At 42.3% G+C, this 72,089-nt stretch overlaps 1 protein-coding gene across 1 annotated transcript; it reads left to right on the forward strand.

Moving 5' to 3' along the window:
• Positions 1–3,622: 3,622 nt before the first annotated feature.
• Positions 3,623–57,212, forward strand: CRYL1 (crystallin lambda 1). Its single transcript, XM_082076065.1, has 8 exons — positions 3,623–3,808; positions 6,044–6,151; positions 15,321–15,447; positions 27,317–27,478; positions 31,568–31,762; positions 40,504–40,609; positions 53,204–53,310; positions 55,029–57,212. Exons 1-8 carry the CDS (start codon positions 3,777–3,779, stop codon positions 55,140–55,142), a joined length of 951 nt encoding a protein of 316 aa, XP_081932191.1. The 5' UTR covers positions 3,623–3,776; the 3' UTR covers positions 55,143–57,212.
• Positions 57,213–72,089: the final 14,877 nt, after the last annotated feature.

The raw sequence follows: 72,089 nt of genomic DNA on the forward strand, positions 1-72,089 counted from the left end.
CTGCAGTAAACCCACCTCCTCTCCGCAGCCAGTAGCAGATTCAGCTGCTCACGTGGTGCAGCAGAGGAGCATGCGCAGTAGAAATAGAGACTGAAAACATGGAGGTACCAACTTTGCAGCCTCCCAACATGACAAGTCAAGACTTGCTCCTACTTGGACTTAGAAGAAAGAATATATACACTGGTGAGTGCATATTTGCTCCACTTGGGCCTCTCCTGCTGCCAGTACAAGCCTTACTTTTCATTCCATAATGGGGCCCAGCACCTTTCACCATATTGTTGGTCATAAGTTTTTGATGTTTCTGGGCTTAGAGTATCTGCTGACCTTCCCATGTGAATTGCAGAAGAGGGAGGAAAATCACTGTCCTTTATTTATGGAGGCTGCAAGTACTGGGCCTAAAAATTCTTATGCTGTTACACAAAAATTAAGGTTTTCTGGTTTTTGTTTTGTTTTTTTTTTTTAAGATAATATTTTCTTCCCTTGACTTGCACTTCTGAGAATTTATTTTTTTATATTTTCCTTTCTTCTTGCAAACTTCTTTCTCTACTTTTGATCTGTTCAGCCTGGACTCATCGATGTCACCACAAACAATGGGGAATATGGCTGCTGTCATACCCTAATCAAATAACTAATGCAGAGCTGTGTGGCTTTGTCATTAATATATGGATGATAATATAGTTCAGATCTTACTGTTGCAGACCTCTTGTCTTGTTCACCAACAGAACTTAAAGGCTGTGTAATTGCTATTACCATAACTGTGGTTAGCTTTCATACCCTTGTAATAACACTTCCTGAACAGTTTAATTAAGCTTTTCATTCCACTGAATCCGTTTGTCTATCCATAATGGCTTTTGTGTCTAGTAGTCTATTACTTAAGACAGCTCAAGGTATATACATCTCAGGTCAAAGAATAATAAAATAACTGATTAAGTACTTTCAGATGGGAGCAATGATGAACTTGTTCTGCAAACCATGTTTCAAAAGCCCAGCAGACATGAGTTTTATGTTCTAGGAACTATTTTTTTTATTTCGAAGTAAAAATTTGAGTACATAAAATAAGTACATACTGAGTGCTTCAGTTATGCTTTAGCTAGACAAAAGTCCTTGTGTTTGTAACACGTGCAAAGTCATGCCATTTTGAATTTGTGTTCAAAGGAGCAAAATTAGTACTCGATTAAAATCATAAAACAAGACTTTCTACACCAGCCTGTGCAGGCTGTGAGCCGCAGAACTGGCATGGCCAGGGGTCCTCCATACTCCTGTCCCACTTCTTTAAATCTTCCTGTGGCCCAGGTATGGCCACTTAGCTCCACCTGCATTTCCTAGCTACTGGTAGGTCTCAGGTTACGTGGGTGGTGTTAAGGTTGGGAAGTGAAGGACTTGCTAGTTTGATTTTTCCACCTGCTGTCCATTGAGTGGTCTTCATGAAACCTTCAGGAATTTATACTTTTGAGATCTCTGTGTCCTTGTTGAATGTGGTTGGAATTAGCAAAGTGCTAGGGAGGGGGAGGAAAATACAAAGTGATTATGTAGGTCTTTTAGTTTTCTCTTGGAAACTAGAGGAAGTATTTCTCAACTATATTAAGAGTACAGTAATATGATCTTTGATAACAAGTAAGCATTTAAAATGTTAACTTTTGTTTATTTTCAGGAATATCCAGCATGATTACAGAGCAATATGCAGATAAGTAGGAACTACACAGAATTAGTAAAAATGAGTAATGCAGCATACTAACCAGAACAGTAGATATTGTAGAGCAGATTAAAGAATTATGTTGACATTGTAGTGTCATATCTTTGCACAATTTTAAAGTTTTTATATGGAAACCAAGGGCAGCAAAAATATTTTTTTAATTCAGCATTCAAGAAAGTATTTTTAATAATAATGCCATGCTTAATGTGAAAAAGTTATGGAGTTAGTTTCAAATTTGAACTTTGCTTTGGAATTCACATGTGCGCTTGTCAAAAAATAGAGAGCAATGGGGTTTGATGTATTCTGGTATTCAAAGAATCATTTCAGTTGGAAGAGACCTTCAGGATCATCGAGGCCAACCATAACCTAACCTAAATCTAGCACTAAACCATGTCCCTAAGAACCTTGTCTAAACGCCTTTTAAACACCTCCAGGGATGGTGACTCCACCGTTTCCCTGAGCAGCCTGTTCCAATGCCTGACAACTCTTTCCGTGAAGAATTTTTTCCTACTATCCAATTTAAACCTCACCTGATGCAACTTGAGGCCATTTGCTCTTGTCCTGTCACTTGCTACTTTGGAGAAAAGGCCAACGTTGTCTCTGGCCAAAGCATGATAGGGTCTTTCTGGCTTCACGGGTGTCTGTGAGTCCCAAGGCCCATACTCTCACTGGTGTTTCGGTTTCATTGGGAGTTCACCTGGGGACACCTGAACACCTCTGATGATGTTGGGGAGCGACCTGTTAGAGAGCAGTGTAGGGGAAAGGGACCTGGGGGTCCTGGTGGACAGCAGGATGACCATGAGCCAGCACTGTGCCCTTGTGGCCAGGAAGGCCAATGGCATCCTGGGGTGTATTAGAAGGGAGGTGCTTAGTAGGTCGAGAGAGGTTCTCCTGCCCCTCTACTCTGCCCTGGTGAGACCACACCTGGAATATTGTGTCCGGTTCTGGGCCCCTCAGTTCCAGAAGGACAGGGAACTGCTGGAGAGAGTCCAGCGCAGGGCAACAAAGATAATTAAGGAAGTGGAGCATCTCCCTTATGAGGAAAGGCTGAGGGAGCTGGGTCTCTTTAGCTTGGAGGAGGCTGAGGGGTGACCTCATTAATGTTTATAAATATGTAAAGGGTGAGTGTCACGAGGATGGAGCCAGGCTTTTCTCTGTGACAACCAACGATAAGACAACTGGCAATAGGTACAGACTGGAACACAGGAGGTTCCACTTAAATATGAGAAGAAACTTCTTCTCAGTGAGGGTGACAGACACTGGAACAGGCTGCCCAGGGGGGTTGTGGAGTCTCCTTCTCTGAAGACATTCAAAACCCGCCTGGACACCTTCCTGTGTAACCTCACCTAGGTGTTCCTGCTCTGGCAGGGGGATTGGACTGGATGATCTTTTGAGGTCCCTTCCAATCCCTGACATTCTGTGCTTCTGTGGCTGTAGGGGTCTGCCCTTTCTAACATCAGGGTAAAACTGTGTCCTGTACCCAAACCTTGGCCTCGTCCCACCCCAACGTGGGTGTGACAGGCTGACCTCCCACCTTCGTCCTGCAGGTGACCACCCTTCCGCTACCTCCTGATGCAGCCGGAGGGTGAACGTGTCTCTCCACGGGGCCAGTGCAGTGCTGCCCGCACATCCCGTTCGTGTGGAAGACTTCGCTGATCCTATCAGAGATGCCATGGCCGTGCCCCTCGCCGCCTCTGAAGGATGGGGAGGGGAAGGAAAGGAGCTGGGACTCGGCCCAGATGAGAGCGGCCGGTGAGTGGGCGGGGCGGGAGGCCCCTCGGTGCCCGGTCGGGTGTGGGGGCGGCGAGTGGGCGACGGCAGCGGCTCCCGCGCCGCCTCTGGGCGGGCTCTTGCGCGTCGGGGAAGCCAAGGCCGCAGGGCGGCTTGAGGGGCGCGGCGCGGAGCCAATCGGAGTGCTCGTAGCATGAGCCAATGGGGGCGGCCGTTACATGGCGGGACCGTGGGTGTGGGGCGGGCGTGCATTAGGGCAGAGGTGGCACTGGCGGCCCTGTCCTGGTCCCTGCGCCCGCACTGCCCGGTACCGGCCCCTCCGCCCACACCGCCCGGCAGCGGCCCCGCAGGCATGGAGCCCTCGCAGGTTGCCATCATCGGCAGGTAAAGCCTCTCCCGCGGGTGGGCGCAGCGTCCCGGGGAGGAGGTGCTAGCTCGCCTCGGCCCCCGGGGGCTCTGGGAGCGGATGGCCGGGGAAGCGTGAAGGGGCTCGGGCGCCGTCCCGGCGAGGTCCCGCCTGAGGGGCGGCGGGTGAGGCGCTGCTGGGTCTGTCCCGGCCGCTGCCGGCGTCGGGTGCCTTAGCGAGGTGCGAACTCGGGGTGGGCGGTGGGTTTGGGCGTGTGGAGCCTGCGCTGGGAGGCCCGGCCGGCCGGGGGGTCGCACTGGAGCTTGGGACCCGGGGTCAGTGCACCTGTTTGGCTCGTTAGAAACAGGGTCTTTGCTTCAGTCCCTGACACCTTTGTGCTACTTAAAAAAACAAAAACCAACCCAAAACAAGGAATGAACAAACATTCACAGCATCTCTACTCAAAGCAAGTCATCCTTTAGGTGTGAAAGACTGCTGCCCTTTCTCAGGGCTGTGTTTTGTGTAAGTGTAAGTGCAAGAGGAGTGGGGAAACCTGAGCACGCCTCTAAGATCCAGTTTGTCAGCTGTGTCAAGAGACTCCTGAGTTTCTCACAGGTGCTTCTGGAATAATAGTTTCTTGCCACAAGATACAGCAGGATTTCTGACTTGTGTGGGAATGCGTTGTTTCGTCCACTGCTTCAGCTAAAACTGAAGTTCGCTATTTGAACAATAATCTGGTGGGGAGAGAAAAAACCTTCCAGACACTAACAGCCCCCTACTCAGTGCTGTAACTTGGTGCTAAAAGCGCGGACTGCAGCAGACTGTATTAGTGAGACTGCTTGAGGTCTCGGGACACGTGTCTCGGTGCCGTCATGTGACGGTGACAAAGCTGCTCTCATCGGTGGCGCTCCGGGTACTCTTGGTTGCTGTAGGTGTGCGAAGAGTAGGGAGAGCCCGACTTATTTTGTATGCTGCTTAGTTCAAAAGGAAGACAAACCCTACAATCCTAAAAGCCTGTACTGAAATAAAATAAAAATATATTTTTTTGGTCAAACACTGATTTAAGATAATTTATTTTAAAACTGCAATTTGAGAGAGATTATGCTGATTTATAAAGATACTAGTAGCTCAGATATGCTTAAGTGATTAAAATGCTTTTATTTAGAAATACTTGTTACGCAGGAGGCTACAGTAGCTAACAAGCCCTGAGCCCTACCTCACCTTTTCCATAAGCATGCTTGTGCTGTAGTTTGCCTGGGAGCTTCTGAGGTCTGGGTGTACTACAGTGAAGTTGTGTGGTTTTTTTGTTTTGAGTGAGAACTTAGTGTCTGCTGAACCATACTGAATACAAAATTTCCTTTTTCTTTTCCTTTTTTTTCTTTTTGTCCCAGTTATTTCCACTGGTTCCTGTTGTTTCCTGAAACTTCCTGGTTTGTTCTTTTTTTTCTTTTTCTTTTTTTTTAATGTATATATTTAAACCAAAGGCTGAACATGTTCCTGTTTTCTCTTCCTTATTTTTTATCTGACTTGTCGCTTTATCTCTGATTCTACTCCCCTTTTAATTCTTTATTGATGCCCTAGTGGCCTTGTGTTCTCTAATTGCTAGAGGTTGCTTAATACTATGAATACAGTGACCTCAGAAATGGCAGGAAATCCAGGTAATTAACTACATTGAATTACACTAAAAAGATTTTTTTTTTTTAATTTTAAAACTCATCTGTTCAGTTTATAGCCTAAAGACAGACACCAGCCCATCAATCCAAGAGTTCAGGATCCTGTTTCAGAGATGATCAGAAAACCCAAGACCCCACTACCTAGGTTATGGGCCCTCTACAATTCAGGAAGTACCATCAGCATGTGAAAAGCAAAACCAAGCAGGTGGATTAGACTGGTTATCTCCAGATGTACCTTCCAACTCCAGTGCTTCTGTGATTGCATGAACCAACTCCAGGTTAAGATTGCAGCTGACAAAATTGTTGATACTTGAGTCCAGTATCCCACAGTACTGGTTCCTACTGTTTTGAATTCTGCTGTCTCTTCCTGTTTTATCTTTTTCTTCCTCATTATCTTTCTCCCAGCTCTCAGAGAAGCTCCTACACAGCTGGCAAAGGATATTTCTCTGTTAGAGAGTTGTTTCTTATCCGTATTAGCTAGTCTCTTCATCAAATATTGAAGAGTCCAAGCTCCATTTTCTTTCTTGTGATGCTTGTCAGGCCCCCTTCACCAAAATAAATGCTGCTTTATTAATTGGCTGATATTTATTTTCTTTTCAGTGGACTGATTGGTCGCAGCTGGGCCATGGTGTTTGCTGCTGGAGGCTTCAAAGTGAAACTTTATGATATTGCACAACAACAGCTAACAAGTGCACTGGAATACATTCGGTAGGTACCTGACTTGAAGTAACTGGGGTTGTAATGGAACTGTGGGATCTCTGTAATTATAAATGAAAAGCCACATGTTGTTATTTAAGGGAAGATAGATTTTAAGCTTGGAAGAAGGCTTAAACTTAGGAATACAGACACTGTTAAGATCAGAAGAACTCAAAGCTCTCAATGACACTTCTGAAGAGCACTTTAATTCTTAAGTAATTATTTAAGAGCTTAAGCTTAGATCCAAATTCTTGAAACAATGTTTACCATGATTAATCTATAGGCTGAGCCTAAAATACATGAACATAAGAGTTTTTGCATATAAAGACAACAAGAGAGGAAATAGTTTAATATGGATTGCTGAGGAGTGCTGCTACAATTATTAGTATTTCATAACTAGTATTTTTTTAATTCTTAAACTAGTATTTTTCAGGTCCTAGAAGAACAGATTACTAGTTCCGCTAAAGATGCAGCTACTGATCAGTTATAGTAGAGGCTGGGAAGCATCTTTAGAAGGAGCAAATTTGAGGGTGTGAACACATGAGCAATCACACTGATTTAGAACAACAATCCTCCAGCCCTTTACCCTGTTTCCTGTGCCACGACAGCTAAAGCTGTGTGGTTTTGTTACCCGACAGCTACAAGTTCAAGTCCTGCCTGTCTGCTCCCTTCCCCCAACCTTCAGTGCCTAGAAGCTGCTTGTGTATTCAGTAACTCTTAACTAGATTTCTTCCAAGTATTTATCTAACTTTCCCTTGAACCTGTGTACATCCTTTTGTGGCCTCCTTGCCAAAGGACTTTGTGTTCTGCAGGTTTACTGCTCATTGTGTCAAGAGCTGTTCCCCTTTGTTTGTTTTCAACCTGGCTTCTCACTTGCTTTGTTTGGCTCCTTGTTCTTATGTTAGAATGGACAGTGGCTGGTTCATCCTCTTCTTGCTGGTCCTGAAATGCAGCTTTGATATTCCTTTCAGAGAGAGTGCATTTGCAGAGAGGTTCTATACACAATTTTATGTTGCTGTGTCAGCATTTAATTCTCAGGTTCAGGTTCCTTCATGATCAGCATCAGCCTGAATGCATTAGCCCCCTTTCATGATGCCTTGGAGTGAAATATGTCAGCTGGTATGGGGAGTAAGTTGCACCTAAAAAAAGGTTGTAAAGTGTTTTTCATCCTGATTGCTTTCTGTAATGAGGCTTACAGCAAGGAAGAGAAGGAAGAGTGACTTCAGTTGAGGAAGTTTGAAAGTTAAATGGTATGGGATGCCTAGTGTGATTTGGTAAAAAAGGCTTAATAATGAAAGAGGAGGAATCTTTTTTTTTTCTTTCCCCAAACCTTTCTTTCCAGGTAGGTGTTAGTCAGACTTAACATCTCTGTTAGGTTCTCTTTGGTTTGGTTTTGTTTTTTTTTTTTTGGGGGGGCGGTGCAGCAGAGGGGGTGTGTTGTGTTTGGTTTGGTTTTTTTTGTTGTTTGTTTTTATCTCCAGAATGGCTGTTACAGCAGTAGCCATGATGAGATTCTGAATTATTGCAGGAGGGAGTTTTGCAGTCTACGCTAGTGAAGACAGCACTCATGCCTAGCTTGCTTTGTTGGGAAAATGAGGATGTTAGCCTTCCAAGGTTTTCAGCTTGGAAAAATGGGGCATAAAACGTCATATGTAATAGGGTAGAGTGTTAATTCTGTGTGGCTGCCCTGTCCTGTGCCTGGATGTGCTGCTTCATAGGAGTTCAAGGCAGGTTTTGCCTTTTACGTAAGGTATTCTTAACTCACCTTATAATTAACTCGTGTATCTTGGCTGTTGTAACGTCCTAGTTAAAAAGCCTGGTTTCAGGACAGTGTAGTTTTTGTGACAAGACCACAAGCTATGCAGTTTCTTCAACTAGTATTTTAATTATCTATCAAAATATGGTCAATCTTGAACTTCTACACTAATTTCATAGCACACAACCTGCAGTAAATCCCTTTGGGCTACTCATGGGTTGCTCATGTAAGAGCTGGAGCTTGAGTATCGGTAACAAGGGCTCGCAGGAAAGTGCAGCAGGGGAACAGCTGTTGGAGCTGCCTCACAAAGCCAGCTGGTGACTACTTGCTTTCCTTTGTCTCTCCAAATTGCCAGTACTTTTTGGGAAGTTCTTAGGCTTAGGATTTTTGTGGTGTGGTGCTTTTTATTTGGTAGCGTGTGTTTTTTCAGAATCGAAAAGTATTTGTTCCATTCTAATCTGCAGTCCATGAACTTTTAGTGTATGAAGCTCCTCTATATATTAAGGAGAAACTGGAGTGTGCAGAGGACTGTAGTTTTCCTTTTCTAAACAGAGGAAAACTGGGATTTGAGCAGTAAACAAGTCACTTTGCCTAAAAAAGCAGAAATTATACTGAAGTGTTAACTATTATCTGATTGACTTTTAGTATATTAACTAGTAACTTCTTGTTCTGTTTTTATATAAGCTGTGTTTCAAAAGGGTATCTCAGAGTCATTAACCTAATGAATTCAGCTCTCACAGAGCAGTAGGTGGGTAGTGAGTGCACATGGTCCTGCAAGAGGACTGGAGTGAATCTGGGATAGATCTGCAATGATCATGAGTCTGCATCTATCTCTGTGGAGAATGTGAAATGTACTCTCTGAAATTATTCAAAGCACTCGGTTATGGGTACAAAAATAAGATTGAAGTGTGGAATTTGGATCTGTTGAAACAAGTAGAAATATGTGTCAGGTTGCCACAATATCAGTAGGTCAGATACCAAAAAAGTATGTTTACTAAGGCCTGATGTGGTGCGATGGATTTACTACCCACATACCTGTTGACAGATGTGGCAGTCAGTGCCTTGACACACAAAACAACCGCACATTGGATTGAACTGAGTGTACCAGTGGCATTATTAACCAGTGTCTGCTCTAATGGAACAACCTTTTGTTCTGTTGAAGGAACAAACTAATGAACAGCCACACTTGACCTACCCAATACACACTGTAGTAACCTGCCTTGGAAAATGTAACTTTTCATATCCAATATGCTTTCTTCTGAGTCAAGGTGATTCTCATTTAAATGCAAGAGTACTAAACTTTAAAATAATGGCAATTAGAAAAACAAGTAGTGTCCTATTCCTGAAAGTAATCCTAAAAAGCATAATGCAGAAATGCTGTAGTGCATGCCCCCCAGAAAACCTTTATGATTTTTGTAACATGTAAACTTTTTTCACATAGTCACTGTGGTACTGTTCTAAACATAATTATGATGCTGATAAAGATTAATTATTACAGTGGAAATGCTGTATTTTTTCCCCCCTATGTAATCAGTTCATGTTTTATTTAGAGCAGTGTTTGCATGTACGGTGAAAGACTATTGCAAGGGGAAAAGTTTAGCTGACTCTGAAGAGAACATTGAAGCTTAGATATCTGTATATGCATTCTGTAATTTCTTTCTAGAAGCAGATGCTGGTTAAATGTTTTATTTACTCTGGTATAAAACTGTTAGCTCCTCCAGGATGCAGGAGCAGGTAACTGTTTTTAATATATAAAAAACCAAACATGTATGTGTAAAGGCTATACCTAGCTTTAGAAAAATTTATAGATCTCAGGAAGTAGTCTGTGCTAAAATATAAAACCAAGATTATTTTAGAAACTACATTATTATATTCAACTGCACTAGATAGTAAATTTATACTAGAGGCTCTTTTCTGTCTTCTCATTATTCCTTTCTTTTCTCAGCCCCAGCAGAAAAACTTTCTGGGACAAGTTGGAACTGACTTTGTGAAGTGGTAGTTGTGTCTAGGGATATGGGCATGTAAAATTACTGTTGCTACTTTTATTACATGGATACAAATGAAATGCAATAGTAGTATCCGAACGTGGAAATACTTAGTTGGAAGGGAAGCAACTTTGACCGTGTCTTTATTCAATAATAGGAGCTCTCTCCCTTAAATTTAAGTTAATTCTGTTCTCCCAGAATGGACTTCTACAGAACTCTGCCTTCTGAGAACTGATAAATGGTGTGAAGGTTGTGTGCTACTGAATCTAAACTTAAAAGTGAGGGTGTTTAGTGAGAATTTCGTGTATGTCAGCTTTATCTGACTATAGGTTGCTCTTCTGTGTGGTTCAAAGATGTCAGCCATTAGAAAGAGTTGGAGCCAAGCAGTCTTGAGATCAGAATATCATACTTCCTCTCTTGATTAAGTATTAATTTAACTATAAATTTTATTTGACTTGATATATAGTAAGGTGCAGTATTGCACTAAGCAACTTTAACTCCCCCCTGAAAAGTGCAATGATCTATCAGAGCTAGGGAAAAATAGTTTCATCTGCAGAACTAATCAGAGAACATGTTAATGGGCTTTGGAAGGGGATAGGTTCTTGTTTTTCCAAAGGTTCTGCCTGGCCATTTTGTAGCTGAAAACATCTCCAGAGGGAGATGTTGTCTTTTCACCTTATTTGCTCTTGTGCACCACCAGGCTTTTATGCTGCATCCCAGCCCCTCTGCGGTCCTTTGCTTTGCACCTCTTCAAAACTGTCAAAGACCGGTGTGTGACTGTCCCTCTTTAATATGCTGCCATTGCTATGGATGAAGTGCATTTGTTCCAGTGCATTTGACGGCTCTGGATCTGTCTTGTATGGACAGAAACATACATGCGTTTGTGGTCCATCTTGTAATGCTGTAATAGCCTTTCCGTGATGGTGTGTTGTGTGGTTGCTAATACTTTCAGTTGGCCAATTGCAACTCAATAGTGGCAGCTTACTATTTGGCTGTTTTATGGAACGTCCTGGGTTAGGAGGGATGCACAAGGATCATTGAGTCCAACTCCTGTCCCTGCATGTGAGCGTGGACAGTGAGCTGGTCCCAGTGTAGCCAGCTATCAGTAGCCAGGTTTTTGGTTTGTTTGATTTTTTTACTTCCCCCCCATCCCAAACCCCCATGCCAACTACACTATCATTTATCAGACAGCACTAGAGAGCAGCCTGATGCCATGACTGATTAATGGCTTTAGTCTTTGATAATGGTGGCTGGCTGAACTTGTGAAGAATAATATTTGTGGTGTCTTCTTCCCTCCTTTCTCCTTGTTGGTTTGGGTGGTAAGTTTGTTATTCAGTGGTCTTTAGTCTTGCAAGTATTTGCTTGTTGCAGCCATGTGTACTGAGTACTCTGACTACCCAATAGTAGCTGTGTCTAAAAGTGAGGCAATGGGGTGTGAATAAGATGGGTTAGGTATTAGCATCACTTTCAAGGTCCTTCTGTAAAGACTTTAAGAATAGGGTTTGTAACCATGAGTATCCCGGGAAGTTTATCTGGTCAGGAGTGTTATTTTAAGTTAGGTGCCTTATCTTGATACTGGCTGAGTTCCCAGAGTAGTGTTGACATGGGCAGTCAGGTACAACAGTAAAACTCCGCAGGTAGACAAAGAGCAAGCTCTAAAAGGAAATAGTATTTTCTTGTGGATGTGAATCCTTCATTTTTCAAGGACCTTACAGGTATTAGTTAACCTGCTCAAACTGTGCACATGATACAATTGCAGAGCAAAGCCCCATTGTGCATGCTATGGACATGTCTGCAGTGACCTAAGTCTGTGGTCATCCTCAGGGATGATCACCCTGAAGTCTCAGCTACCTCGAATAAGAAGTCACCCAGCAGAGGTCAGTGGTGCACTGCTGTATGTACAGACCAGTCTGGTTTGTGCCTTAAAGTATGACAAGTATCAGAGAAAGCTCCCTTCCTTTGCCACAAAAGTGGGGGTGATATAATACCCCAGGAGAGTATAAAGAGGGCTTAGCATTTGGAAGACTTAAAATTAGTTTATGGAACAAAACATCCAAAGTATTAATCAATATATTGAAGGAGGGAAAAAAAATTCCTGGGAGGGAAGGTCAAAATTCAAGTAATGCACAAATTGTATTTCCTATTCCATGCTTTAAGTAGCTACACTAATTTAAATAAAAGGCTAGCATGAAGATTGGTGATGTTAATGGAAAGATTGTTGTTTAGTAGGAAAAATCAGTCCAGCCTTAAGTTCCAAAGTATGAAGGTGGTGATTTTGCAGGTTAGTTAAGAAATGGTGTTCTTGGTGCACAGTGTAATGGCTTATGATGGAGAAGCAGAAATGATAGGATGGTTATCAGTAGCAGAGAAGGAAAGGTATGGAACAGGAGACAGGTGATACAAACTTCTGTGAAAACTTGTGGAAAAAAAAAATTAAAAGCCAGATCTCTCCCTCAGTTACCAATCATGGAGAGGAGTTTGAGATACAGGGAGGATGAAAACTAGTGTCATATTGCACATAAACAAGAACTTCACCCTCTTCAAAGAAAGAAAGAATTCTGTTGTGGTCTCTTAAAACTTAAATTTTGGTTTTGTTTTTTAAAACCCATATAGAGCCTGTGAGCAAGAGTAGGATGCTGGATTTAGGCAACTGTACCTGGGAAGTGAATTTCTGATGAATGGATAGTTAGGACCTTTTGAATTGGAGGAAACAGCCTCAAGTTCTGCCAGGAGAAGTTTAGATTGGATATTAGGAAAAATTTCTTTAGCAAAAGGGCTATTGAGCATTGGAACAGGCTGCCCAGCGGAATGGTTGAGTCACCATCCCTGGAGGTGTTTAAAAAAAAACATGTACATGTGGCACTTAGGGATGTGGTTTAGTGGTGGACTTGGCAGTGTTAGGCTAACGGTTGAACTTGATGATCTTAAAGGTCTTTTCCAACCTAAATGATTCTATGATTGGTCCCTGATCATCTCACCTCACAAGGTGTGGAGGAGTCAGAGGTTTGGATACTCTGGTTTTGGGGCACCTGTTTCTTCACAGATGAAGCACTGGCCCCTTTAGCGTGCTGGAAGCCTTAAGTCTAGGATGGATCTCCTGCCTAGCAAGCTGTGCTGTTCCGTGGCAGCTTGGAAAATGGAGCTGAAGCTTCCTGTTTTCTATTCCTTGCCACGCAGGTTGTTCAAAGGCAGAAGTCTGTGCGTTCCAGCCATCCATTTGCTGTGTTGTTAAGAAACCAAATGGGGAACTCATCCAGAAACTTGATGGATTTCCTGCTTATTTCTGTGGTGCTGCCTGGAGGGGAGTGTGTTTTAGCACTTTTTTCTTTATTTTATTTTTTTTTTTTTTTATTTCTTGAAGTGCTTTTAAACAAAACTTAGCAGAAAATAATTTCTGACTAGTTTAGCTTTGGATGGGAAAGGTCTGGGTTTTTGAGCCTAAATCCATATTTGAGAAAAGAGGCAAAAAGCTATTAATGGAACTCTTTTCATCAGTTTTGGACTGCGTAAACTGTCTAAAAAAATGTATGACTCTTGGCTTTGTTTTCCAGCTAAGAATGAATTGAACCTTTTCAAAACTCTTGTCCAATACAAACAGAATGCAATGCCTGGCTGTTTACCCAGGCATGCTCTGATTAAGAGTCAAAAATATTGTCCATGATCAGCTCTGTCAAAAATAAAGAGGAAGAATTAGAACTTGCATTACAGAACTGATTATCTGGAGTTAATTGCTGAATCAGTTCATTGAAGAGGAGAAAGTTAATGCTTGTAGGAGTTGGTACTCTGTGTACACATGCATGTGGATTTTTGTTGTTATTGGTTTTGTTCTTCCCAGTTTGAAATATGGGAGCATATTCTGGTTTAGAAGATGCACTATCACCTTTACCAGCCTCAAACAGAGCTTCCGTTAACATATTATCTGCTCCCAAGTTATTGGAAATACTTTGATTAATAGTACAAAGTCCACGGTGATCTGAGGGTATTTGTTTCTTCTGACGGTTGTGCTGAACCAGGTGCAAAACAGCTCTATGTGTTTTATGGCTGCTGCTAAGTGGCTACTGAGTGCTACTGACATTGATTTTTAGTGGGGGTGCTGCTGGGATGAAGTATGGCTGCTCTGAGTTTGTGTCAGAAAGATATATTAGGGGATGGTTTTGTTTGCTGGGAAACAAATGTTCTTTTCCACTACTTTGAGTGGAAGAAAGGACCTCAAAGCACCTTGCAGAGCAGCAGATGTTTATGACCTCTTAGTAAATCCATGGCAGAGGTGGTAGAGCCTATATTTGCTGGACTTTCTTTGACACAACTACATGGATGCTAAAGTAAAATTCTGATTCTTTGGAAGTTAATGGTAGATTTATTGAGCCAGTTCAAGCAGAATATCTGGGGGCCCAGTGAATCTCTGAGGTTTGACTGGTATAGTTAAGTAGGAACTGGATTGTCTTTAAATAAATCCCTGCAAACTTTCATGTTTGACTTTAGCATACTGTGCTATTTTCTCTTGGGGGAAAATAGATACTTCTATTATAAGATGGATTGCATCTTGCAAAACAAGATGGGTGCCTAAAAAAAGATCAGACAAATGCACCTGAAACATTTAGTTCTCCATTCTCTAACAGAGAACTGAAGATGATGTGCATGTTGACAGGGTAGGTGAGATGAACCCCACTCATTTTGTTTAGGAAATCTGGAGGAGGAAGCTTAATATTTATATTTGATCTGTGGACTCAATACTTGTTGACAAGAAAGAGCTCTAGATAGAAGGATGGTTTGACACACTGCTCAGCAGGTGACTTGTAACAGTTTTGAAAATGGCTTGCTTGCTCTGGGCTCTTGAGGGTTTCAAACTGTAGAGACTTTTTCTGAGAAGGTGGCGTGTCTGGCACCAGCAGTGGTGTGCACTCAAACGTTCGTTTCAAGCTCTGGCCTCTCAATTCAGTATCTACTTGCATTTTCTGACATGTGCTCTGTAGTCATTACCTGTGTAGGGTATGGATTTTTTAGGAAGGGCTCCTGGCTGTATGGAATGTATTTATTTATTTCTATACATTTAAACAGTGTTCCTGCAGTGAGGCTTCGTAACAGAAGAGCTGGTTTTTGTAAACTAGATGAAGTGTATTAAAGGGACCCCTCTTCCTAGTAAACATAAGTAGAAAAACTCTTGCTGATACTGCACCAGAGAAAACAGGTTTGAGGTGGTGACAGGCTTGTGTCTAGGAGTAGTTCTTAGAGCTGTCTGTGCTTGAAGAGAAGAAAAATGTTCTGAGACGGAGGTAGCAAAGAGAGACTACTGAAACTAACCTTTCTGTGTTTGGGGAATAAATATATGCAGTGGCATGGCAAATAGCATAATACTACTGAGTTGTTAACAAGCTTCTTAAAAATATAACGGTGGCTTAACAATGGTGAAGTACTTAATTGCACATGTTGTTTCTGTCAGCAAGCAAATGAAAGAGCTGGAGGAGTCGAAATCCTTGAAAGGCGCTTTGAGTGCGGAGCAGCAGTTGGCTCTCATTAGCACCTGTACAGACCTGAAGGCAGCAGTAGAGGGTGCTACTTTCGTTCAGGTAAGCAAAGATTTCACAACTCCTAGCAAACAGTTTAGAAAGGTGGTTAAGAGCTGTGCTGAGCAGTCAATGGGCAATAGAGAGTTTAACAACCTGACCAGATAAGGATAATTGTGCTTGTTAAAAGTAAAGTTCGTTCTTTCCTAGTATCTTGACATGGGAGATGATACCTCTCTGCAGGATTTCCCTACTTAAGAGTCCTTGCAAGTTTCTTTTGGTTTATGTTGGAAGAGGCTGGTGGCTGACTAAGCCAAGAGAGAATTGCTGACCTCCATCAGTAACAAAGACTGTACCTGTTAGAAGGATGAATGGGGGGATGAAAGGTAGGAGATTCCTGGGAGAAAGGTTATCTCCTAGGGAACACCACATATTCTAGTGCTGGGACTAAATCATGTTTCTTCCTCTCCAGGTATCTTGGGAAGGCAGGAAGTCTGGATATGCCCAGGGGTGACTTCTCTTCTGACTTGGAGGGGAGCACTGTAGCCAAAAGCAGCAATCTGACAGTGTTAGAGTATTAAAAACAGGGTTGGTATATAGGGCTGCAATCTGTGCTGCTAAGTAAAATTGGGTTGGGGAACAAGCTATATTACTGAACAAGATAGTCTGTGGCTACTTAAATATTAGTACACTCACTGGCATGAGCACAGTTTGGGGAACAGGTGAATCGGGAAACAGTTCTAGGATAGAATAGGAATGAGTTTGCATTGGGTTTGGCATCTTCTGTGTTAAACAGTTCCCTGGTATTATTCCAGTGTTGTACCATTAACTGTCCCTGTGTGTATGTGTGCTGCACCCAAGAGTTTGCAATTTATACTGCTTTGGGCTGTAAATCCCACAGTCTGCTTAGCTGCAACACATCCCTAACAACAAATTGAATTAAAAGGGTACAGATTTCCAGACCTTTTCTTCATCCCAAGTTGGTGAGGTGGAGACAATGGGAGGCAGGGCAAAGCCTCGCACAGTCAAGGTGTGAACGCACTATAGATTTTTGCAGTGGTATACTAGTTTTTGCTCACTTTTTCTCTGGATCATGAAACTGTATATTGGTACCCCAATATCTTACTCCTTCATCAGTGATGAACTCAGAGCTTGTCAGTTCATATTACTGTGTTTGCATATGTATCACCTACCTCTACTGAGTTTAATCTGCAAATTTATTGTCTAGTCACTCAATCCTGTGAAGCCCTTCCACAAATATTTGCGCTTGTAACGATGATGACCAGCTTAATTTTATGAGCTAACTTTCAGATCATTTATGAATGGGTATAACAAAGGCACAGGTATCTGTGAAACAGCATTGGTCAGTGTCTTCTACTGAGTAATAACTGACTGTTGTTCCTACCTTCCGCTTACTATCTCTTTACCAATTACTGTCCATGAAAGAACCTTTTATCTCACATGTGGCCAGGTAACTTCATTGAAAGCTTTATTATTTTTGTTGCAAGACTTCTGGGCATTCACACCAACTGCATCAGCTCCATGACTCTGTGCCTGTGCTTGCTGCTTCCTTTAGAGAATTCTACCAGGTCTGTGAATCAGGACTTCCCTCTGAAAAAGTTGCTTTGATTCTTTCCCATTTCTGGAATCCTGATTCAGTGCAACCCTTTTCTCTTAACTTGCTTGATAGAGATACAAGGCTTACAGGCTCATTGTTGGGATTTTCCTGTAGCTCCCATAAAAGTTGCATACTGCTTGCCACTCTTCTGCTCTTTGGCACCGGAACAGTGTATTAATACATTCAGTTTTGATTAAGCAAGCAGTTGTATATCACTGTGTTGGATATTCAAACCATATCAAAACATGTCCCAGTACCTTGGTTCTGGTTCCTTTCTCCTTTGTTCTATGACTTGAGACAGACGCTGGGAGTCTCCAAGACTAAGGCTTCAGTTTTCTGCAAGAATTAGAAGGCAAAACAGAACAGTTGCAAAGAAGTCACTGTTCCATTTGTGTTTTCCAGATGATTGTCCTTCTGTACTCTGATAATCTCTTGATTCTATGCATTCTTTTTCATGCATTTTGAAGAGAAAAGGCTTTGGTTTTTAATTATTCCTCTGGTAAATTGTTGGGAGGGGTCCTGCTTTGTTTTGACTTATTTTGACAAATTAACAGTCCTACATGGCCATGTTTGTTTGGATACTGCCTCACCTTTGTGAAGGCTGCCTTTTGTTTGTAGTAGACTCTCCTAGTTCTGCCTGTTTTCTTTTGCACTTTCAAGTGTTTTTTACTACCTGTTATGTCCATATGGTGTCTTTACTTTCTATGTATGCTACCTGTAAGGATCTGACACTTCTTACTGCCAACTTTGTATCTCTTTAGTATCCTCAATTTTATTTTAGTATTTTCTTTTGAAGCTAAGTGCAGCTGTGATGGAGTTCTTGGCTCTTGTTGCTGCTAGAGAGATGTTGAATCTTGGTGCGCTATTGTTCCTGTTAGAGAGGCTCTTCAGCAGTAGGATTTTTGAACAAGGGTCCTATATGCTACTTCAGGTTAAGTCAGGGGCTGCATCATCCATCCTTCCCACCATCAGCTATTCAATGAAACAGGCATTGGGCAAATGTTGCAGAATCAAAGTAATTTTGAGTTGGAAGGGGCCTATGGAAGTCATCTGGTCCAACCTGCTACAAGAACAACTTATATCAGCTTGCTCAGGGTTTGTGCAGTTGAGTTTTGAATGTCTGTAAGGATAGTCTGGTCTCTTTGGGTAACTTGTTACAACATTTGATTACCCTCATTGGTAAACTTCTTTCCTAATACCTAATTGGAATTTCCTGTCTTGCACCTTCTGTCTCTTGTCCCTTGTCTTACCACCGTGGACCTCTGAGAAGAATTTGGCTTCTCTGTGTGTTCCCTTCAGGTGGCTGAAGGCAGTGGTGTTGTGTTGATAGTCTCTGAATAGCAACAATCTACCTGGGGTAACTCAAGCTTTCTGGTACTACTTTATGTTCCCTTAACCCTTTTGATGTCTCTTAACAAGTAGTCATTAAGCATGTAAATAAAAAATAAGAAGTAGTTGCAGGGTAGTTGTAGTTGCAGTTGCAGGGTAACAAATACTATGTGTGAAATACTCTAGGTACTCTATCAATTCATAAGTTTCAAACCATACCATCAAATTTCGGTTTGATATAAAGTATTAACAAATACACAATATAAGGGGGCAAATTATTTGAACCAATCTTTAATTTGTTCTTGGAAAGGGGTAGAATAGGTATAAGAGAATCATAATTCTAGGCTCACAGCCTTATTTCTGCAATGAATAGACTAGTTTTTGACTGAAACATATCAGAAACATTGTCTAGTGCAGCTTTAAACCTGGAAGGACAAAATGAACTAATTGTAACTTACAAGTGCAATTGTTCTGACTTTTGGTTACTTAAAAAAATAAAACGTAAGTTGGAATAATATTAGTTGAATATAAAGGACTCTATTTTCTTGCTTAATGATATAGCCTACTGATTAACTTGTTAGAAGACTTCCATGAAAACTGCATTTCTTTACCCTAGATTTCAGTTGGTTAAATCTTAACTTCTTTTCAGATTTGGCCTTTGTAGAGCAAGTCCCGTTCAAGCTTTAAAAAAATCCCTTAATGTTTGCACTCCTTGAACAAATTCTCAAGACAGTTGCCTTCTATGTTGTTTTCATGGGACATTACTACTTTATCCAATTTATTTTAAGTTAAAAGTGGAACTTCTTAAATGACATGAGTGAAGACACAAAAGTAAAAAAGATACAAGATGTAATTAGAAGGACTGAGTAAGAAGAAAATTCGTAACAGTAGTGTCGTGAACCTTTAAAGACAAGGTATGCCTTGATGCATATTTTATATATGCCCTGTTATGAGCATTTCTGTGAAGTAACTTGTCTTGATTGGTGTGCTTTGCATCAATTTCAGAAGGAAATTGGTCTGTGTTTTGCTCTAAAACTGAATATTCACCCAATTTCACTTCTCGAGCTATTCTGTGCTACTTAGATTAAGTTAATAACCCATATCATTTAGGTGAGTATGTACTGCAAGCTTCTTGCATCGCGAGAAGCTTTAATTGTGAAATAACTTTTCTGTTAGCTGAAAATTCAATGCAGACAAATCAGTGAATACACATGTACTATAATGTGACTGTCATGGGTAACTTTTTGTAATATTTTTCTTAATATTGTGCTTTTAACTTTCCTGCATAAATATTTGATGACTTTTGTCTTTTGTCCTTACATGACTATTGGGTACTGAATTTATTAGTACTCCTTTCACTGTTAAAAGCATATTTGAGTGGATGTGTGTCTAGTTCCTAAATAATATAAGCTGGATAGACATCAGCATAGCACTTTTACGATCTCTTACCACAATACTAGTAAAATGAGAACAAGTCTTTTTCAGTGCTTTGCTTTGGAACAATTTACTAACAGAGCAGTAAAGTTTGCTAGCTCTCAGAGGAGGATAAGATGGATAACTATTGGTAAGATCTTATTCTTGACACTTGAGCTGCTGTGTATGCTGGTGAGTTATGAGGCTTGGCTGGGCTGGTTGAAGCTGGACATGGAGGGTGGCTGAGAGGTGATCCCCAAACCTGTCAGTTGTGCTGTGGCATGGGACAAAGCAGACTGGCAAGGGGATAAAATTAAGCTTGTAACTTATACCTTGTGGTCTGAAATATTTATCCCTTTTCCTTTTAAAGGAACTCTGCCTAAAAGCCTTAGAACAGTATCTATTTTTTTTTTCCTCTTTAGAAAGAGAGGGCGTATTCCATCCACCCACCCCTTACACCTGCAAACTCTTTGAACTGGTGATAACATCCCTAAGAGATCTTCAGCCTGATTGTTTTTAGATCTCGCTGTCTCTTTTATCTCTCCCAGTTAGACATATTTAGAAAAACAGTGTTAACAGCTTTTAAAAAGTCTAATGGTATCTCAGAATGGGAAACCAGCATTGACTTGGAAGCCTTGACAGCAGGTGTTTCATGTTTCCTGTCATTAAAAAATTGGTTTTAATTGTCTGGTACCAGTTCCTACCACTGGCTTTTGTTTTAGTTTCCTGATGTCTTTGAAGAACCATTTTACTTCTGGGGATGAAGGAATATCTGCAGACAGCAATGGCTGAAGATGTCTTCAGCTGCCCTGAGCTCATAGGGTAGAAGACCATGCTGGTCTGGAAGTTGATGATGTACATCTGTAAATACAAGGCTGCTGGAAGGCAGAGTGCGCAAGCATCGCAGTAACATGGCTTCTTCTGGACTGCTCACTGATCGGCTCTGAGTGCTGGATGGACAAACATGGGTCTGTTTGTTTTCAGCTGGGTAAATATAACCTTAGGCCTCATTTTACCCTACTTATCTTAAACACTGACCTGAGGCAGTAGAAGTTAGTTTTGGCTTCTGAGGGAGCTGGTTTTAAGCGTGTGAGCCGACTCACCATCTTTGTAGAGGTTTTGAGAAAATTCTTTTTGTGATTTTTAGGGTTTGAAACAGTCTGATCTCACAGGCTTGCTGTACAATACTTTATCGAGTCAGTGTTCGAATTTAACTGAAATATGGTGTTTGCAGTGCCACTGCTGTGGTGCTGCTGCTGGATGGACTTCTGTACTTCCAAACTTTCTAACATTCACTCCCCATCTGTCCTGTGCATATAACAGCTGATGTCGTCTACTGTTACAGACTTGAGTATGGTTTTGGTCCCCATTACAGGAGGTCATAATTGCTGTAACTGTCAGTCTGCCCAGCAGTCAGTCTTGCTCCTCAGGTTCTCTTTTAGTACTCCCTGGTCTCCTTTTTAGGGCTGTATTGTATTTCTGTTGCCTTTCCTAGATCACCTCCTCTGTTTTTCAGGGTGGATGGGATCACAGCAGAAGAAAACAGATAAGATCTGATCCTACATCACTTAGACATGCACAAATCTATGGGGCCCGATGGGATCAACCTCAGGGTACTGAGGGAGCTGGCAGAGGTGCTCGCCAAGCTACTTCCCATCATTTACCAACAGTCCTGGCTCACTGGGGAGGTCTCAGTCACCTGGAGGCTGGCTAATGTGATGCCCATCTACAAGGGATGGAAGGAGGATGCGGGGAACCACAGACCTGTCAGTCTGACCTCAGTGCCATGGCAAGTTATGGAACAGATCATTTCAAGCGCCATCACGCAGCACATACAGGACAACTAGGCAATTGGGCCTAGTCAGTGTGGTTTTATGAAAGGCAGGTCCTGCCTGACTAACTTGATCTCCTTCTATGACAAGGTTACCTGTTTAGTGGATGAGAGAAAAGCTGTGGGTGTTGTTTACCTGGACTTTAGTAAAGCCTTTGACACTGTCCCACAGCATTCTCCTGGAGAAACTGGCAGCTCATGGCTTGGACAGGTGTATTCTTCACTGGCTAAAGAACTGGCTGGATGGCCAGGTCCAAAGGGTTGTGGTGAATGGAGTCAAATCCAGTTGGTGGCTGGTCATGAGTGGTGTTCCCCTGGGATCAGTATTTGGGCTGGTTCTGTTCAATTTGTTTATCAGTGACCTGGACAAGGGAATTGAGTACACCCTCAGTAAGTCTGCAGATGACACCAAGTTGGGTGGGAGTGTTGATCTGCTGGAAGGTAGGAAGGTCATACAGAGGGATCTGGACCAGCTGGATCATTGGGCTGAGGTCAATTGTATGAGGTTCAGCAACGCCAAGTGCCAGGTCCTGCACTTGGGTCACAACAACCCCAGGCAGCGCTACAGGCTCGGGGAAGAGTGGCTGGAAAGTGCCTGGTGGAAAAGGACTTGGGGGTGTTGATTGACAGCTGGATGAACATGAACCAGCAGTGTGCCCAGATGGCCAAGAAGGCCAACAGCATCCTGGCTTGTATCAGGAATAGTGTGGCCAGCAGGACCAGAGAAGTGATTGTACTCTGTACACTGTACTCAGCATGGGTGAGTCCCTTGCTTCCTTGAATCCTGTGTTCGGTTTTGGGCCCCTCACTACAGGAAAGACATTGAGGTGCTGGAGAGAGTTCAGAGAAGGGCAACAAAGCTGGTGAGGGGTCTGGAGCACAAGTGTGATGAGGAGCGGCTGAGGGAACTGGGGCTGTTCAGCCTGGAGAAAAGGAGGCTGAGGGGAGACCTTACTGCTGTCTACAGCTACCTGACAGGAGGGTGTAGCGTGGAGGGTGTTGGTCTCTTCTCCCAAGCAACAAATGATAGGATGAGAGGAAATGGCCTCAAGTTGTGCCAGGGGAGGTTTACCTTTCTTCACAGAAAGGGTTGTCAGGCATTGGAACAGGCTGCCCAGGGAAGTGGTTAGTCATCATCCCTGGAGGTGTTTAAAAGATGTATAGATGAGGTTCTTGGAGACATGGATTAGAGGTGGACTTGGCAGTGTTAGGTTAATGGTTGGGCTTGATGATCTTAAAGGTTGTTTCCAACCAAAACGATTTTGTGATTCTATGGTGTCAATCAACCTGTTTGTGATCTTCTTGCCTTTCTCTAAGGGAACAAAGAGGGTTTTCATCTCTTCTGTACCAGCCTGATCAGCTGTTTGTCCTTTTGAAAGTTTTGTAGGCCACATGAATATCATGGAAAAATATGGGTCTCTTCATGGCATGATACTGACACTAGATGAAGCAAAACTTGCCTTGATTTGTTCTGTGTTCTAAACCAAACTAAACAAAAAAAGCCCACTCAATTCCCCAATGCACTCCCAAATCTGCAAGTTTGATTTTTAGAAAATGTAGTTCTGAAAACCAGTACTTCCTCAAATCCTGTTTTTTATTTTATACCAGAGGTTGAACAGGTACTTGTAATTCAGTCATTTATTCTGAACAGTATAAAATGGCAGTAACTTGATATTTTTATTGCTCCAGTTCCTTAACAGGGTATGTTTCTGAACTGTAGGAAAGTACAAAATGTTTCCATCTAAACGCTGGATTTCACCTCACCAAAGTGGTATTTATTTGTACAGTATCATGTGGTAGACAGTCTTTCATGTCACTCAAGAGGTAGTAATTTAAGAAGCATCAGATTTCACACTGGTATGAACTCATAATCTCAAGACAACTGAGAAGTTATCATTTCTTTAGATTTGAAGTGAGTTATAACTCTATTTTTTTAAATTTATTTTAGATTAGATTAGCCTTAGAGTACTGGTGTTTTAACTGACACTTTTACAACTTCTCTGTAATAAGCTTACTCATCTACTGTCCTTTAGTTGACAGTGTTGAATTCAATTAAAACTTTTCTGAATATGAACTTAACACTGTTCCAAAAGCCAGGCACTTGTAGACTTGCTGTAAGATACTTTTATAACTATATTTTGAATATAAATTTAAACAAATTCTGACCCTATGAATTGGAGTTAAGCTCTTATAGGGGGTTGTTCCCCGCCCCAGTCCTCTGCTCCTCAGCAGAACAGCAAATGAGAAGACTCCACCTTTATCGGGAGATTCACCATTCTGGTTGCTGCCCTACCAACTACAGAGTTATTCAAAACTGGACTGGAAGGGCTGTCAGAGGTTACTTAGTCCAAGTTCTGCCTCAAGGCAGGATCAGTCATACCTAGACAACTGTCTGTCAAAAGTGAGGTCACATGAGGATTTCAAGAACAGGTTATGTGATTCCTTCTCCTTCCCTGCATTAAGCATTTTACTTCAGTGCACGCTTACCCTGAAGCCCTAGGATGTGAGCATATGTCACCATATCTTTCTGTTTTATTTGTATCTTTTAATAATTGTGTCGAAAGGTGATAATGTAGCCCCATCATTATTTACAAATTTCCAGTCTGCTTTTCAGTTATATGAGCTGCTGTCCTTATCCTGCTTCCTTACCCTTGGCTTATGAAAAACCAACTGTTGTTGAGGTTCGAAATAAAGTCTTGGTTACCAAGGTTGCTGGGCTTGTTTTGGGCTAACTAGAGTTGGTTTATGTCTAAGAAGTCTTTTGTTGCCAAACATTTTTGTTAATTATCTGGTATTTGGAGATGTGCTTTTTTCTTGATCACGTTTTGAATATGTAGCAGCTTAGAATCTAGTCAGGAGGTGGGAACTCATCATTGTGCAGCTGTGGCTTTCAAACCTTCAGCAATTCCCTATGCTTGGTGATTACCATGAGACTCCATAACTGCTATTGAGAGGGCTCAATGCTGCTCCAGCTGACAGCATCTCCAGATGCCCTTAGAGAAAGTGGGTTGTGTGTTGCTGAATGGGTGCTAATCTTTGACCCCCTCCATGCCAGTTTAAATCTTTGGCTTTCATTGTATACTGCCATGCTTGTATAGGACAATACCACTTACTTTAGGACCATAGTGTTGCAGTGCTTTACTTCAGGACAGATGTTTTTTCCTTCACCTGCCAGTGCTAATAAATCCACAGCCTTGGCAGGGATTCCCATTGCTAATGTAAGGAGAAGGTGTTTTGCAAGATGGTGTTTTGGGGAGTGTTTTCTGAGAAGGTGGTACAGGTGAGTTGCTACCTTGGCATATCTAAGAATGGATAGGAAGAACCTGGGTAGATGCCAGCATTTAAATATAGGTAAATGAAGTTGTGTGCTTAGATGAGCATGGATGTGTGTGGGAGCACAGACAGCAGATAGTGTGGTGGGAAAGGCCTGGACAAAACACAGGGCCACTGGATTTAAGCAGATAAACGTCCCTAGTTTTCCATGTACTGGCATTCAAGGTGTTTTGTCATGAGTGCAACTTTTTAATGAAGGGCAACTAGACCTAGGTCGCCTTGTATCAGTGTTGTCTGCTGGGGCGAGAGTCTAGTGCATGCTTATGTTTGTGTAGTTCTTTAGGAGTTCGTAGGCTGGTCAAGTACCTGTTAAGTATTCTCTGAACATGTGTTTGAATAGTGTAATGCCTATTACTTTTAAGCTTTTAATTCAACACAACTCTTCCAGGAGGTGGGTTTTAAACATTAACGGCTGTCATGTTCTCATCGGTCTGTTAAGAAAGATGTCTAATAAAGTCTGAATTGGAAGTCAGATTAGTAGCAACCTTGTTCAGGTCGCTCAGGCCTTTGAATAAAGGTGTACTGTTCACTGCAAACGAGAAGTGTGATCTTCTCTACAAAAGGGGCACAGAAATATACAGTGTCACTTAAAATGCGTAGAGGTGTATGCTAACCTTTTTGTACTGATTCTTTGAGAGTGTGGTAGCTTTAAAACCATATCTTATCTGCTTACTGTTTGATCTTTCTTTCTCAGGGTAAACAGAATAGCTTCAGACCTCTCCAGGCTCTGTAAGTGACAGCAAGTGAGGTTCCTGTTTAATGGATTGTTCAGAGCTTAATTTCCCCCCTGTTCTTCAGGGAATTGGTGTCTGTGAGAAAATAATTGTATGCTTGATGAGGACAGAAACTTTATTGCAGTGGTCCAACAACCTGAATACAATTGTGACACTATATGAGAAACTTCAAGCAAATGGCCCATTCAGAAACCTTACGTAACGGTGGCAGGTTTTAGTTTCCAGCAGATTTGAGTTTGCCTTTTTGATTATCATCTGATGTGAGAGGAGGCTTAGAGTTTCAAGTTCACAATAAACCTATTCAGAGCAACTCTTTTATTAGCTTGAACAGTATCTGCAGAATTCTCTTCATCTTTGGCTTTGCTAAAAGAAACTATTTAAACTTAACCAACAAGCAGGGGTCCTGGAATTATAAGCAGAGTATAATTTTGTTTTGATAAGGCTGTCTATTACTTTGGACTCTATCTGGAGTTCTTAAATGACCCTGTTTATCTCCTCTGCATCATGAAACTTTTAGTACTGTTCCCTGCCACTTGCTTATTTTTTAAGACTTCAAATTACTTTTAACCCATTTACTGGGTTAAGAACTCTGACCCTGGGCATTCCTGCCACAGTCTGTCTGAAGCTGCAGGTAGTACGTGTACATTTTAGATTATATTAAATGTATAGCCCTTTTCCCTACCCTAATGTACAGTTCAGCATGACAGCAATGACAGAATCGAGTGCTGACAGGTGGGAGAAGGTTAGCATTGGAAAAGAACAGGAATTTTTGTGTGTTTTAAGGGGAAAGCTGAGGTTTTACAAGTTTGGGATCCTGTTTGGATTTTTTTTAAACTCTTTCAAAACGCCCAGAAAACAGGCTGCCTTAGTTCCTCTGTTTTCTTCTCATGGACTTAAGTCTTTCCTGTTGATTGTGGGGTCCACTGTAGTTATTCTTCTATGTCCTCATAGCTCCCGGACTGGTGAACTTCTGCATGCTCTCCTTCAGGCAGCTCCTAGGGAAAATTTTGAAATTCTGGTGACTGTAGGTTTTGGCTCTTGGCTCGTACATGTGAGATTTCACATAATATTGCAGAGCTGAACATGCTCAATAGCTTTGGATGAGGTTCTGATAGTGTGCATTCTACTTCCGAAATCTTTCTCTGAGTTTGAGTAGAGATATTTAGGCTAAGTGTGAGTGTCACTAAGAGCTGTTTTGGTGGAGGCTGCAGAACTATACCTCAGAATATCTTATCATAATTCTGCATATTCTAAGTTTGTCTTCTTTTGATACACCTATACATTTCCATCTTGTCTGAGAGAGAATACTGAGTTCTATCACATGAGATTCTCTTTAAAAAATTGAAGCCAGGTCTTATTCCTCCTTACTGTAATATCTCTGTGTGTAAGTAAAAGTTTGTATTTTAGGCAAAGCAGAATCATTTGGTTTGTTTTAAATCTCATGTGGTGTGTGGTGGTCCATCTTCTGCTATAGAGAAACTCTGTTGAGCTTTCAATTTCTTTATATATGGGAAAGTATTTTTGTGTTACAACTCACTGGATTACCTGGGCGATTAAGATAGATGGTTTGTGTTGAGTTCCTAGGTGTCAAGGTGGATCAATTAAGTCTAAAATATATAGATAAATACTATTGAACTAGAAGATTTCTAACACTAATTTTTGTTTTTGTTCCAGGAATGTACTCCAGAGACCTTGGAACTGAAAAGGAAGATTTTTGGTCAGTTAGATCTTATTGCTGATGACAATGTTATCTTGAGCAGCTCGACCTCTTGTCTCTTACCCAGTAAAGTGTTCACTGGCCTTAAGCACGTTAAGCAGTGTATTGTGTCACATCCTGTAAGTATGATGGCATGTTTTGTTTTTGTAGTAGTAGTAGTAGTTCAGGTGTTTAAACTGCATCCCAAACGCTTCCCTGCAGACTGAGAGCTATAGAAGGATATTTGGAATGCTTGTGTGCCATTATTAGGGTGGAGGGGCCTGACTTCTTCTGAAAAGCTCTAGTTTGGTCATTGAGCAGCAACATCTACTAAATTGAGCAGTTGTATGCATGGTTTATACTGTTGACTCAAGATACACTCTGTGTAAACTGTAGTGCTCATGTCGTTGTGTGTTACTCAAACTACTGGCTCTCAAAATGTAGGAATTCTGTGTTCTGAAAACAAACGTATACAATTCCCTGCTTTCTTCTTGTGGCATTGTTAGTCTTTTCTGGCATCTCTTTTCAGCTGCTGTTGGGTAAGAGTAAAGATCCAAACAGTGAGCTGTGTGTGCTTGACAGTTATGTTGATGGAAAGTGGAAGGTTTTGACTATGGTTTCTTCAGACTTCTGGTGCAGAAGCAGTATACCTGAAGAGGGAAATCAGGTGGATGAAATAGAACAAATGGTACTTGGAGCTAAGTTTGCATACTTTGTGACCAGCTGGGACAGGACAGTGATGTGGAAATGGCATGACTAGCGCTGGCAGCAAAATCTCCAAATGCTGAAGGGCACCTGTGAACCTCTCTAGATGTCTATGTGAGTCTGCCAGACAGCAGTTTATCACATCTCTCCTCAGCGTGGAAAAGCATTTTGTCTTGATCACCGGGATTCCTAATGCTTCTGTTTTCTGCTACACAGCAGCTAATGAATTTGTTAGCCTAATGTTACTCCGGTGTTCAACAGATCAGTTAAGAGGAATGTTCTTAATGAAGGTTTGCAGTATCTGGAGAAAGGTAGTGGTCTGCTGTCTGCAATTTGGTAACTACATGGTGTGTCTCCAGGGCACCCCTCAGGGTGTAAAGTAAATGTCAGTTCCCTGGGCATGCTCAAGAGTGGCAGTGTGAACACACAAATTCAGCACTACTTTGCTGTAATGTCTCTACAGCTACTTGGAGCCTCATGGTGCAGTGTCAAAGAGTTTGGTCAGCCCCGTTCTGGCCCCCTGTCCACCACCGCGATTTGCCTTGGGTTGACTGGGGAGCAAAAGGAACAAAAGGATTGGTTTATTTCTGTGTAATTAATTTTCATCCCTTTTTAATTGGAAAAAAAAAAAAAGTCAAACTTCAAAGTATGTATCTGTGCCTAGGTATAGCCTTTCCCCAGTCTAAAATTCAGTAGTTCCTTATCTCATATTTCCAGGGCTGTAACTTTCTGTAGTGCAAGAGAAGAGAGAATGTTTCTCCTAAGCTTCTGCATTAAGAAACTATGATTTGGGCTTTGGTTTTTTTACCACTTCCTGGGCTTCTGCCAATTCCCTGTTTTTCAGAGAATTTGATTTTGCATTAGCCTTTCTTACTGTTTTCCAAAGTTGTTGTATACCAGTTGATTTGTTTAGTCTGAGCTGCAGTCTTTATAGGAGCCACTTCTGAAACCAGGTTTTATCAGATCTGGAAAGGTAGGTAGTCCCTGCATAAACATTTTCTAGGTTGCTGTTGTAAGGATGTATGTATTTTCCAAAGTAAATACAGTGGAATGCCTTAAAATGTCTAATTGTTCTGAAAAGACTTTGCAATCTAACTGAGATTATTTTCTTAGTAATCTCAGCTTCACTCAAAGGGGAGTGTACCAGAGAAGCTGTGGGCCAGCGTACTCTTCCAGGGGCCTTTCCGCATCTGTTTTATCAGGAAACATGTTTGCTTTGTAGCTGTTGGCTTTTGGTGTTTTTTGTTTTAACCATGGCCATGCTAATGTCTTGAACATAACAATAGGACACAGGGAACGGTGGCTGTGGGAAGCAACCAGCTCTGGAAGACACTCTGAAAACAAGAAGTGTGGAATTTGGTATGCCAGGGAAATTAAAAGCTGAAGTTGTAAAGCCTCTAGCGCAGCTGACTGTGTTGAAGAGAAATGAAACTAAATGCCCGAAGGGCAGAAGGAGCTCATCCCTTTGTTTAATACAGCAGTAGGTTCAGTAATTAGAAAAAATAAATGAAATCCCATAGCATGGCTGTATGATAGACATGCATGCAATACTTGCAGCAGGTACAGCTGCTCTCTGCAGCACTTTCAGGCAGTGGATCAGTGGAGATCTTCTGCAGAGCAGTCCACTTCTCATGTACTGTATAAACATGTGAGGTCTCACAGCTGGAATTATGGTGCTGGAGGAGACTCTGTACCACTGAGTGAAGTCACGGGCTGTACAGGAAACCATGGAGTCAAATCACCTTTAAAAGGTGTCTGTTAGGTGGGGTTTTTTAACTATTACTCCTGTTGGAAATTGTTTCTGTCTTCTATTTTTTGTTCCAATTTTATTAATGGTCCATTAAAATTAATTTGATGTTTGTTGGCAGCTTTTGTGTAGCTTCATTCTTTCTCTGTGTTGATTTTGTCATATCCTTTCCTTGCTTTCATTGTGTTTGGCTGAGTAAGGTAAGCTCTTCTGCTCCCCGAAGAAAGGCTTTGCATTCCGCTTCTTAGCTTTAGAAACCTTCCCCCACCCCCAGTTCACCCACATTTTACCACCTTTAGTTTTTACCAACATCTGTTGTCTCGCTCCTAATTAATTGTCTTCCTAAGTCTCCTCAGTGTGCTTATGAACACACCCATACACTTCCCGTGCCAAGTTCATGAAACAGAATATATCAGTAAGATGACTGTCAACGCTAATCTTGGAAGAAATTTATAATAGCCCCAGTCTCTCCTAACAATCAACTTGCCTCTTCCTGATTGGAACCTGTGATATGCTTGAGGGTTAGAAAAAACCTTCAGAGAACATCTTGGTGCTTGCAGTGGTTTGGGTCTTGCTGAATTGCCTGGCAGCACATCTGCGATGGTGTCCATCACACTGATCTCAGCGTTGGTGGTGGCACCACCAAAGAGACTGATGTGGGAAAGGTTATGTTGGAACACAAGGCCCTTTAAAGGGGATGAAGTAAGCATGTTACACCAGTAGTTAGAGCAGACTTATCTACCACAGGTTATGCGTTGGTTAGACCCTGTAGTAAAAGGAACCATACTGAAAAGAAAAAGATATGGAAAGGAAAGACTGCTTGCACATCACTGTGACTAAATCCTGTACTGGTGTTTACCTGAGCACAGTGAAGAGCAGTTGACTATAAGGGAGGATGGCAAAAGTATCGGTACATAATTACCATCCTTTAAATGTCGGTGTTATTTCTGGTGCTAATTTATGATATGTTAACTTCTTGTATTGCTAGGAAACTAGAGATACAAGTTTAACACCTTAAGAGTATGGCTGAAGAACTACTGCTTTTGGAAAGAGCATGCAGGCAGTGTTACTGCCTGTAAAACTATGACCTGAAGAATTTTTAGCTGTTTATAGGATGTTCTTTAAAAGTTTATTACTTCAAAAATAAATTATACAGATGTCTTGATGAGAATTTACACTTGGGAAGGGTCAGGGAGAGGTAGTTTTTGTAAGTAGGTACAGTGTTTGAAGGTAACCTGTTCTGCAACTTTTTCAAAGTATGTTTCATGTGATATCTGTTACTGTGTTTAGGATATATTTACAGGCTTGGGCCAGTAGCAGCTATCTATTAAGTGTTGCATCTTACAGGTGGTGTTTAGCAATAATTTTGTTATAAAGTTTCTGAATGTCTAAAAGGAAATGCTTTGCTTTATTTGGAAAGGCAGGTGGTGGCCATATGTCTTACGAAAACAAACAGCCTGAGTATTGAGAAAACATTGGTTACTTAAGTCAGTATGAAGTCTTCTAATACTGTTTGAGTGCTGTGATCTTTAGTGTTGCTCCATGAACTTTTTTGAGGTTAAACAAGGTTGTGTTTAATGCAAAATTAATTATTTTGTAATTTGAATTAATATACCAGCTTTTATTGGATTGGTAAAGTCTTTCAAGGTCTGAAGATCAGGTTTACTGCGGTCACTGGAAAATATCCATGCTGATAACAAGCTATAAAGATGCTTATATTAACTTGTTCTATTAATCTGTTGATAGTTGACATGTTTCTTTTGTGTTTCTTCTTGAGGTAAATCCACCTTACTTTGTACCACTGGTTGAAATTGTTCCTCATCCGGAAACAGATCCTTCTACTACAGAGAGAACATATGCCCTGATGAAGCAGATTGGTCAATCTCCTGTCAAACTAAACAGAGAAATTGAGGGGTTTGTTCTGAATCGGCTCCAGTATGCATTGATAAGTGAAGCCTGGAGACTTGTGGGTGTATGTATCTGTTTTGTTGTGTCGTGTTTTGTTTTCAGTTTCTACACACACACACTGCTAGTTTTGTAGATGTGAAAAGTGAAATTCCTATAAATTTGTGTCATCTTTGTTAAACTGGTCCTTATGAACATGAAGTATATATATTAACATAAAAATTAAAAACATAAGTGATGTCAGTTTTAAATAGCAAAGACTGATTTTAAAAAAAGGTGGTATGATCATTACATTATGATCACTATGCCTTATCCTGCTTTTTTGAGAATCCTGTCACTTTCAGGGCAATCAAAAGAACAATCCTAAAAGCACAGAGTTCAAAACACTGCTTTGTCTTTTTTCTAGGTTCTCATAGCTTCTTGTTATTTTCTGAATGTTACTGGTCTACTGTACAGTGGTTATGAAATATTTTAAATAGTTTTCTCTTTGGCCTTTCAGGAGTTGTACTCATAAGTTCAACAGTTATTTGATACTTGTAGGTAAAGACAGATTTCTCCTCCTCCTGCCCATTCAGACTTCTAGCTGAGAATCATTTATTTGTGCACCTTCAGCTATTCCCACAGTTACCTGTTCTATGTTCCAAAGTCTGATCTTTCATCAGGAAGAGCTGAATTATGAATCTGCTATTCTGTTGAGAAGAGATTCTCTTGGGCTTGAGTGGGGCTTACCTCCTTGTCACAGAGAGTGTTTTGGTTTTTCAAGCTGTTTAAAACAACCACACACACAAATCCAGGTGAAGATCTTAAAACTAAGGTAATATTAACATATGGTAAACAAAGCAACTCCTTTTTCCGATGCAGTATCTAAACATAGTTGCTGAAGTGTTTTGCTTACTTGTAGTTAGCTTCTGCTAGTGACACAATACAACAATATAAGGGAGATGGTGAATAATAATAAGTAAAACAAGGTTGTTAGGAAAGAACTGATCTTCTGCTGGACATATTTCTCTAACTTAAAAAGGTTTCTGTTATTAAAGTCTGAATATAAGAAAAACACCTTCAGAAAGCTGTAGTTACGTTGAAAGACACCAAATAGAAAGGATGGTAACCTCTCAATTATTTTTGAAACTGTAATAATGGTGGGGAAAAAAAAAAAAAAGAGAATAAAAATGTAAAAATGGCTAGTAGAAAATGTGGACAAGGTAGGTAAGTTTATGGGGGAAAAAAGCTAGCTGAACTGCTATGTTCACTGTTAAGGAGATCCTCACTGTAACCTTTCCTTGAAAGGAAGGGTTCTGGCATAGAAGTAGAACAAGCCATGCTAAGAACAAGATTTTTGGAGGAGAAAAGAGTAAATGAGTGTCAAAGTTTGATTGTGGGGTGACAATAAAACCGTGGCAGATGTATTGTTAACCTCCTCTCCCCCCACTTCCTCCTTTAGCCCCTCCCTCTCCCCCCTTCCCACTAAGGACAGGCCATCAGGAGGGAAAGAAGGACAGTGAAGAGAGCTGGAAAAATTAAAAATGTTTTACTAATGCTACTGATAAAGTAATACAAAATATACAAAACCAATCTTGAAAGTCCCAGCAACTGCAGAGCCAGCACCCAAAGTCCTGGACTGGACTCTACAGCCAACCGGAGCTGGATTCAGTCTGTCACTAGGCCTCAGTTCACAGGGACAACTAGCAAGGTCCTCTCCTAATGTCAGCCATAAGGAAAAGGGACGAGATCCTCGTGATCTCCCACTTTTATATGGAGTATCATGTGAATGGAATGTTATACTCTGTCAGTTTTTGGTTGCCCGTTTCTCATTGCTCCTCTCACGAGATGTGCATCCATTCTTATCAATGCCTTGCATTCTATTGCTATGTCTATCAAAACATGTATCTGGCTTTTCAGGAGAGTGCAGCTAATAAGAAGGCTTTAGCTGACAGGCAAATTCACTAAAAGAGAAACTTGTTTTTAACAAAACCAGGACACTGAGTCATGGCAGATTATGAAGGAGAAATTGAACTTACCTAAGAATCCAAAACTCAGATATGAAGTAGAAGGAACACTGATTTAAGCTCTTTTTTACATACTAACTAGTGTAATACTGCAGAAATGGAAGTTAGCACTTACCCCTTAGTTTTTTTCAAAAGAGTTCAAAGCATCGTTGGGAAACTGTGGAGCTGTAAGTCTGATAATGTGCAGGCACCTTGATACAATACCCTTGGTCAGGACAAGTATCCAGGGAAGTAAAGCCTCAAATGTAGTAAGATTCTTTCATGTCTCTGAGAAGCATAAACTGAACTGTGGAAGCCACTGCCATAGAAACCTAGGATGCCAAAAATATGAGCAGGTTCAGGGAACGTTTACAGACTCATGTTAGAGGAAGACTGTGCAGGAGAGACCTCCAGCTGTCGAAGTCTCAAAGACTGGACTGCTGGGAGCTGCGGCAGCGCATGTCGTCGAGAGTGTCACTCTGTATGTGGTCTTTGGTTATGGAAAGAGTATAAGAACACTTCTTGGGCTGCTAGTGGAAAAGAGGTATTGATTTGTGGTGAACATTTAGTATCAGCCTGTGGGAGGTGGTGTGTGAATAGTAATTAAATGGTGCTTGAAGCACTGACAGGTAATCAAAATTGCTTTTGTTGCCTCATCAAAGTTGTTGGGTTTGTATAATTTTGTTGCATTTCAGGTAAATACACACTTAAACTGTAACAACTTTGGCTATATTGCCATTCCAAAAGCCTGGACAAATACCGGCTGTCCCAGGTGTGTAGTTTCAGCTGTGTGACTTGAGGCTACACGCTGCCTTTGATGGGAGGAGAATCACTGCACATAGGTGGGAGCTGCAGGCCTGGGGCAGCTTCTGTTTCTACTGTTGTGCTGCCAACTTAATCAGTTTTATTGCAAGTCCTGTTCTTTTGGTGTTTCCACTTTGAAAGTGGGGAAAAATACTTCTTGCTTCTTATTTAGTCACTTCTCAGTCCTTATTGTTGAGAATGTCAGCCTCCCCAACTCATAGTCTTTACTCACATTGATTCTTTCTGGTAACAGAAGTTTTCCTGACCCTAAGAAGCACTGGGGGTGAAAGATAAAATACAAATATTAGCAGGAGAGACGTATTAATAAAGCATTCCTGTCCGAAATGACCACACAATTAGTCCTTTTCTGGTTAGATATGTAAATTGTAATGAGACAATCCAAGTCAGCTTGAATGCAGAACACAGACATTCTTACAAAATCACTTATGGACGCTGTGGTATTTTGATGCTAATAATTGTATATTCCTTTTGACTACTGTAAAAGAACAATGAGAGGGAACCATAAAACATAATTTCAAGCTTAACTGTTTTATTGGTTTTAAAGGTCTGAAGAAGTATCTTTGTATGCCTACAGTTACATGTCATAAACTGATCAGTGCTCCTATTTCTGTTACAAGTTTTCTTGAATTTTAACATGGTGATTGCTTGAGAGAAATCTGTGATGTTGCTGGGAGACGACTGTATTTGCATTGCAGTGTGTCAGTTCTCTGTCACTTAACAAGGACATAAGTATTCCAGATACAAATGCTGTGTGTGAACTGGGAAAGAAGCATGACAGCAGTCTCCAAGTGTTTTGAAGCCACTTGAAACAACCTTAAGTCAGCCCCTTTATGTGAGCAACTGTCTGATTTTTTTGAGGACTTTGCTGAGATTCGAACTTGGAGGTTGTCATCTGCATCCTCACCTTAAAAATATTTATAGTAGTGGCAGGGGAGTGATCTTTATACATGCACACGTGTGCACATATACTTAGATAAAAGTCCAAGTTCGGATGCCTTTGCATAGAGAGTCTTTTTCTTTCTGTCGGTTGAGCTTATTTCATTCAAGAAACTAGTGGAAGCTTCTCTGGTAGAAGTATTAATGTACTGTAAAAAAAACAAGAGACTGGTGGTTTGCAGGGTACATTTTAGTTCCCAAATGTAGCTCGGCAACTGATGACCTGCCAGTACCTCTTTTTTCTGTAGCAGTGCTATGTTGAGATGAGTGAGGCGTGGGACAGGGATCATGCAGTGGGAGAAGGTTTGTGATACAGAGCATAAACATGGGGCTGTGTAGAAAGCAATGCAGTAAATATGGCTGCTTATTGGATGATGCATGGAGCTCCCCAACTTCTGCCATGTGGACCCAAGAGCAGGAGAGGGGGTAACACAGTCAGAGGGCTAAGGAAAGGCCCAGCTGGTTGGGTTCAGGCTCAGATTCCATTTGGTGCTCAAATTGCATGTGGCATGGATGCTGGAGCAGAGAGAAGCATAGTTCAGGGCAAAGTGATTAAAGTAGCAACGAGAAACTCAGGCATTGGGATACAGTTTGTCCTCGCCAAAGGTTCTGGGGTCTCCAGGGACATACACAGGGAGGCTGCAGTTTTGAAACTGGGCACAACATGGGTGCTGTGATGCAGGACTGGGCCGAATGTGAGGAGGTCATGAAACGCAGCAGCATAGGTAGTGAGGAGAACAGGGCAGTTTTTCAGCCCTGATCTGATTTAGGACTTCCAGCTGCTTTTAAGAACCAACTAAAACTACTTTGCATGATGGATTATATGATAAGTGTCTTAAGAGTCTGTATTTTCCTCTGTAGAAGCTTTTGGTACTGTCTTAATATATTTTTTTTTCTTTAAAAGTGGGTTTTCTTTTAGGTTATAGTCATTGCAAAAGACAAGAAGAATGGGGATCCCTGCCATTTTTGTTAATCTTTTGGAAAATAAGCAGTCATGGTTTGGCTGTGTGTCCATTTTAGTTTTCACAGCAATCAGGTGCATTGGCTTCAGTTCCTAATTTGTGTACCTCTCCCTTCTCAGGTGACTAGCTTGGCAGTCTTTTAATGCTGGCAAAACTTTTCTAATTCCAGATTCCTTATTATTAATAATTGTATTATAGTGTTATCCAGAGGACCTTTCCAAAAAGATCAAAGATAATGGTAGAGGGTTAACCGTCTAGTTACAGTGCCCCATAACGGGGGAGTGTCATAAAAGGAAGTTGAAAGGGTCAGGGAGAAGAAGTGTTCATACCAAGTGTTTCTTGCAGGATGAGGTGAGTGAGGGTTCCATGGAAGAAGGAAGATAAAGGCCAGCAAAGTAGGGGGGTGTGAAGTGTGTAGGACAGCAAGTTTCCCAAACATGATGAAATGAAAAGAGATGGAGCTGGTAGAGGATCTAGTAGAAAAGTCATATGCTCAAAATGACAGGACTGGAAAAAGATCTCATCAGGGTGTGGATGGAAGGGGCTTGATTGATGTGATAGTGAAGAGAAGGGTGTAACAAGTGCTGCTGTGAGAGAATGCATATATTAGTGACAATCAGAAAAAAAAAGAAAACAAAAACAAAACTGGATTTGGGAGGTACAGAGGATGAAGTGGCAAATTTGGAGACAGAAAGTATGTGGTCCAGGAGGGAGTGGGGTCCAAAATAGCTATGTAGACAGACTGGAGTGAGTAGGAGAACATGATGAATTGGAAGTAAGAAAGCAAAAAAAAAAAAAAAAAAGTGTTTTTTTGGCCATGTCACACTTAATATGATTACAAACCGAGTCGGTGACAGAAGTTGCGATGTGACTGTGACTCACAGATGTAAAGACTGTTCATTAAAACCAAACAGGTTGGGTCAGGGCCTAAAGGTGGAGACTGCAGAACTGCCACAGGTTTTTGGAAAGGAGAAAAGAGTTTCTGCATAGCAAGAAGGACTAATAAATACTGAAGGAGCATTAGGACAATACTGTGGCATCACAGCAGATAAAATCTCTAGGAAGATGAGATTGTGGTATATAAATGGTGTCATAAGAAGTGTGGAGGTTTCTGAGCTAGTCTAAATGTAGAATTTTGGCCACTGGGGTCACTGAGGATTTTGATGGAATTTATCTCAAATTAAGATCTTAATTCTGTAACTGTGAAAGCTTCTGGTGAACTCTTAACATGTTTCCTCTGACAAGTGGTCAAGAGGAAGGCTTACAAGGAGAGTTACCCAGGATGAAGAGAATGAAAAATCCCCTTTTGAAGATTGTTTCACACCTCAACTTAATGAAACTGGGCTGGAACTCTTTCTTGTTTACTTCTTAGCATAAACACCGATCCTTGTGGAAGACACCTTGCTTACCTTGCACCCACCCTGCTGAATCATTCCACCACCTTTGGATCTTCTTAACATAAGTGGGAGTAGGGCTTTTCCCTAGAGGAAGGTCATCTGACTTGTTTCATATTGATGTGGTTTTAATTTCTGAAGGGAAAAAGTAAAAGGCTTTTCTTTAAGAGGATCTATGCAGCAAGGAGAAGCTGAGTTCACATGTGTAGAATCCCTCAACTGGAGGGATTTGTCATGTTTTCCTTCTGGTAGCAGCAGTTTTTGCCTTTTAGCAGCTGTAACCATAAAATCATAGCTATAGTCAAAAGGGTAAAAACAAAGCACTTGTCTCTTGGCTTTGAGGGCACCTGGTATTCAAATGTCAGTACCGAAGCTGAGGAGTATGGCGTCAAAAGAAATAAATCAGTTTTTAATTGGAAAAATAATTTACAATGAAGTGTTCCAAGAACCTGTTAACTCTTTAATGTTATGTTTACAGTTTTTAACTGCTGCTGTAGTTCAAATGCCTGTCTGGAACTTGTGGTTCATCTTTTGTTCACAAATCCATGTCAACTAGGGGAAAAAAATGATCACCCATCAAGCACAGCTCTACCAGCATAACTCATTGTTTGGATGAAGCACTCCCAACAGAAGAGCGCTTTTGTTGACTTTGCTGATGTGCTTCAGAGAAGTTGTGTTGCCATGTCAGGGGAAAAAACTTTCACAGCATGTATGGTGCCTGTGTTAGTTACTCTGATGCTGGTCTGTAATCTGAACATGGAGGTTTTAGTTTAGTCCTGTCTTTATTCAGGTTTTCTTGTCTGCCTCTAGATGACTTATTTTACTATGTCTATGCCTTACCTTTAAGTTGAAGAAAATAATGCTTCCTTATTCCTGACATTTTATGTCTAAAGTTTCTACCACAGCTGTGTTCCATATGGTGAGTAGATCTTAGTAATTACGTTGTTTCCTTTTCAAGTTAGAGTTCAAAAGCCACCTGCAACAGGTATTCAGCCTTACTTATTTTTGATAGGAGCAATGCCTACCAACAGATAGAGACATGAGGTTTAATCTTATAAAAGGCCCTGTTTAAGCCTGAGGTGATGAAACTTGATGTCTGTGGCCAGCTGTAGAAGTTCTGTTGGTCCTTGGTTTATGAATTTCTTTTAAAGTAACAGCAGAGGATGTAGTTGATTAACATGGGAAGACACTGTGGGTGGGATTTCTACAACACAGACATTGACATCCAGACTCCTTGCTCATCTGGCAGTCAGTGAGGAGAATTAGGCCCTTTTAACACAACTCATTTTACCTGTTCTAGATACCTGCTTTAGGATGCTGATTTCCTTTTTCTCCCTAGTGATTATAAAGAGAGTCAAGATGTCTGGCTCAGATGTCCATGTCTACAACAAGTCAGGAGAGCTGTCCTGCATGCCCGTAACTCTAGCTGATCATTATGTGATACGAAGGAGCATTCAGACAGGGCCCTGAGAAGGGGAAGTTTAACCGTAAAAGAAGTGTCTTTGGCCAAGCAGATGACTATACCTGCTTGTATTCTGCAGCTGAAAGGGGCTTGTGGAGAAAGGGGCACTGAGTGGGGAGGTCACCTCAAGGCAGGGTGAGAGGACAAATTCAGCATCTCTTCTTCCGCCTTCTTAACCAGAAGGAAATGTTTTTATGTCTCTGGGAATAAAGAGGACAAGTTCTTGAAACCAAGCCTTATCTGATGGAAGTGGTTAGAACAGGTCTTAGTTAATTCCTATCTTCCTAGTAGGTGGAAAACAACCTCATATAATAAATATTATTCTTCTAAAGTAAATCTTTTAAGGTAATGAACTGTAACTGATATTTTTTACAAGCCTTCCTGTGCTTGCCATAACCTGATGGGGGTGTTGGCTTTCTTGTGAGTGCCACCAGGTGGGTGGAACGGCAGTGCTCCTCTCTTAACAGGAGAAATGCTTCATTTTGCATGTTCTGTGTCCTGCCAGCTGCAAAATGTGAGGCTGGCAATGAACTGGAGAACCTGGGCAGGTTGAGGCTGGGTTGATCGAATGTTCACTGAGCTTTGTGGAAGGGAGTGGCAGCTGCGTTGCCTGCGTGTTTGGTCCCAGCCTTTTTTTGCGGGTGGCTTCAGGAGTAGTACCCACTGCTGCACCCTGTTCTGCCGGTTGTGACTCTGCCCAAAAATCCAGAACTAAGAGAATATGAAGGGAGGTGTAAGATTTAGCCAAAATTCTTGTGTTTAAAAGAGTTGGTATAATACTTGGATTTGATATAAACTCTTTTTGTCATGTGCTATGAGTGTCACATCTGCTCTGTGTTCTTGGATTCTCAGTTTCTGAGAAAGAAGTGTTGGTTAACATGAACAGCTCAATTTAGTTTTAGTACGAGTTATTGTAAGTAATAAGTATCAGGCAAACTAGTGTGTACAAATAATACATATTGTATGAAAATACTTATAAATTAATAAGTTTAAAAACAAGGTACTGACAAAATGTGTTTGGATTATGAAGTACAGCAATCTTAGAGATGTGAATGAGCATTTATACTAAACTGTAGGAAGGCTTGCATAATAGATGGACTTTTCTGGCAAACAGTGTTTCTGCTATTTCTAGCCTTAGTTTTTATTACTTCTTTAATTTTTAATTGTATACAAAAAAGCAGGCAATTTTGCATTAAAACCAAGCATTCATAAATCTTCCTTCCTGCTCTATTTTTGCTACTTAGGATGGAGTAATCTCTCCTACTGATCTGGACCTTGTGATGTCTGATGGACTGGGAATGCGATACGCATTTATTGGACCTCTGGAAACCATGCATCTTAATGCAGAAGGTATGTAGTTTAAAATGATCTGAATATGAAGGGAAGGCATATGTTCCACAAGACACTGGAAATGTGTGACAAACCAGGTTTGGATTGCTACAGATATGGCTCGTCTCTCTACTGTAGTGATAAGAAGAAGAAAATGTATCTAAAACTTGAGGTCAGATAGAACGAAATGGATATCGAATATCCTGTTCTAAGTAATCAGGTGAAAGACGACATCTAATTGGAACACTAGCTGCGTGCTTCATTTTTCCCAAGATTTGTTCTAGTGCTTTGTAAGTCTTGTTGTACCCATAGTTCAGGACTCCCTGAGCATCAGGGAAAGAAAGTGTTGGGAAAGTTCATCTGATAATCCAGTGTCAGCAGAAACTCACTTTCTGTAGGTGAGTGCTGTATTTTTGCAGAATTCACAGCAAGGCTCAGTGTAAATATGGCTGGAGCTGACTTGCTTTAAGCTGGTTTGGACCCCGAGTGAAGTGAAGTTGCTTCTGTCTGCAAAATACTGTGCATATAAAGTTGACTTGACAAAACAGTCATGAAACAGTTCAACATCTGTCTTGCATAATCGAGACAGATTTTTAGATGTTTTTGGAACAGTATATATGAATCCCAGGTAAATAAAAAGCAAATTGCTGAAAATGAAATCAAAATTACAGATGAGGGCTACAAAGGTTTGAGCAGTGAATGAACAAAACATTAAAACTTCAAGAAGTGAAGAACACCTAAATAAATTTTTAACTCTTCCTGTTATGGGCTGTGTCTTCATTCTGGCTTTGTATAATCCTTGCCATGGTGGGCTTGTTCTTAGTTACTGGATCTTTTAGGCACAGTGCCTAATAATGCAATAATAAAAATGAGAAACCAGGATAATAAAATATCAGCATACAATTAGAAGCATTCTTTTCTGTCTACTTGTTGGTTATTTACTTGGCAGAAACTTAGGTTTCTTAATGCTGACTAAGCAATTTTGACATGAACGTGCAATTGTGGTTCCTCTACCAGAGTCTTTCAGCTTGTCACTTTGGTTGTATTTCCAATAAATTAAAAGTCATAAAGTATTTGCTTCTGTGCATTGTTAGGGAAGGAATATCCATCCTCTAAATAGAGGCATCTTCCTAAAAATTTGCCTCTTTTGATCAGTTAGTATCTTTCAGTTTTCCAGTCCTTTCTAGTGATTTTAGACTTACTCAATATAAAACGTGTACATTCTTTACACAGAACAGAACTAATGCTTGTAGTACTGGCCTTAAGCACAGCAGTCCCCTGGGAGCCTTGCAGGCTGGGGCTGTCCAGTCCTGCCCATGTGTCCCCTGTCTCTGTCAGAGTAACTTGCTGAACTTCCTCTGCTGAAACATAAAACCAAATCAAAATGCTTGTTAAGTAAACAGGCAAACAAACAAAACCCACAAAATCATATTTAGGAATAATTTCTTAATCAATATTTTAGACTCCTTAGTTCTAAAATGATGTTTACTTGAGGTGAATGGAATTGTATAAGTCATCTGGGTTGGGTTTTACGTTCTTCCCAGAGTGCCTTTGGGCATTTGATGTTCCATCATGATCCAGCTTAGCTTCCTTCCTCCCATCAGGAAGTAGTCGTTATTACAACAACATTTCTGAAATTTCCCATCTCAAACTAGTTTTAGGTAACACATGCAGCTGGTAGGTTGCTTATTGCTGGTAGAGACTATCCAGCTTCTGGATTAATGCTGCCTTTTGTTAGGAATGTTAGTGTTCCAGATCAGAGGAAGAGAAATTACAAAATGTAACCCAAGAGACTGATAAACCAAAAGAGTAGGCTTGCAAAATACAAAACCAAAATATACCTGTTCAAGTTATTTTAACATTTATATAACATACTCAATTAAAAATAACTCTAAAATAACATAGTTAATTCACTTGAGGACTGGGCCATTTGCTGACAAGGTGTTTTTGTGTTTGTTTAGTGACTTAGATCATGAGCAGTGTTGCTCTGCTTGAGATGCCTTGTCTCTGAGTCCAGAGCTGCTCCTGTTTACGTGCTGACTCAGGCTGTTGCTCTCATCAGAGACAGTTTTACATAAAAATTGCTGGTGTCAGGGCACACAATGGCTTATGGTCACAGTTCCACACCTGTGCCACCTGGTTGTCCAGTATTGTTTCCCATACTATGGAATGGTAGGGACCTCTCCTGATTGCCCAGCACAACCTGCTCTGACGTGTTGTACTAACAGTGTCAGGGTTTGATCTGTGGAAGGAAATGGAGGTGGCTGGGAAACAGCCTCTATCCTGCTTGTGACCCTGTTCAGCAGCCTCACAGCAGCCACCCTTCTTTTCAGCTATAAGTTATTAATTACCCACAATCATAAACTCTCTATTAATCAGTGAAGAAGGATGGTAGGGATGCAGGAAGTATGTGAGAGGAAAAGTGTTATTTATGGGAGATTCTGGAAGCTGAAGAAGTTGTTTGGGTTTTTTTGTGGTTTTTTTGGGTTTTTTTAAGGGTGAGGTGATATTTTTGCTTAGTTTTGAATAAAGAATACTATTTCAAATCCTTTTTCTGAGATCAGTGTTATTTTTTTCCATGGGGGATATGTACATCAGGATCCTCCCATGAACTTCCTATGTGCTAATGCCACATTTCCCCCATGTTAGTTCTCATGTCCTTTCTTCCATATTCATAAGTGGTCTTATCAAAAGTTGTTGTCGAGGCCACTTCAGATTACCAGTTAATCCATGCATGAATATTAGGAATTTTGAATATATGGCAGCAAGCCAACAGCCTTGAACATGAGATAAAAAGACAGCGTCAAGTTACTAAAACGAGAATCAGCAACAGCAATTTGGCAACTGGGTGGCAACAGAAAGGAGGGAAACCCCTTTGAGGTGAGAAAAAACACATCCAAATTGCATAATACTGTAATGGTGATTGTTTGTTTCATTAAAAAGAAATAACATTGATTTCAGTTTCAGTAAACTCTGTCTTATGAGTCTGTCATCTTATGATATCAGATGGCATTAAGTCTTTCACAAGGAACTAGAGCCATTTTACCTGTTTACTTATTGTGGCATTATGCTAGCAGACACAAGGTTCCTCCTGTATATATACCTGGCTCTCTATGAATATACTGAAGATGATCCAGTCTCTCTAAGATTTTATCTCCTGAATCTCTGGTTTCTTGAACTATCTTGAACTATCAGCTCCTTTTTAGCCATTGCAGAAAAATAATCTGTAACACCAGCAGCTAGACTATCATATATACTGATTTTTACATGTTTGCAGCAAAAGCTCTTCATGTATATTTCAGAGTTGGCTGCGGGTTATTTAGTGAGCTGTAACTGGAATTTAATCTTGATCTAAATCTGCTACTACCAGCAGAAGAGGTGGATAGAGGGAGGTTGAAGGATCTTTGTTGCTATTTTTTCTCCTGCGTTTATAAAAACACCATTCCAGGATCACGTTTTGCTTATTACTCACTTTGGTGTTTGTACATGTGTCTACAGGAGTTGTGTGGAAATTGAGGCTGATGCATGGTCCCTATAATGTAAGAGCAAATATCCAGTAAGCTAGGAATATCTCCTCATGGGGAAAACTGTGTTTCCCTTACTGGAAGTGGGAATGTGTGCTCATCTTAGAACCACCTGCCAGAAATGGTTTTGAAATGGTTTTGGATGACAGGAGTAGAATGATTGGGCTGTATGCAAAGCACAAAACGTCAAAAGGGAAGAGGGAGGAATCATAAGCCATAGTTCAAAGCCAGGAGCTTTTTCTTTTCTGGCTAGGTGAAACCTAGCCAAGCATGATTTTTAACCATTACTATAGCCATGCATGCTGGCTGGTTCAAAAGCAGCAATTATTCCTATGGCTGCTGCTTTAATGCTGCCATATAGGGAGCAAACCAGTTCAGGGGCTTTGGTACCACAAGCTGGTAATCAAAAGGTGTGAGAATACCTAAGTTAAGGCAGTAAAATTTAAGAAAAGTAAGTTTCCCTTCATTTCTGTCCAACCCACATGTTGTGTTTTAGGATAATAAAATATCACAATTCAGGAATACTTGTAAGAGAGTACTACTGAGATTAAATATCACAGTGGTGCATAATCCTATGAAAACCTCTTATTTCATGAACCCACCACTTATTTCATATGTGTTTACACTTATTCAGTTCACTTCCCAATAGACTGAAGAAAGCCATTTATAGTCCTAGAGTGACTGTTTGCCTCTATGCAACTGTGGGGGTTTTTGAATGAAAAAGTTTGCATGCAGTAAGCAAAGGTGAATTTTTCAGCATAGTGGTTGTTGTGCACCAGTTTCTTTCTATGGACTCTTAGGTGTAAAGTGGTTCCTTCCACCTGCTGAAAGGAGGACATCACCTTGCACAGGAATTCTTAATGCTTTATTACTGAAGTCATTATAGCTGTGTCTCAAAGAACACATCTTGGTGCATCCTTCTCCCTCACGTTAATGAAAGTAAGTATATGGTCACCAGGTGGCTCAGGCTGAGGAATTCATCCCAGACTTGAAACTGATCTAACAAAAAAAAAAAAATTATTCATATTAATTCAGTTTAATTCCTTGAACCAGCTCACAGCAGTCCTGGACAAATATTCATGCATTGCTGTTGAGATGGTAACACTGGGACAGTGAGAATAAAACTTTTTTTTGTGCTACTACTGTCTCAGAGTATTTGCAAGTATTCATGCAGCTACAGTCTAAGTGAATTCCTGTGGGAATTACTGTAGAGTACCAGGCGTCCTGTGAATTCACACCCTACCTAAGAGTGTGCATCTGTGCTCAGACACACCCTGGATGAAGACAGGATTACATTTAAGAAGTATTCCTTGGAGTTGGAATGTCTAGAAATGTGATCCCTCTATCAGCAAAACAGAAGGCTGGCATTTTTCTTTTCTCTGAACATAACCCAAATGTGACAGATTCCTCCGTGGTATTCCTGAAATATGCCGCTTCTTTTCTGTCCTCATCCATACTCATCTTCAGTCTCACCAAGTACAGACTCTTCTTGAATTTTACCTGCTAAAGTCAACCCCACCTCAATCTTTGCACATTGTTGGTGCTATTACACCAGTGGCTTGCTTGGCCATCTCGCCTACTCAATTTTTGAGTCATTATGGTATCTAATTATGCTGATCATCAGGTTCAAAGTCATCAAGTTAATACTCAGTATTGTGAGGCACTCTCTGACTTTGGCGTCTTCCCTGTCCTTGTCAGTAACACTTGTTCCTCTCATTTTCTCTCACAAATATCTCAGTGTCTTCCTTGTTTTGCCCTGTATGTAGTGTCCTTGCCAGACTGGTTTACCAGGTTTCTTTGCTTGCATCCTTCAGTCCTCGTGCCTGTTGTCCTTCTTATGAAGAGGAAGGGGTGAGACTTAGCAGACAAGAAGCCAAGATACTTGAAGATGCTTACATACTATAATGCATGAACATACCATGTTTCATACTGTCATGTTTTACCTTCTTTTTCCTGCTGCTCCCATCACATTTATATTTATGGACCTCCCTTGTGAAGAGGTCTTCTCAGGGTAGTGAAGCATTTTACGTGTGCTTCTAAGCTAAATATTTGTCCTGAGTTCCTTTTCCTTCATCAATGCCCTGTTCATCCTGATGATGCAACTAGAGGTGTTTCACTGATACCCATATTTGCACCACACTAGTGCAAGTCCCTCAGGTAAGGACCTGCAAACCCAAAGTATAGTTTTGTGAACAAATTCTTGTGGGACAGTTCATTAGCTGTTTTGGAAACTGCCTGGACTCTCACCAAAGTTAAATAAGCAGCAGCTTATTCTTCCTTTGATGGTATGAAGAGCCTTGTACTTCCTAGGTAGAAATGGTCTGCTTAAGAGCCTTGGATCAGTGCCCTTGTCTAGCTTGTGATAGAGTGTTCCTGTAAAAGTCAGAAGTGCTGGGTGGGTGTGGGACTTTCATCTCTATAATCCTGTATTCACCTCTTCCTTAAGAACATTTTGTTACTCATTCCATCTCTTCCACGGTCTGCCATAGTTCTAAGTGTGGTGGAAAGAAGATTCAGGGAACTTTTACCTTCCCTGGAGGTGTTTCTGTTCTGGTTCATGTTTCTCAGGTGTCTGTTGCAATATCTGCCTTCTCCCAGGGCCCCTTCCCTCCAGCACTGACAAGGTGAGTTTGCAAGGAAGAGCCAGGCTTAGACAGGGAGCCAGCAAACCACATAGACAAGAGGAAGCCAGCATCATTCCTGTGCTGCGAGTTGATTCCCCTCTTTCTCTGCCCCAGATGCATCTTGTGTCACTTCTTCTCCAGCTGGAGATAGTGGGGCAGAGTGCGGGCACAGCAACTGGGTGCAAGGAGAAGCGTTGATTTTTTTTTTTAATAGCCCCTTTTGCCATCTTTTTCTTGTTTTTCCAGCTCCCTCTTTGTCTCACACTGTTTACAGATGCTAATGCTTCCAGCTTAAGGTACTCCCTGGGCAGTTTTAACAAGGATTAAAGGAATTCTGTCATATTTGTTTTCCACCTTGTCCCTATGCTCCAGTCAAGTGCTCTTCTCATCCACCTTTGCAATAGCCCTGACCTTTGAACCAAAGACTCCTAAGTCTAAAGGCCTGGAGTCAAATATTTGCCAGTTTTGAGTTTGCAGTTGAAAAGCAAAGTGATTTTTTCCAGCAATATGCTCCATTGCTCAAGTGCCTTCTTGAAGCTGGCAGCATAGGGTTGATCTTGATTGCTTAAACCAAGTTAAAGATTGCCGTAGTCTCCACTGCCAGTTCACACTGGGAGTGCGGTCTTAAGTTAGCTATTTTGAAATTATTATTTTTTTAATCTTTGAGTGAGTCCATGTGTATCTTCTGACTTTTGCTTTATTTCCTTCACTTGGGACTCAAAGGATTTTGCAGTGTCCACCCGCTGCTTGGCATGGAGCATGCATGCCTGCGTGTTGCCGTTTCAGCCACAGTGTTGAGATCAGCTATACTAATGCTGCTGCTCTTCTCTAGACCTGTAACTTTTTTTTCTTTTTACCCTTTCCTATTTTGCTGACTTTGCATGAGGCTTCTTTTCATTCATACATTGCATGCAGCGAGTGAATTGTATTACCCAACCTGCATTTGTCATGTCTCTGTTGCATTGGTGAGCTGTACCCACCCAGAAATTGTTGTGATTCATTCAAGCTGTAGGTGAGCTGCCAGTAGGAGCTCCGTTTCCAGGACTAGCTGGCTGAGTGAGCTCTGAAACCCAGCTCCAGCTCAGGACTTCACATTCACCAGATAGATGGATTAGCCATGTCCAAGCGTTCAGCTTTCCCAAGATAGTAGTGTTATCTCTTCAGATTGTGGCCTATGAAAAAGATTTCTGGCACACAGTCTTCTGTTCTACCTTCTCCTGACTGTACCAGAACCAAAACTATTCAGACCAATGGGATTATTATATAAGTTTACCAGGTGGCTGAGAAGTTCCCCATGACTTTTGGAAAAGTACCAAACCCAAACTATTCAGCACTGGTCTAGGTGTCATAGACCTGTCAGCTGGATAAGCACCAGAATAACTGGTAGCTGACACTCCTCTGTTTACCATTCCTTCTATCACCAATTGCTCATGTAGATTTGCTTGAATTGCTGTATTTGACTGAATTTCTGTATTTGACTGAATGGCCATTTTTGATTTTGTGATTGTCCAGCTGGCAACAGCTGCTGCCAGCAGCTGTGCGTTAGCAAGCTGTACCCAGGTGCACATAGTTCCACACTCTTCAGCCTCAGTCATTTCTGCTTCTACATCTGGGAACCTTCTGTGATGTTGCACGATGTGGGAGTACACTTTTTGCTTAGACTCCTCACTTTTAGAAGAAAAAGCTCACATGAGCAAGGTGAAATGTAAATGTTATTATTTATATTTTTTATATTATTATGCACCATCCACAAGATGATTATATTAATGAGTCTCATCCAAAATTGTCTTAGGTTCCAATATTGCTCATGTAGATGGCATATCCCCTGTAGGCTGATCCTGGTTGGCTTCACATGCCAGAGTCTGTGAGCCCAGCTGTTCAGGTGTAACAGGCAAGCGCTTATGCTAATGACAGGGTATGATGGTCAGTAAACCCCGATAACCAGTGGTCCTTTCCAGAGTGTTTATGGAAGAGGACGGTCTCTGCTTATTCCCTCAGTGAAAAGGTATTGTAGAATTCTATCACAGCCTGTTCCATGCCCCACAGCCATGCTTCTCTTGGTGTCAGTGATGTTTTGGAGCCCACTAGGCAATGTGAAGGTTTTTGGCTGTGTGTCAATCAAGAAAATTGAGCAAAATACTATATTTCCATATAAGTAGAGCACCGATATACATGTATGACCAGTTGACCTCCCTTTTTGTGTTGGAAAAGGCCAGAACATGCCAGAGCATGTTCTAGGAGCACATATGCTCTGTGGACAGGTACCACAAGGAAACAGGCTGACTAAATGCTGATCGGCATGCTCTTGGCACCAAATGTAGGTTCAAGCTACTTAACAGGGCTGCTGTTTTTCTCAGAGCTTCCTTCCTTCTGATACTGGAGAATGTTTTTAGTCCATTTTTTAGGAGAACTGAATACTCTCAAATCTTTCCACATTTCTCTCACGCAATAGACATGTTCTCCCATTCTGTCCTTTCCGTTGTTTATCTGACGGTCATCATGACTTAAGAGTGCAAATTTCTTACAGGAAATGTAATACTTCCTTGAGCATCTGCCCGCTGAAAGTTCTTCTGACTTTGGTCCAGAAACAAGAGTGTTCTCCGTACTCTTAGTAACCTCATAGGCCTTTTGGAAAACCTGTACTTCAGCAATTTCAGGCATGTTGAGCAGTAGAAGTGTTGTAGTTTATGATTAAGAGTTGCCAGTAGTCAGAGGTTTCCGTTCTTCATCCACCTTTCAACCTCAACCATTGAGGGTTAGACAGGTGTGACTTCTAGGGTATTGATATCACACAGTATTGCATTCCAAGGAACTGTCTACAAGCTGTTCAAGAAAGAGACTGCTTAATGACTCTTGACCTGAGTTGCATTCTTTTGTGCGGTAGTCAGGCCACCCCGCTTACATTTCCTGCATTTTGTGGTTGGATAAGGCCACGAGCAGTTCAGGTTCATGCCTCTCAGTCTGTACAATCTCTTGAGTCTTCATGAGAGAGTTGGTGACTGTAACCACTTGCCTTTGTGTCCTGCAGCTTCCCCCTCCTTGCTTTGATAATTAACTAATAAAATGAGAGTTAAGAATGCAAATTCTTCAGTCTGTATGGTTCTCAGAAAAGCTTGTCACAAGCTTGTAGTGGATATCCAGAACTTCGCTGCTCAGATCTAGGGTGTTCAGCAGGATAATCACATTGCTACTCACGTCAGCTTGCTTACTGCCAGACAAGCATTGCTCATTTACTCTTGTGGTACAGCTAATCACTTCTTGATTGATGTGCAGTGGGAACGGCTTCCTTGTCCATTCTTGGTTTTGTGGTGGTTAATAGCACTAAAAAAATCTGCTAGGTGTGTGTGTCTGGCTAAATGACTGATTTCTTATCTTTTTGGTGCATTTATCATTCCAGTTCCTCTCTAGTGCCTCAACAGTTGTTGGTTTGGGGTTTTTTTTTGAGATTCCTACTGGAGCTGATGGAAGCTGGACCTTTCCTTAATTCAGCTGAGGTCTACTTGACTGCCATTTTACCCATTATTACCAGTTAGCCTGTTCTCAGGTTCTGTAACCACATGCTTTTAAAGATGTTCACAGCAGGGTCAGCTCTCAGGTCAGACCAAGCTGTGCGGGGTTTTATCCAGTCTCGAAAACCACCAGAAATGGAGACTGCACAACCTCTGTGGGCAACCTGTGCCAGTGCTTAAGTACCCAGTCTGAACCTGTTGTTTCAAGTTGTGCCCATTGTCTATTGTCCTGCCATGCAACCACTGGCACAAGCCCAGCTCCAGGGGCCACCCCATAGGCACTGAGAAGCAGCTGTTAGATCCCTCCAAAGCCATCTCTGCTCCAGGCTGAACAAGCCCAGCTCCCCCAGCCTCTCCTCACGGGGCAAGTGCTCCAGCCCTCACCATTTTGGTGGCCTCTGCTGAAGGTGCTCCAGTTTGTCAATGTCTTTCTTGTACTGGGGGATCCCCAGCTGAATGCAGTATTCTGGATGCAGTCTAATGAGTGCCAAGTAAAGGGGGGTAATCACTCCCTTCAATCTGCTGGCTGTGCTGGTAACACATCCCAGGACGCTGCTGGCCATCTGTGCTGCCAGGGCACCCTGGTGGCTCACGTTCAGCTTGCTGAACGTCACGACCAGGAGTTCGTGGGGTTCACAAACCTGTGTTTTTGCAAGGAGCTCTTTCTTCTGAGGTGCAGAATCTTGTCCTTGTTAAATTTTGTAAGGTTTTGTATTGTCTCATTCTTCTAGCCTAAGGGCAGCTCTGCCCTTCAATGTATCAGCTGATCCATCCCCCACTACCTCCCACTGCCGCCCAATTTAGTATCATTCACAAACTTTGTGAACAAGTGCCGTTCAGCGGTCCAGGTCTCAGGATAGATTCTTGCAATACTCCACTTCTGCTGACCTCCAGATATAGTACAACCCATTCACCGCTACCTCTGAGCCTCAGTATCCAACCCATTTTTTTTCCATCTAGTTGTCCAAGCATGCAGACCTTAATGTCACAGAAGGCAACAAGATAAATCAGACATAATTTACGCTGTAGTGTACCCATTGGTGACAACATGCTGACTGCCACAATCACTTTATTCTCATTCTTGTGCCCAGGAATTTGTTTCTAGAGGACTTGGTCCCTGTTTTTCTCAGGGACAGAAGTGAGATTGATTGGCCTGTAGTGCCTCAGATTGTTCTTTTGACCTTTTCTGAAGATGGGTGCAGTATTTGCCTTCAGTCATCTGGGGATCTCAAATGATGACATTGATGCAGTAACTGGCATGGTTTTTTAAAATGCAATAGCAGCCTTGCAAGGGCATGGGCCATTTCTCTCATATCCATGGATATAGTCTGTCTTGTCCCATGGTCTCAAGTGGGGCTGAGTTCTTGCAGGTAGTCCCTGACTGGATTGTCATCTACTGCTGTTAACTCTTCTCCTCCTCCTTGAAGCTTGCCTCTAAATGCAGAGGCATAGGAGACCTTGTCAATGAAGACTGAAGCAAAGAAAGCAATGAGTAACTCCGCTTTATATATTTCTTCTGTCACTAAATCATTCACCCATTCAGCAACAGGCCCACGCTTTCCTTGTTCAGCCTTCTATTACTAATGTAACAGTAGAAATCCTTCTTGTTGCGCTTGACATCCTTGCAAGTCTCAACTGGAGCTGAGCTTTGGCTTTCCTGACACCAACCCTGCATGCCTAGGCAGTGTTTTAAAATTTCTCCTTCACAGCCTGTCCTTGCTTCTACCTCCAGTATGCTGCCTTTTTGCACTGGAGCTCATCCAAGCCAATCCTGATACATTTACTTGTCTTCCTCAATATCAGGATGGACTGGTTTTGCCCTTGAAGAATGCTGTCCCTTACTGGTCCTTTACTGGTATCTCCACTGATGCTGACCCACAGGATCCCGTAGAACAGCTCCATACATCTGAGCTGCTCCTTTACAGAGACAGCACACCCCCTCCTTGTCTTTCCTGCTTGTCCTTCCTGAAGTGTGTGTCTGTCCACCGCAGCACTCCGGTTGCGTGAGCCATCCCACCACACCTCTGCTCCAACAACCTTGTAGTTGTGTGACCACACGTGGAGATCTTATTTCCCCTGCTTGTATCCCAGGCTGTACACATTTGTGCACAGACACTGGAATGGGCTCTTTCTGCATTTTTTATACTTTCCTGAGGTTTCTCTTTTACCTGTTACCCTGCACTCTTTTTTTTCCACCCCAGTACACCCCTTCCTCACTTGATTACAGGTTGTAATTTCACTTTTCCAGTGTTCCTAATCAAAAGCTTTTCTCACCATGTTGGCCACATTTTGGCAAAGAAGATGCTTCTCCAGTTTTGTCAGGTGGATCCCAGCTGCCCCTAGCAGTGCTCGACTATCAGAGAGGGTACTGTGGTCAGAAAAGCCGAATCCTTGTTGTTAACTCCAGTTGGAATAAAAGATACTAATCTGCAAGATCCATCTGTTCCTTGTTCTCTGGAGGCCACCTGGCTCTCCATGCCCTTGACCCTTTCCCCCTGAGCCATGTTGCTCTTGATACACTCTGGACCAATAAATAAAAGGAATAAAAGGAATGCTTCGACTGGTATGACCCATACTGAACAGGAGGAGAGGAGATGTGAGGTGAGGGCACTCTCCTTGTGGACACAGGCTGGGGAAGCTTCCTCGCCTCAAGTAACAAAGCCCGAGTATATCCATGGTTGTGTACTGCACCCCTCACATGGCATCGTCTGCCAGAAGGTATCATTAATGGCGTTTGCAGTGAAGACATGTCCTAAACAATTTTCTACGAACTTTAATGGAAACGTGGTGGACAGAATCCATTTTCCTTGATGACAGTTAGGTGTCTTAAGCATAAGAGCACACCTATTTTTTTGTTGTTTTTACTCTGATTTAAGAAAGTGCCTAAGCACAGGCAGCCTTACTGAATTTAAGTCGGAATTTCTGTTGAAATGAGATTTTTTTCACTTTTATTTTCAGGTATTTCAAGTTATTGTGAAAGATACCGTGAAGGTATGAAACTTGTTCTGAACACCTTTGGACCAGTTCCAGAATTTTCAGGTGAAATTGAGGAGAAAATCAATCAGGTAAATATGGAGTTGATAAATGCAGTGACATTCAGAACAAAGAATGTTAGCTCTTATTTTAACATCTGTACTATTTCAGTTTACTGTATTTCTTGTGTGAATGTGTAGTTTGAATGAAAAGATCAGTACAGAATGCATGTAAGTCCCTTTTCAAAGCACTTTAACATACATGAAAGGAAAGTGATCTAGCAGCTGGGTAACATTATTACTAGACAGAGGAGTCAACTGCTGACAACCATGGGTTATTGACATTAAATCCCCCACGTTATTTCTTACTACTTCTGTCCTGTGTCCTCTACCATAACATGCACAGCTTCACACTTCCTTTCCTACAGGACTTTTCTCTCTGTATCTTCCTCCTATTCCATCATCCTCCATAAACCTTATGGCTTTTTTCTTCTGAATGTACTTTTTCTTGGTTTTGTACTCTTTACAAAGTAGAGCTCCAGTCTGTAAAGTGTGCAAATACATGTTTAAGTTAAGCATGTGAGCAGTCTGGTGGAATTACATGCATGTTTAAACGTAAGGTATATTTAAGCACTGTGCTGGATTGGGACCCCGTTTGTCTATTAACATTTCTTAGCCCACAGTTTGTTTATACTCACTATATAGGCTATTTGATCATAGGAATTAAATGAAATATAGTTATTTCCTAACTGCCATAGTTGCCTATTTTAATGCTTCAGTAAAGAACACATGTATGTATTGAATAGTTCTTGGTTAGCTGTCAGATTAATTCCATATATGAAAGCTCTCTGTCCGGAAGACAGCATTTTTGTTCCTGTTTTTTTGTTCCTATTTACACAATTTCAACATCAGTTATGTTAAAAAGGAAAAAGATTATTTTATGCTTAAACAACATAGACTGTTTATAATAACAATCAATAATAATTATGGAGTTATTAACAGTTAGAAGCTTTTTATTAGTATGAAAAAGCTTGAGTTGCATTATGAAAAGCTGGATTCCACTTCACCATGTGTTTCTTTGTCTCTTTATCTTTGGTCTTCAATGCCAAATATAGGTTTGCAAGAATCCTCTCAAGAGTGAAACATTAAACATATCTTACCCCTCTGCCCCTCCCCCAGACTTTTCTGTGGAGTGACTGCAACTTGCTGGACATGGTAGCAGGTCCAGGTTTTACCCAGTTTCTCAACACTTGCCTTTTAATCCTAAGACCTCAGGTGCTGTTTTGGCAAAGATGACCTTGTTATCTCTACCTGCACTCTCAAAACAGCTTGTTTTCTTTGAAAGAAAAGCTGTTAAAATGTACTATCCGGCCAGAGCTTACTGCCTCTTGTTCTCCTTTCAGCAATACATTTAACTGGCACTTGTAAGACAACTTTGACTATGCACTCAGAAAAACTTTTTTTTCCCCCATTTTGTTTTAAATATAATTTTTGTTATTATCAAAGAGACTAGACAGTGGCTGTGTGCGGTAAATTGAGAGAAGAGGCTGATGCTTTGATGTTTCTGTAGGCACCTTCATTGCCACATCCAAGCCAAACCTCTCCAAGTGGGAGCACTTTTCTAATTGTACAGGTTAGCTCATTTCCAGTCACCCATGTAAAGAATTAGTGGTGTATTGCTTGTGATAGACTAAATTACAGTTTGTGTGGATGGTTACTTGCTCTGACACAGGGAAAGCAGGAAGACAACACTGGTGAAGAACTTTTTACTCAGAACACGAGATTTAATAATCTTAAATTTTCTGTTCCAGGCAATATCTGAAAAAATTCCAGTTGTTCCAGAAGTCCTGGGTGCCAGGAGAAATTGGAGAGATGAATGTCTCACTAGTCTTGCCAAGATGAAAAAACAAATGAAATCTGATTGAGGTGCACCTTGTCTAACAGGAGAGACCAAATGAACAGCAGATCTTCATAAAATGTGGAAATTTTTGGCTGTGCAGAAGAGGAGACTGAATGTGCAACTAATGATATGCACGAAGATAGAGACCAATGAAACATTTGGTCCAAATTTGTCATGTAATTCATGGATAACTGGAAACAGTTATTAAAAAGTTCTGTTAAAATTTATCAAATTTTATATAAATGCATTAGATGTGCAAGCATTAAGTAGCTTTAGCAATATTAATATTGTGCAATGCTGGAACACAATGAGGTTTTAAATAATGCATTTTTCAGTTTGCTTAGGAATTCAGCGCTTGAACAATATTTGCTTATGCAGGGATCTGAAATGGGCAAACATCAGCTGTTTGTCACTGGAGTAAATAAGCCCTCAGCACCAATCCCTGTGACAGCGAGGTTAATTTGTAAAGCACTGACTGTAGATAGGAGAAGGTTGTGTTGAGCAAAGAGTAGATTCACTGGCTGCTGAGCTGGGACCTCAGCAGCACTAAGGGTCGCTTCAGCTTAGCTCTGTAACTATCGCACAATGTAGGGGAAAGAGTCACTCCTCTTTTCCCTCCCTTTGGCGCTTCTGTACCTGTATGATGATCTAAGTGTGAGTAAATAGAGCAGAATTCCCACCTCATCCCTTAACTCTGGTTCTGTAAGACTTACCAGACACTAACTCGGTCTTCAAGACCATGCACTTGATACCCATGGTTTTGCCCCCCAGCTTAAGTCAGATGTTTGATGCTGGCCATTGGCATTGCCCTGTTTGAAGACTTGTCTGTGAGAAACAGGAGATTTTGATTTAACAGCTAGTTTGGGAGACAATATAGTGTAGTGGGTTGGTCTGGACCCTCTCCCAGCCATCTCCGTGACTGTCTGAGTGATCTTGGGGAGCCAGTTCACCTCTCTGTTGCCATGTGTATTCTGTACATTACCTGAAGCAAGGGCTACCTCTTTAGGACTCAGCTGTAGTGAATGTGACAGCTATAGCTGAAGGGACCCCAGGTATCTGCTATTTTGCTCCTCTACAGAGGGAAAGATGCTGTGGCCTAGATGCAGCTTTACTGCTGCCCTTCTACAGGAGACACGACGTCTCAATCAGATACAAGGATGCGGGATGCACCCGGAAGTAGTGACATCCTCAGTTGCTGCAGTGGCGTGTTTTGGTCCACAGCAAAGTGTTGTTAGGAATGTATGTACCCTGTGATATAGTTGGACTTGGGTCTTAGCTGGAACCTTGGGGCATTATTGTTATGCAGATAGTAACTCGAACCGGTGCATTGCACCCACCCTGCTGGAGTTAAGCATTTCTGAATTTGTGCTAACTGGTTATGTAACCACAGCACAGGTGCAGAAGTTGTAAACTGTCATTTTGCTAGTGCTCTTGTTTTTACAGAGGGTGCAGCACACAAACAGGTTGCTGAAACTTAATTAGTTACCATTTTGAGCTGAACAGCAGAAATGCCTGTATGAACATACCAATACCACTTATTTCTGCTTAGAGCATGGTAGAAGAGAGCTAAGATAAATTGTATTGCTTGACACAAGTGGTGAGCCAAGAACACATTCCTGGATGTGAAACATGGGTTGGGATGCAAAGTGCAGAGGTTGTCCTATGCTCCTTTATAATCAGTGGAGAAAAAGGAAGATTTGTAAGCTCAATTTATTTTATGCCAATATAGACCTCAAATTGTCAGTTTATTCTGTTGCTTTTTGTTGCCACAGTGACTGGCTCAACCTGCGTTTGGACATCTGAAGTCAGGGAGGTCAGTCGTCAATCCTGATGCATTATTAAGCAATAGTAACTTAATTATGGGGCTGATTTCCTCATCTTATGTATTTTTTTTTTTAATTTCAGACAAGGCTATAGAAAGTTCCATATACTTTCAGGATTAGACCTGTTTTGCTATGAGCATATGATATTGTCATAACTAATTAGCTCACCTTGCTTCTGTGTATTCTGAGATTTTTAAAACTTGATCTTGTCATCAAATATTTGCCTCCACCTTTATTATTTGCTTATGAATAAAATATTTTAATGAGAAAGATATTAACTTCTGTGCTCTGGTGTGATACTCTGGTGGTAGCACTACACGATATCTCTTTAGAAACCAGTGCCCTCATAGAATAATTTGTGGAAGTCAGTGGGAGTAAATAGACAAGAAATAATGTGGACTCAGCTATAGTTCATGTGTTGGTGACCAGTTGCTGGTGTCACGGGACCCTGCTGTGAGGGAATGGCGTTTTAGGGGGGGAAGAAGCTCTCTGGACTGTGCCCAAGCATTTCTGTGCGGTGAGCGGCTCCTCCGCGGGGTCTGGGGGCACCAGCTCCCTCCCAGGTCCACAGCCACAAGTTGTGGTTGTAGTTGAAGATGTCCCTGCTCATTGCGGGTGGGTTGGACTAGGTGACCTTTGAAGAGCCCTTCCAACCCAATCTATTCTATGATTCTATTAATATGTATAAGAGAAGGAAGAAAGGGCAGGTGCAGGGAAATACCTGCTTCTACTGATGGAAGTCCAGTATCTCTGTTTCCTGACTCTCTGAGTGTAATGGAAGTAGTTTGCAGCTTGCAAAGCAGCTGTGTGAATTTAATTACTGTATTCTGTAGCTATTCTTCAGTTATGATAAGAGTTTGAAAGATAAAATGTATTTTCCGATTGCCATATTATCTAATTGGAATGGTATTAAGAAATTGCCTTATCCTATCTATCCCATCTTCTAGGCAAGCAACTGTGCTTCATAAGGGAAGCAGGATAGTGCTTGTGGTGCTTGTTATAAAAACAGAAAAATAATTTTGAGAGAAAATGATGTCATTGTCAGTCTCAGTTTCTCACAAGAAAGACGAGATACACTGCCAGTGCCTGTCTAGTTACATGTCAGGATTGCGTTGCCATAGTATGCAGTTACAAAAAGGTCTTTGAGAACATGCAAGTGCAGTGCCCATGCAGAGATGGAGATACAGAGGATGGGAGCCCTCCATGAGAAGAGGAGCCTGCAGATGAGAACGTAGCAATTAGTGTGTCAGTAGGAAAAACAAATGGTCTTTTGCTTTCAACAGCCTACCAGGCCCATAGGGAATGTTTCACAAATTAATTTGGCTCTAGTTAGAGTAAACAAGTGTAAATGAATAAGTTTGCTCCCTTTCCCTCAAGCTCCAGCTATGCTGGCAGGTGAGCGGCTCCTCCGCTCACCCTTGCTGCTTGCCCTGCGCCTTCTGTTTTGTGTCTGTGTGTGCACGTGCTATTGCAAATCCATCAAAGTGAGTGGAAAGACAAAAACAGACCCCAGGGGAAAACTCACATATCATTTGGTAAGGCTTTGTATCAAGCCAATGGCCAAGGATGTTTTTCCATTCTTTTCTGTGATTTCAGAAAGAGAAAGGAACTCCTGCAATGTGTTACTCAGAGCTCAGAGCCCACTGCATCACCTGGTGGGATGGTTCATTTTTCAGGTAGAACTTTTTTATGCCCTCCGAGGTTTTTCTTTTATTGTTCAACTTTAATTTGGAAGACTGATTTGACCATAGAATATAAGCTAATATTAATATATGAATAATGATAAATACTGATTTTTATAATAAGCAATAGCAGAGAGTTTAAATCTGGTGTATTCATTTGAATGTGTACATTTAATCATACAAGAGCTATATTCAAAGGGCAAGATTTAGCTGCGTATCTTAATACTCCCGAAGGCTTAATTATTACTTCCAGCATGTGCTGGGAGCACACCAGTAGCAAAGGTTGATTCCTTAGGACTAAAGGTGGGGAGATTCAGGCTAGACATGAGGAAGAAATTTTTTACAATGAGAGTGGTAAAACCCTGGCCCAGGTTGCCCAGAGAGCTGGTAGATGCCCCGTCCCTGGAGACATTCAAGGCCAGGCTGGACAGGGCTCTGAGCAACCTGATCTAGTTGAAGATGTCCCTGCTCATTGCAGGGGGTTGGACTGGATGAGCTTTGAAGGTCCCTTCCAACCCAAACCATTCTATGATTCATCGGGAAGAGTGAGTACCCGCATCCTCTTCTGCTGTGTGTGATGCCGTAAAGCCCAGAGCCACGTCTACACAGACCTCTCGCTGCTGTTATAAACAGGAGGTCATAAAAGAAACTAGCTATTTAAATAGCAAATGCTGTCATATCAATAGTTTCATAAGAATTGGGCAAAAAAGATGCTAGAGTGCCCTTTTGAGGCCAGACAGGGCAACTTTGACTGCTTGACCTCCAGAATTTGCTCTAAAGCTCGTTTTCACATGTTGCTGCGTGGTTGTGGAACAGCCTGAGGGTGGTTTCAGCTGGCTCCGACTGCCAGTGGGGCCACGAGCAAATACGGCTGGAGTGGCAGCTTTTTGTATACAGCTCATCAAAAATTGGTCCAGTGTCCTCCTGGCTGTGAGGAAAAGCCTGCATCACTCCTCTGGGGGCAGAGGGAACTTCAAGGAGAGCTGCTGGTAAGCACAACGTTTCCACAGAATTCAGTGAACTTTTGAAATACATCAAACCGCTTTGTTTTCTAGTTTGCTAGAAAACAGCATGACTTATTTTCTTAAAATACATTCAAAGACGTGCTCCATGGAGTTGCACATCCCTCAGCCATTTTCCCTGCTCTGTGCGATGGTTTTTGTTCCTTCAGCCAGGACGGATTGCCCTTCAAACACGGAAAGGGACGCTTGGATTAAAATGGCACTTAGCATGCATGAGATTTCTTCTTGAACCTGAGTGCGAAATGGAGATTTTAATGTGTGGCTTTGTAGGTTTCTTCCAGCTACTTGTATTTCAGACCTGTATGTGCAAGAAGTGGAGACGTGGAAGATGTAGAATCATCCAGAAACTTGTTTTCCTTTATCTATGAGTAAAATGCAGTCTAACATGGAAGTGTCAAGAGCCCATACTTGCATGTGAATATAAGAAAGCTTTGTGCAGTAGCAGAGCTTACTTTTTAAAGATTCTATAAAATAGAGCTGTACGTTTTCCCCAAATTGGATGTTTGCTCTGTTTAGCTTAAACCCAGACAACCCAAACTATTCTATGATCCTAAGACAACTGCTGTTATAGTGCTTCCCAAGGCTTCCATAAGGATCTGACACGTCCGTGTTGGCACAACAAATGGAGGTGTTTTTGAACAGAAAACATCAAAAAGCCTCTGTAATTTAAAACATGGTGAAAGCCTTCCTTTGTATTTGTGATGTGCTTAAACTATAACATCAGGTCTTGCAATAATTTTTCCAATATTGTAACAGTACATACTTTCCCTGTGAAGCCACAGTTGCTTGTTCTTGGTCAGCTTTATCAGATAATACACCTAAGGAATACAATGGAGGCATTTTTGCAGCCCAGGGATAATGTGATGAGGCTGGAAAATTATTGGTGTCACTCTGGTATTACTGAAGAAATGAGGCTGTCATTTAGCCAGGAGCTCCTGGGACCTGCCTTGATGCAACAGGTTTTTCTTAAAGATAATTTTTTTTTTCTTCCTTGTCTTGCTCAATTTATACATAAATCAATTTACCATAGTTAAATCCATTTATACATAGATTAAAGCTGGCACCACTAGTGGGAATGGTTTGCCATTGCCTCGTGCTTCACTCCAGCAGCTGCCGCGGCGCCCCCGCCTGTGCCTCAGCCATATCGTACAGAAGCTTATGGAGTAGCATGAAGTAGCCTTGTGCAATTCTGTAATCCAGAAACACGTCTTGCATTTGCTTTTGATTTTCCTTTTTTTACAAAAAAAAGTTAGTTACAAACATAATCTCTCCCTATCAAAATCTGTATGTGTGCATAGTAAAGGGTGATTACAGAAGTCTGATACATTTTTAAAGTCTGAATATAGCTACAGCTGAAAGAGACAACATCATACTTCTCTAGCCTGTAGTTAACAAAACTGTTAAGGATATGACAGCATGAAAAATGTAAAATATAAATTTTATATCAAGATGCAGGTATTGTTTATATTACTACAAATTAAAACATATTTAATTAAGTAATAGCCTAAGCTTATGTTTTAATCTGATCTTAGTATCTGAATAGTTTATTATAAGGAAAACCATTAGATAGGGATTAACGCAATCTTATTTAATCATCAGTAAAAGTGAGGTATGTGTTTGTTAGTGTTGTCCCGGTACACTGTATGAACAGCACCTCCTGTTTCTGCCTCTTGCTTTTGATTTCAAGTCTCTTATAAAAATGTCAGTCCTGACTGCCCTGCCGGGGCCGCCTGGGAAGAGCGCTGCCCTGCCAGCTCACCGCACCTGCTGCCGTAAAACCTGTCACAACACTTGGCCAATCGCTGACTGTGTCCTCGGGTGATTACTGCCACATCCACCCTGTTCACAGTCCTGTCCCCACACGTATGCAGAGCAAAAGAAAGTGTCATTTCCAGCTGCCGTCTCTCCTGGGACCTGATGATGAGTTTGGTGAACGGACCTTCCTCTGACACCCAGCTCCTGGCTCTGCTGGTGCAGTTCAGGGAACGGGCAATGGGGTGGCCATGCCCGCAGTCCTGGGTTTTGATCCATTTCTTACACCTGGTGGGGCTGTGTCAGCATCCTGCCTGGCTTGCTGCCCTCTTTCTGTAGCAATGGAGGTCTGGTTGTAATGTTTAAATAGGCCAGTCTGCCAGTCCAGCTCGCAGGAAGCCCTGCCACAGCCTGTTGCTCAGCTAGAAATGGATGTTAATAGTTCATCCTCATTCACCTGTCTTCCAGGCTAACAAGCTTGGACTACTCACCTGTAAAATCACTTCTTTCCTTCCAAGATAATTTACTTGCAAAAGCTGAGTGAGGTCTCTCTGCCCTAGCACTGTGCTAGCTACAAGATCCCTGCTGCAGCTTTTCTGATTTTCCCTGCTAGCCAGTAGGCACCAGCTGCCACCCATCTGATGGCATCATTTCAGTGTGAGGAAAGCTTGAGAACCTGCCATGAGACAAATATTCATCTCATCAGCAACACGTGGCTCTTTTGCCGAGATGTGTGTAGTTGTAGGAATTTCTTCAGGTGGTCAAATCAAAGGCTCAGAAACCTATATTATCATAATTAAAAGGCAGAGGTGATCACCACTGGATGATAGAGCTGACAAGAAGGGCTTGCATATGATCATGGTCATGATTTATAAGTAATATGGCATAAACAACAGGATAATTTGGAGGCTGCCTAATTAAGGCGGTGTTGAGAGACTTCTAGACCAGAACTGAATATAGCTCGGCTGCCATGGGAAGACTGGTTTGTTTTTCATGAAGTCCGTAGCTGTCTCCTACTTCTGGTAACACTCAGTTTATTTTCAAGGGTGGCACTGCAACTGTGTTGCTCTGGTTGCTTCTCATAACTCCGTTTTGGGTACATTTCCTCAAGAAGTTCCTCTGAGGGAAGCAAGACCTTGTCTCTTCCAGCCCTTTTAAAATACATGACCCTTTGCATGATTTCCTAGCTCATGTAATGGTATGATTCTATATTGCACTTTGTTATATTTCTTCTTTTTCCTTTTTTTTTAAACCTTCCTTTGAATTGTCCATTCGCCATTTACCATCCACCTCTGTTGCCACATTACTCTCTTCTGATGACCATTTTCTTTATTACTGATGCTTCTTAGCTGCTCAGAGGATCATCTTTAATTTCAAAACTACAAATGTGGATTCATTGCTATGCAGATGTTGTACCAACCTCCCACTCCAGCCTCTACAGGCCAGATGAGTTCGTGGCAACCACTGATTTTTTTCGCTCAATAGAGGGGATCCAAACACCAGCCTCTGGCTGTCTGGACCCTGCTTGATCGCGGTTGACGTCTCAAGGGCTCGTTGTGGTCATTCCCCAGCAGCACATCGCAGTTCCCAGGCACAGCCGCTCCTCTGACCCACGTTCCTCCTGGAGAGAGCCGTGTGCTGCTGGCCATGGAGAGCCGCATGCAGCCTTTTCCTAATCCTCTCTGTTGACAGGGATGCTTGGCTTCTCCAATTTAATCTCATGATACGTCCCGAGATGAAGCTGCACCCTGTTTTATGGCTGACGCAGTATTTTTCTGTTGCCTCGGTACCTGCTGAGATCGTTGGTATCAACTGCTCTGTGAGCCTTAAAGTTATTGGCAGAAGGCCTTTTTATATTTGGAGCTACAAGGCACAGGGTGGAGAAGCAGGGCCCTGGTAGTCCCTGTAATGGGGGACATTATGTCCCCTTTTTAGGCTCCCAGGGCAGCTCTTCCAGCCCCTGGTTCCTGTTTGTCACCTTCTCTAACTGCTGTGTCCTCCCGGAGCGGCGGAGACCCCGCTGCAGGGACACAGGTGGTGGCTGCACCGGGCTGCAGCCGCTGCCCTCGCTCTATCACAGCTGGTGCTGCAGCTTCCCAGAGCCGGCTGCCTCCAGCTCTCACTTTATATTCTCCAGCCATGAGACATATTTTTGCTGTTTTCCAGGCCTGCTCTGCAAATACCACCCTTCCAAACATGTGTTTCTCAGGGAGTCCTTACTCTTTTTGTTACTTGAACTATTATTTTCACTTTTTTTTTTTTGTGGTATATCCTACAGTTTCCCCTGGAGAAAACTATTTTTAGCAAATCTGTGACACCTGTTCCTCTCTTATATTCCTTTTGTGGGGAAATTATGAAATGCTTAATATGTCTTCTCCTTTTGTGAGTCTTTTTCTTGGTCTGGATATGGGACCAGTTACGGTCACACAAACTTGGCAGTATCCTCCATCCTTGATCAAAATCCCCAGCTCGCACTCCTGGGAAAACCACGGTAGCTGGGTGGAGAAAGTATAGTCTCCACAACTAAATCACAAGCTGACTTAATTAAGGCAGACTTATTAGGGAGAATTTTTAAGGCAGATTTATTAGGGAGGTTTACAACAGTGTTTTCACCTTTGGCAACAGGCAGCACAGCAGCCAGCACAGGGCTCATTAACACCCCGAGCACGGCCCGGCACAGAGGAAGGCTGCCCTTGGACATCCTCAGGTCTGTGCCAGCATCTCCCATCACTGCCCAGGGAGATGGGCAGTGGTCCTGTGCCCCTGATTGTATCTCTGTACCATTTACTTACACACAGCGTGCTTTTTTCTAACAGCCCTTTCTTTTTTTCCGTATGTGGTGTCATCTAGTTCCTTAATACCCCATCTTTTTTGTATGTTTGCTCTTCTAAATCTAAGCCTCTGTGGGGATCCTCACTGTTTACCCTTTCAGACCCCGCTCACTGCCCACCTTGGCGTTGCTGTTTCCCCCGGTGCAGCAGCCCTTGGTGGGTCAGGCCATCGCCGGGTCACCCGCCCTCCCCGGGCTGGGCCGCTGTACAGAACGGCTGCCAGGAGCCTGATCTGGGGGTGACACCTCGGCACAGGCTGTTCACTGAATCCGCATTCTCAGCCCTGAGCACGGCAACGTAGAAAAGCCTGACTGAGGACAGAACCCGTCACTCTAAGACAGTGAAAAACCCAGGAGATTTATCATCTGCTGCTCGTATTTCCACATCTCCTTCTAATGCCCAGGATTTTGGCTGACTTATTTTAACTGTCCACTTGGTCATGAGCTTTCTTTCTTTTTAGGAGCATAGAGACCATCTCACATATTTATCTACACTCTTGGGCTCACTGCTTATAAAATAGATTAAAAAATATTTTTCAAGCTTTTACACAATCGTATGAAGTTCATCCTAGGTGAAAATACAGGCATGAAAAGAGTTTGATCCACAACTTAGATTTTAAAAACAACTCTTCCTAAGTGCAAGTTAAGCAACTGAACAAGCTATTTAGAACAGTTGCAAAGGTCTTTGAGTTCTTTTAGGGAAGGTTAGATTGACATCTCTTGGAGATGATGCAGATATAGTTAGTACAAATCAGAAATCCTTCATCCCTACAAACATGCAAATTACAAACAATTAAAATATACAACATTGCCTAATGCTTAATGTAAGCATACACCCAATGATCATGCAGCCAACAATTAGTTTATCTGACAAAAGAGACCAAGATGAAGACCAAGGAAAAGGTGGGGTGACACCTGATCACAGTAAGTAAAGGCTGGATTTGAGAAGGTGGTTTCCAAAGAGAGATTTTGAGAGCATTTTGGGTGATTAAAATGAAGAAAAAAAAAAAAAAAAAGCTCACTGTAAAACACAGGATAAATATTCAAAGAAGTGATCCGAGATAGTATGGTGCTGGGCATCACATAAAGATGTAAGCAAATGTGGTAAAGCTATGCAAGCAATACAATAAAATAATTCACAGAAAGGTATGAACAAGCCTGGGCTGTGAGACATGGCCATTGCACAAAGTAATGAAGAAATCTCCAGGAGTGGATAGTCACACCTTTTAGAAAGGGGAAGTCATGAAGGAAATGGGAAATCAAGTCAAGATACAGGAATGTAGGCCAAGAACAGCAGTCATAGGGGAACAAATGCTGTGAAGGTGCAGGAAGTGTGGAAGGAGCACTCAAGTGAAGGATTGAACCATAGAGTCCATCCCAGCGTAAGCACTGGTGTGTTGAAATAACCAGGGAGCCTGTGGGGAGGGATCGGTGCCAACACTGAGGCTGTGACAGATGGGGAACAGAAGAGGGAAACAGCTCCAGAGCAGGACATGTAGTACAACTAACAGGAAAAGGCCACTAAACATCAGAGAAGATCTCCAGAACAAGGCAAAGTGCGAAGAGGTACCGACTGGCAGGTTTTACCACACTACCTTAGTTTTGTGGAGGGTCACCTCGGTGCTCCCTTAGGGATAGGATGGGAGTCAGTACTGAAAGAAGCCTTGGTGAAAGCAGCTGTCAGGGGATTCACATCAGCTGAAAGGCAGCGGTGAGCAAGGGAGAGCCGGTCACCCCCAGGAGCCAGGCAGGGAGCTGGGGATGCCATGGGCTGGTCGTGCTCGTTCCTTGCAGGAGGCATCTACTTTGGGATGCAGCACCTTACACAGAAAGCAATAAATCATTCTGACACTCAAATGGCAACACCGTCATAAAAAAAATGATGTGATTGCAGTTTTCCAAGAACTGGCAAAGCTTTAAGCCACTGTTTGAAGTCTAGCGCTGATGGCAGCCAAGGAGTTGTGGAGCTCCTGTGCTTTTTACTGTTTCTGTGAGCAAAGATCTGGCCTTTTGAGCTGGGAGAGGTATTGCCATGGAAGATATGAATGTTGTTCCTTGGTCACTGCAGGTAACACAGCATAAATAGCAGTCACATTTAAAATAGCGACAACACTCTTCATTGCCTTGCAAACATATTTTTTGCCAGCTGGGATTTACAACCTCCCATCTTCAAGGTCTTCTCTATGGCAGAAGGCAAAATATTGCCGTACAGCAGCAGGCATCAATAAAGAACAGGCAGATGCCATGTTTGCAGGAGCTGGATTGTGCACCACTCATTCCCTACTGCATGATGGCAAATGGAGATGTGGCTCAGCCACCCACATTGAACAGACAGTGGTACATGGAACCATTCTTTGAAACCTTTATTTGGTGTCAAACGTGTCCGATCCTGCGTGTGAGGGGTCTGTAGGTGGTATTGCACAAACTGAGGGTGACTGCAGCAGGCAGAAGGATAGGTAAATTAGAGATGAAAGTTTGAAAAAGCCCTGCAGATTAAAAATATTGGTTGTAAGACAGAGAGAGTATGCTGTGAGATAAAGGTACATAATGGGCTACAGCTGAAAAGATTAGAGAGGTGATACGTGAAGAATGTCCTGAATTAATCACTTCCTTGGTGTAGGTATTTATGTTTTGTGAATCATTATCGCTTAGCAACCTATGCTGTCCCTTTTAATTTTTTACAAACTTAAACTGTTTCCTGGGGGTATTATCTCTGTCTGGCTCAGCAAAATTAAAACAATATTGCATTTAATGTTGTCTGTAAGTAGATGGAAATAGTTGGCTCGAGATGTGTTATGAATTGTGCTTACAGAATTAAAGTGGTTTAGATCACAGAAAGTGAGGCATACTTGGTGTTCAACACTTTCTTATAGAGCAGTAATCCTTGTTTAGCTTTATGGATCTTATCAAGTGCTTGTTCAAGCCAAGTTACAGCTCTTGCCAAGAATATTTAACGTTATGTTTCAGGCAATGACATGTAAACCAGGAAGGGCCCTGGTGGGATCACTGGGTCTCCCCTCTGAACCACCCCCGGCCAGCCAGAGAACCTGCTGACGCTCGGTGCAGGGAAACAGCACCGGGAGTTTTGGGCTCCTGGAAAAGCTCTCTGGACAGGGATTCTCCAGCCTCTCCCCACACTCCACGCCTTGTATGTCTTGGAAATGTTCCATAGTAGCCAGTCAAAACACTCTTTGTTGCAGAAGGAAAACTGATTTCTTCATGTCTTTGTGAATAATAAAAAATTATCATCTCCTCAGGAAGGATTTTGTTTAGGATTGTTTCCATCTTTGCTCCTAATATTATTTTCCCTAACTAAACAAGCCAAAATCCCCAGTTTTTCCTTTTAAATCCTTTGGTCTATATCTCTCCCGACTCTTGTGCTCCTTGAACGCTCCTCACTTTGTCCAGGTCTGCAAGCACCGTGTCCGGACCAGGACCCAGCACTCCGGTAAAGTCATTCAAAGATCTCAGCATACAGTAAATCTCACCAAATCGATGCTCACTTTTGTGTTAGAGGAACAAAGGCAACACTTGTCCGTGGGAAACTGCAGCGGGTCTGTGGAATCCTTGACAGAAAATATGGGAGTAGAGATCAGCCTTGAAGATATTAAGATTTACCCTTGAGAAGGATGGGAGTAAAGGAGTATCCGGAGAGCGGAGAGATGTACCTGTGAGAGAGAAGGGGATAGAAGAATAACATGGATGATAGAAAAATTAACCAATGAGATGTTAGTGCTGTAACTTGTAACCAATAGTGAAGAGATACATGAATTGGTAAAACTGTATAAAAATGCACTTGTGGCAATAAATGGCATCTACTACTTTCATCCTGAAAGAACTTGGTCCGTGTCATTTGTCCGTCTCAACCACGACACTTGTCTTCTGCCAGTCCTTCTCAGACTGATTTTCTGCCATGTCAGGGTGATCCCAGCCGACCTCCTGCCAGGCTGCCTGCACCCATTGCCCTTGCTCTTGCATGCTGTTATTTTCAGCCCTGTCTAAATGAGCAGTGAGTGAATAGGTGGAGGGAAGGGAGTGGATAGTAAGTGGCTTTGTCCTCCTCCTCCTCCCTGAAAACTCCTGCCTGGCACTTGTGTCTGGCACAGAGGGAGCCCAGGCTGGGCTGGGAGTCACCATCTGCTCCCGCTCCCTCCCTGAGCCGGGAGCTGCACATCCCTGCCAGCTGCAAGCTATGGCCAAGGCCTCGGCCCCAAGCTTGTGGGGAAAATATCTTCCCTCGTTGTGCATACCCACTGCTGTTGCACAAACACGACCCCATTTGGAGCAATGCTCCCTTCCCATTTTTCTGTGCTCCTCCATGTCACCGCTGTCAGCAGACACCTCCAGCCGCCCCGCTGCGCGGCCCAAGCAATGGCCTCACTGTGAAGAATTTCAGGGTTAAAAATGAGTCAAAAAGTCTGAACAAAACCAGCAAGCATCTCATGACGTTGTAATACCTGATGAAGAGCTGAGATAGTATGGGTCTGTGGTGTGGGCACTTACAAACGTGCAGAAAGCTACCGTTCCTGTCCTGATTAATAGCAAGGAAAACTTGAACATGCTGTGATATTTTACTGACAGCTGCATTAATGCCAGAGGTACAGACCTCAAGGCAGAGGTGAACTGAGGAATTGAGCATTAGATAGCTTTTAAGTGTTAAAAACAATATGTCTGTGGCCACAGCATTCCACTGGGAGCTCCCTTTAATGCTTGAGCCTCTCAGACCCACTCGCCACCCATTGAGAGATGCTCTCCACTGGTGTCTGTCCACACTCCAGCTGTGCGTGGGGCAGGACGGACCCTGCCCGGGCTGCGCTGGAGCAGCTGTGTGATCGGAAAGGGGTGCACACACCCCAGCACCGCTCCGGTACTGCCAGCTCAGGGACAACATCGTCACACAACCAGGAGCCTGCCATAGAAATCATATGAGCTTTTATTGTCAATAACACTTTTTTATAGTTGTTATTAGGGTGGGGTTTTTTTAATTAGTTCTTTTTATTAGAGCACTTGGCTACTTTAAGACAGCTTTTAAATTCTTCTGTCCACACTGCAGGATTATAAATGTACTGTTGGAGATGGTTTTGATTTGACATTTTCTGATGGCAGATGGTGTTTGCAGAGATTTTCACATACTCCATGTGACCCTATCAGACCTGGCTTTTCAAAAATGGAATTTATCATCAGCCAACCCTTGTAAAATCCTGCAAACCCATGAACAGCATTGCAGAGTTGTGCCTTAGCCTTTGCTTGGCATTTGTAAATAATTTGAGATGGTTCTGTTGAAGGTGCTGGGCAAGAAGTGTCAGTTCTTGTGCTGCAGCGGTATTTACCAGTTGCGTCTTTCTTGTGCAAAACCTAAGTCCCCCCATGTGTGAAGGGGAGGGCAGACTCCTACCCAGTGTCTCTGACAGAGATGTCCTCTGCTCCAGCGAGAAGTGGCCGCCTCTCCCGTGCACGAGCGCTGCGGGGACCCACCAGTGTGGCACGTAGTGAAGCCTCCCTGGTGCTAACTGGGCCAGTCTGGAACTGGCCCATCTGCTCTGCCGTGTCTCATTGCAGTGAACAGACGTGTCTGACTGCCTTCAGGTAAACCCCCCAGAAAGGGCTGGCTGGTGCTGGGGGGCAACCACACTGCCCACCACTGCCCACTGCCCCAGCACCCATCAGCTTTGATTGACTTTGAAGCCTGCCAAGAAAAGACAGAGGTGCCCATGGGTGAGGTGCAGGAGGACCTGCTGGAACGGTGCCAGTCCTGAGCCAAAAAGCCCACTTGGAGCAAAAGGCCCCATCCTGGCTGGTAGGGCTGATCCTTTCCTCCTGCCCTCCCCACTGGGGCTACACCGTTGGGATAGAGGCTCACCAGCAGTTTTGGTGTTGGAAGAGGTTGGTGCGGGGCTCAGCCTGCTCCTGGGCCCCCAATCCACAAGCTCTGTCCCATCTCAAGCCAAAAGTCCTGGTGTTTTTTTTAACAACTGTGAAGGATTTGGTTTGGCCTAATCACCTGTGCAGCCAGCGAGCCAATTGTTACCTTGACTTAACCTACAGGTAGAACGACTCTGGACACACTGCCAGCATATTTCATGGGTTTATGTCCACACCCCTGTGGCATATGTGCTCCAGTATCCCTCAGGTAGTCTTTCATCATCAGTTACGCTTCATCCTCTGCGATCAGATATGGTTATGTGAGCAACGGGAGAAATATTTACCAAAAATAAATTTAGAGGGGAAAATGAGGAAGAAAGAAAAAGGGAGGAGAAAATAACTGAAAATGGAAACTCAATGTTATTTGAAATATGCACTGATGTTTGTTAGAAAATTAATTTCTCTTTTGCACATTGGCAGTTTTATACATGAAGTTTTATCTCGTGCAATATATTCTTTGCCTTCTGTTTTCCATGGTAATTTGATTTTTAAGATATTTGTTTCTTGCCTCTCCCACATGTTTAGCTCCTGGTGAGGGAGGTTGTTGGAATGTGACAAGCCAGGGATTTTGGAATTCCAGTTCTGGATAACATTTCTACATTTTTTCTCTTCTTCAGTAAACATACAGAGTTTCTTCTCATGGGATGTCACCTTGGCTATGATCCACAAAGGATGGCTGAGATCGGGGTACAGATTGCTGAGCACTGAGACAACCCTATGTGCAGGTGACCAGCCCCAAATAACATTCACCTGCAGACGCGGCCTGTTAGGCTGAGCAACAGCCCCTCCTTGGGACCCTTCAGTCAGGACCCTTAAGTCCTTATATGAGAAAACAAGACCTTGGCTACTCCTGTGGCCAGGACTTTGGTCTGAGCAGCTCAGTGACCTTGTGCTCTTCTACCAGCTTTTTGGGGGTGGCTGACAACATCATCTATCCATGTGGTGTCTTGGTGGGAGCTAGGTGAGACAATGGAAAAGGTTCTATAACCAACAGCTTAGTAGACCATCACCACCTATCTATCACCATCTCTGTGTGCGAGCAGGCTGCTGTGAGGAAAGCTGCTCCTGGGGGCTGGCAGATGCTTTGTGTTTGCCTTTCCCTCCGCCTGGTCCCCTCCACACCCTGCAACATCACTTCCCCATGCCTGGTTTTCAGGAGGTGTTGTGTTGTACCTGGCAGTCGGATGGGATAAACCCCACTGGGGTCTTCAGCAACCACACAGTGTAGGGTCGGACAGACAGTGACAGAATTCATCATCACATTTTTCTTGTAGCTAGAGAACACAGAAAAGAGTGACAAAGCCTGAATGGTCTGGTGGAAATGACCATAGGACACACGTTTGTGGGTCACAGGCCTGTCTCCTGGTCTTGTGTTGACAGCTGCTTGACGTTAGGGCACTCAGGTTGCCTTCTCCATGCTCTGGTGTTCCTCACCTCTAAAATGGAAACTTCTGTTTCCCTGATGGCAGATTCAGCTGGTTAACCGCTGTTGCCTACTCCGAGCTCTGGAGATGGAAAGATGTACCCAAGCTCGGTGTTATTGCTGCTAGTACTGTCCACAGCCCTGCGGGATTCAAATGGGATTTCTGCTCACTGCAAAAGTTGTTCATCTGGCTCTTCTGGACGCACCCTGCCTTGTGACTGCCATCTCAGCGCTTAATGAAGGGGTTAATGGACATCTCTTCCTCCTCCCTGCTCAGCGCAGTGGTAATGGCAGCCACGGCCCTTCAGGGAGGGAGAGCATGAATGGATCTCATCAGAGATCTCCTTTACAACAGTAAAACACATTCCTGAAATCACGCTATTGCCTTGCGAATATCTGATGTGGCACAGGTTACAGAGGCACCTTTGTGCACATGGAAAGTGTTAAAAAGTACCTACTTATTGTGTTGCAAAGGCCACGCATTGCAAACTTGGGAAAGTATGTTAGGCAGCATGAAT

This window comes from Streptopelia decaocto, assembly GCF_964273445.1.
Source record: "Streptopelia decaocto genome assembly, chromosome: 1".
Lineage (NCBI taxonomy): Eukaryota > Metazoa > Chordata > Aves > Columbiformes > Columbidae > Streptopelia > Streptopelia decaocto.

Coding starts and splice junctions, on each gene's coding strand:
- CRYL1 (XM_082076065.1), top strand. CDS start 3,777: ATGGAGCCCTCGCAGGTTGCCATCATCGGCAG. Junction 6,152..15,320: donor AGTGCACTGGAATACATTCG/GTAGGTACCTGA, acceptor TGTTTCTGTCAG/CAAGCAAATGAAAGAGCTGG. Junction 53,311..55,028: donor TTGAGGAGAAAATCAATCAG/GTAAATATGGAG, acceptor TTTCTGTTCCAG/GCAATATCTGAAAAAATTCC.